The sequence below is a fragment of the Haemaphysalis longicornis genome, unplaced genomic scaffold (assembly GCF_048455015.1).
Source record: "Haemaphysalis longicornis isolate Haplotype H1 unplaced genomic scaffold, Haemaphysalis longicornis Haplotype H1 scaffold_17, whole genome shotgun sequence".
Lineage (NCBI taxonomy): Eukaryota > Metazoa > Arthropoda > Arachnida > Ixodida > Ixodidae > Haemaphysalis > Haemaphysalis longicornis.
The window spans coordinates 1,440,807-1,512,746 of record NW_027526276.1 but is presented as its reverse complement, the minus strand read 5'-3'; the positions used below and the strand labels follow the sequence as shown (position 1 = coordinate 1,512,746).

The following is a 71,940-nucleotide window of genomic DNA, read 5'->3' as shown; positions in this document are numbered from 1 at the left end:
TGTCATCTTTATCCCCCATGACGTATTTTCGTTCCCAAAAATGGTATATTGTGTAATCTTGAATAGTGTATTGCCGCAGCTGTCCTACATGGTTCTTATTTTTCATGTTTTACGTTTCCTTTCTGCAAATAGACTACTGTTAGAGCGAAGTGTTCTTTGAATTTCTTGCTGGTATGTGCTACGTTATTGCTCTGTTTTAAACGCGGAGTGTGCTACGAAAGTTTAATTGACGTGTGCTATGTCATTGTTCTGAATGCATCACCCAATTCCTGCAAAAGCCTCCACTAAGAGGCCAGCAGTATGTTTTAAATAAAAATAAATAAATGAATAATTGTTCCAAGTTGCTCGAGTAAAATTGAATAAGTCGATGAAAGGGTGACAGTGATTGGCTCAGGTTACTAGCATACAGGAATTTCGGTACACTGTAGAATCACAAAAGTACAAAGAAACAATTATGGAACAACAGCGCAAACCTACATATGATCGGAACCAAGTTATCGCCAAAGTCATCGATGTATGTTTATAAGATTTTCGTGTACGTATCCCTGCAGATAAATAGTTCTATGGTTCGTGTGAAATGGGAATTTGTTGTCAGATATAAATATAAAAATTCCATACAACCACCTCAAAATGAGCAATGGTGCATTTGCCATACCCGACGCTGGGCTTCTGAGGAAAAGGACGCGGGTTGCGATCCCGCCTCCGGCGGCCGATTTTCAGATGGAGGCCGAAACCAAAAACGCTATTGAAGATGCCCATGGGGTCAAAATTAATCCTGCCGCTGTTTACTACGGCGCGCTTACAACCCAGGGGAACCTTCGGCGTGTCAAACACCAGAATCTGACATTACCCATTCACAGTACCCCATACACCCATGGGTAGGCATAATTAACTCAAGTCTGTTTTTAACTCAGCCCTTGAGAGAGTGGGGATGCCATTTTAACGACTGCAATAAAAAGACACAGCGCTTCGTTGACGTAAGCTTTCATTTATTTTTGTGCGCGATGAACTCAAAAAGCCCCAACGTAAAACAGCTTCTGCCGACACGTGCCGTAGCTGCTTCGAGGAAGAAGGTCGCCCGACAAGTTTCTCTCGCTTGCGCAACTTCCAGCGTCGGTATTGTTGTCCCTCGAGGCCACCTTCAGAGGGCACAACGCCGGTTATCCTGGTCTCCGTACATGGTGGCGCTATTCTCGTAACGGAGTGGCGTCACTGTTATGTGTAAGCGCGATAACCATTTGTAAGAAAACAAAACATGTGTGCTCGGCACCGGAGTTCAAAGATTGATATTGTGGCAATTGTTGGTCAGCACAGTTCATCGTGGAGCTTTTGTATAGCGGGAATAGGCCAATGCTTTCCTCCTTCGTGAGTGGTTGCTGCCGCTTTGTGTAAGGTTTTTTTAAGCGCTAAAAGCGAGCATACTGTTCCCGCTGTGCTTCTTACTTACGATAGCAACCGCCGCATATCCAGCCAAACAATTGTCAGTATTTATGTACATTGCTTGGGCTAAAGGCTAGAAGCATGAGTATCCCTAAGTGGCCTGAGGGAGGCAGGTCACAGTGCTCTAAAGCAGCCTGTAAGACAGTTAAAAGGGTCCAGTTGGTACAGCCTCATCTCACGAAGAATAGCGTACACACATATATTACGTGAAAGGGCTGCGTGGTGTGTACGTTGTTTTTCACCCCATTTCTGCACTGTTTTAAAGATGATAGTTCTTGTGTTTTTGTTGGGCCACTTATAAGCCAAAACGTTTTTGGTCTCGCTGTTTGGCTGTCCATCTATCGATTCAGCCTCCAGACCAAAACTTGAAAGTAATATTGAGCGAGACGTTCATATATGCGAAACATTTCCAAAATACTAAGCCTTGTAACATACGTTATACTTGCCCGCATATTCAGTACAAACAAAACATTAGCTATATATGAGTCGGAGAAGATATGCATAGCTAAGGCCTAGCAGTTCTCTTTTAAATAAAGAAGGCGTGGGGTGACTGTGGCGGCTGCAAACAAACACACATTTCCAACATTATTTAAAAGACAAAATGCAAAAAGAGCTGGCGCTTTACCCAGTGCTCGTGGCTTTAGCACCAACCACAACAGTACCAAAAGTTCGTGCGGAGTGCGTGCCAGTGGACCAAACGCAGAAACATTTAACTGAATACAGCAGACCTCCATAGTTTTTATCATACTTTGACCGAGACAGGGGGGGACAGGGTCTGAGGCGTGGCAACTATGTGGCAAGGGTGGGAGATGAAAATAGCCTTTCTAGGACTTTGACAGTTACGCCTGAGGATACAAGGCTAAATTTGCAAAGTTAGGAGGCATAACCACGGGCTGGAATGCGGGATATAATCAGTAATATGAGAAGTCCGCAGTGACAATTCAACCATGGACCATGGCTCGTCCGACGTGAGCGTTACCAAATCAAGCATGCACTGCGAAGGTTTACTTAGACGGATACGTTTTAAAAGGTAGCCTGATGAGTAAATGCATACGTTCAGAGTGCGTGTTTCTGGAAAATCTGGCAAAATACGTGAAAATCGTGGGGGTTTGAAGTAATGAACACTGCATACGTATTTACTTACACCAACACCAGTTCATTCTGGTGATGACACGAATTTTACTGTTAGTTGATTTGAAAATGTATAGAGCAATCCTCCCTACTTTGTTACACTCACGTCTAATTTACCTTTCAGCTGCACGTGAACATAACGCCCCACCTGTTTCATTTCATGCAATGCACACTTATGTAAACGTCTTATGAATACTTTTCCCGGTTGTATATCACGGGCAGGCACTCCTTCACTTTTCATATAACTAATGACGGCTTACCCAGGCCAAGTGTTTCGGTCGTGATCGCTTTACTTGTGCACACCACACATAAATAAAATTTTGTGTATGCTTCTTGAACCTTACGTTACCAAGCAACCAGCCTTGTTTATGAAGAGTAATCGCAGTAGCTCTTGATTTCTATTAAGAATTCTCTGTTGGTATCCCTCACTCCCAAATCGCCGTTGGTACCCTACTAAATGTTCCGGTACTATGCGGTAACCCTTTAAATGCTAAAGCATGGAACGGCTCCCTAAGCCGAAACCTCGGCGTCTGGCGAAATGTTTTGAAGTGTAACTGCAGTGAAAGAAATAGCGACCAATATCCGATACACAAGTGACCACACAAGGAGAACGAAAACACTTCTGCTGAAATCAAAATGACATGACCGAAATGAAAACCCCCAACCATCCACACATCCAAACGAAACCATTTCATTTCGCGGAGCTTTACCCCAACGCAAATGTTCGTCATAGACACTTGTAGATACGCTTTTGCGATTTTCGGAACGTTACCGTATTATTTTTACTTGCATATGCATCCTTCTTCTATATGTAAACACAAGTTTCCAGTGGCGATTTATGGGAAGTAGAATCGCTGCTGAGCTGAAGGAAAACAAATAACTAGGGCGTGAATTTCATCCCAGGATTTCACCTTCACGTATGAACGTATCCGGGTGCCTCCGCAACCCTTTTATTGGCCGTGTTCCCCACTGCAGCGAACACACATGTACTGGGTGAATTTCAAGCTTTGAATTAGGGCTCCTGCGCTGCCCAGGGGGCGCTGCGAAAGCGGCTTCCGGGCAGTACTTCCGGGTAGTACAAAGCTGCGGGGGTCCCATAGGATCCTGTGTTAACAGAAGCAAAATGAGCTCGATACTGCCGATTATTTTGCTACACGGTCTCCACTCCATCGCCTACGACTCCGATCTAGTACGGCTATCAACTTGGCATTAGGGAAAAAGGCTTTGCAGCGATAAATACGTTTACAGCGTCGACGAAAGTGCTGCGACCGTGACGGCGATCTGCCACTCGCAGATTCACCGAACGTCGATCGATGGTCGTATCAAGTGAAATTTGTAGTGAAAGCTTCTTGTTTATACTAATACGCTTGGTGGCAAGGACTTTTCAACAACAGCCGATCAAACAAGAAGGGTAACGCCATTGGCGATGATCCCGCGTAAAAGCCAACGAGTCTCGCAGACCGCAGGCTCCTCCGATCTGGTGAGCCGTACTTTTGTGCACCTGCGCACTGTGTGCATTTTCAATAAACACTTCTGGTTTGCGTCATCGTTACGAATACATATTGCAGCTCTAGCTTGCCGTTTTTTTGTGGCTCAGTCACAAAATCCAGCGAGCGCCATAAGCGTCAAATATATTTGTGATTCTGAGAGCAGTGGCCGTAAAACGAAGTGGTCGGGCGAACTGAGGGGCCGTTGCATTTTCCTGATGCTCTCACCGTATTTAATTACGCTCTTGCATCATATATTCCAAGTTCGCTCTTAATAGAGAACACTAAGGATCGGCAACGTTGCGCATTAAGTCGACGCGACGGAGGGCTGGACGGCAAATCGGGTGGGATAAGGGGGGTGGCTTTGAAGGGTGGCTTTGAAGGAAAGAGAAAAAAATTAGCGAATTGCCAATAATAATTGACAATAATCTGCCGAAGTGTCAAGATGGGGGAAAATGCAACTGGACGCAATCAATTCTGATCTGTTATTGTCTCGCCATCCAATCCCTTTTGAGGACGAAACTGGTGTGTCGGCGTTCATATTATCGACGACCCCTGCACTGGAAGATAACCAACACTGAATAGCTACAGTCGAGCTGCCATGGTTGGGACTTGGGTACAATTTCGTGCATGCAGCGGTAACAAGCTATCACTTCTGCGCCGGCCTGTACCACTTCGCGGCCGTGGCCGCCGCCTGCACAGCGACCGTGCGGCTCGCTCAGTGGGCTTTTCGTGTCTCGGCGCGTTTTCGCGTCGAATGAAATAAAAAAGTAATAAAAGCAGAGTGCCTGGAATCCCTGCAGTGCTTTGGTCGCGGCCAGCTGCCCGATGAGCCGACGAAATCACGGCGCTTCCGTCGCCAACGATCGGGTCGTTCCTTCTCGAGAGCAGAAGCTCCTCCCTCCGATTGGAGCGGTGAGCCGACGAAAAACGCGGGCAGTGTGGAAGCGGCAAACACAAACTCGTGACGTACTTGGATGTTGTTGATTTACAGAATATCCACGGGATGCCGATTGCGCGTGGTCCTCTGCTGGCTGATCGGTTGCGTTTCGCACACTTTAAAATTGATTTTAAATATCTTGTAGGCTGTATTCGCCGCTAATATTTTGCAGATGATGTATGTGTGTTCACACCAATGTATGTCCGAAGTTATCTCGCCTACAAAATTTTGTGTCAGTAGCCCTTTAAGCAAGCAATAATATGATTATCTAGAACTCACTTCCAGAACCTTTCGAGATAAACAGGTGAACATTCGGGCTATACCAATGACTCCTAGAATTAAAAAAAATCTTTTACTTCTGTGAGTTCGAGCTAACAATGCTTTACTGTATTATCTATTCGTGCACACCAAAAACATGCGCTTTAGAAACAAACACAACCACCCCACCGCCAAAAAGGAGAAGAAAGACACACAAACAGATTTTGCGGCAGAACATGAGAAATAAATAATGAAAACACACAAAAAAAGAAAATTCAAGGCGTATGTGTGCTTTTGCAGTTGACTTCGCCGCAAAGCGCGATTGCTTTGCGGCAAACGCGCGGGCGGACGACCGTCACGGAAAACAGCTGCAACTTTTCGGTAAACATCTTCGCCAAAAATCATCCCGTAAATTCGATGTACAGCATTTGATAATACCTAATCCACCCACTAGCGGTACGGCCTGGCGATTGTCGCTTTCCTCTTTCAGGGTTACTGCAACAAGGTAGCCGCTACGCATTTGCATGGTAAACAACGGTGAACAAAGTGCTATACAAATGCCCATACCAGTTAACTCGTGTCAGTTAAAAAACAAAGAAGGATTTACTTACTGCGAATCACACGTAATTGTCCGCACCGATGAAGGCGAGCAATGCGCCTCGGTGGCTAGGCGGCATGCCCTGCTCCGCTGCCGCTCGGATGGGTCTTTGGCGCGGCACCCCGAGCGGTGTGAGCCTTCAGACACAGTCGGCAGCGCAGACAAGTCCTTCGTCCACAATCCGCGTTCGGGAGCCGGAAAACGCCGTCCAGTTTGAGCCATACCGCGTTACCGTGACCTACTCTTTCACAGTAAACAATACGAGACTTCCCGATCGGCGCCCGTGCCAGTATGGCCGACCGTCTCGTTTACATTAGTCTTGCTAGATCACCAAGCAATTTCGCATAAGGTCCATTTCTTTGTTAATGATACTTAATTAGCTAATTGTACCTAATTATATAACGTGAGAAGTACTGTACCAATCATTATAGCTTCAATGAGGCACCTGTTGGTGCCCGTGAAGGACATCTAACTGCGATAATTTAAGCGACGCGCTTATTGCGTACTAATTTATTCTGACGGATAAAGAAATCCCGCGACAAATGAAAAATACCACGTCACTGCACTTCAGCCCTCATCATAAAGCTGTGCCTCCGAACATCATTTCTCTTAGTTAGCCAGAATTCAAAAAAGAAGAGAAAAAATGAAGAAATCGCAACCGAGTTTGTGCCTTATCTCCCACACACGACCGCGAAACTTGCTCTTGCTGCTCCTTCCATGCATCGCATTCTCAAGGTGATGCGCTGCCTCTTTGGGCGTGTGACAGGCAAAACAGTTGCTTTCAATCATCTTATTTTAGGTTCGCTGGTTAATAACTCGGGCTGGACCGCAGTCACGTGGTATTCATATTTCTTGGGGTTTATTTATCGCTCAAAATATATTAGTTCGCAATCAGTACATCGCTGAACATACCGCAGTTAGATGTCCCTCGTGGGTGCCTACAAGTGCCTCATTGACACATTAATGATTGGCACAGTACTTCTCGAGTTCGAAAATAATTGCAATTAGCTTATTAAATATAATTACTTGAGGACATTGGGGTTAAGCAGACAGGTGTGTGACCCGCGGAGGAAGATCACAAGGAAATTGACGCCATGGTCTTGAATAGATAATTCAACACTGAATGTATTGGGGACGGAACGCGCACACAAGCGAAAAAAAAATATAAACATGTCCGACCCACTAGAGTTCGGGAGAGAAGCGGAAAAAAAAATAGACAACGCCACACTCACGGCTCTGTCCCCTCAGTGATGGCGCCCACTCGCCAAGGCGTCGATGTCTTCGCCGCAGGGTTTTGGAAGACGGCGGACCGGTCTCGCTTCCGCTGAGTCAAGCGCCGCTGGCTCCGCTCGCTAGGCCTGGCCTCGGAACTTCGGCTCCCAGGGACGTCGCGGCGATCCACCAGCTTCCCGAACGGCGACGTCGGTCTTCCGTGTCACATGCCCGTGGATATCACCCCGCTGGAGCGACCACGAACCTCGAAAGCCACGAAACCTCGAACCGCCTGCCCGTAGTTTTAAATGCGGAGCATTTCGTAGGCCCGCGATGTCACTCGTCGATGTTGTCGGCGCCGTCCACACGCTCTCTGCGCATGCGCGTCGCGTCGAGGAGCAGGTGCGCGTCTCTCCCCCGTACCCTCCTCGCTCTCAACAACAGCTGCGGCGGTGCGGGGGGAGCACGCCTGTGCGCGCATGCGTCGTAGCTACCCATGCGCTGCGTCGCGCTCAACAGTAACGGCGGCAGGGCGTGTACACGTGATAACGGCGTGGTGGGTGCGTGGAAAGTTCGCGCTCTTGTGTGCGGAAGTGTGCGCATGCGCGTCTCTCCCCCGTACTCCTCGCCCTCGAACGCGGGCGGTGTGTATATAAGCGGCGGAGTGCGCGTTCGGAATACAGTCAAGGGCGTCTTTGCTTGGCTTTCGCTTGACTTGACACTTTGCTTGACGGCACCAAGCAATAAAGACAGACTTTAACTTTACACTCCTTGCCTTCGCTTCTCCTTCATTCAATAAATAAGAATAATAAAGACGAAATGACAATTAAGCATTCCCAAACCATACCCAATTACGCAACATTCACGCGATACCCCCAACACTCTGCGACGCATTTACTCGAGTTCCCCCCGTGGGAAGATGCGGGCGGGTTTTTTTTTGTCCAGCTGCCCTGCGGAACCTCCGCCGCTCGCTCCGCTTCCCAGGCCGGCCCTCCATGATCATGATCCTCCCCTCGCTGGCACACACCCTCTAAGGGAAATCGGACCGGTCTCCAACTTCTTCTTCTTCTCGAGGCACCTGTTCTGCGCCGTCGTCCGGGTTTTTCCCCACTCGTGGGATGCCAGTCACCACAATTACATAAAAAATTACTGGCCGCAACTCCACTGTACTGAAAACATTATGCACTAGGTTTTCTTCGAGTTACGTGGTTGCTCTTTTTAAAAAAAATATTGTGCATTATACCTGGAACCACGTGTGTAACTATTATATTGAAGCCCATTTTTACCTTTTTCCAGTTTTCACCCGTGGACATCGTTTGCCGGTGCACTGAATGAGGCGTATCTGTATGTACCGGAATTTTCGTTTACTTACCCGCCCTATGGACATACCCTGTGTCCACTGTAGCTTCTTCCATTTCATGTCACCCAGGCCCGCGAAAAATCAACAATGGTTATGTCTATCGCAAGAGGCTTCTTTGAACAACCCTCGCACAGAAAACCGGAAGTATTTGTTTTGTTCTGAAGGCGCTAGAGGATATTATGTGTTGTCTCGTCAAATGACAATGCCAACGCCGAAATGGTTAACGTTGTCTTTATGGCATAGGGTATGCTACCGCAATAAAAAACTGCAAAAATCACGTCTTGAAGCACTTGCAGCCTCCCCTACGGAGAACTGGAACTGGTCTTTTGATGCATTAGAAGTGACCCAGCGATTGCAGGCAAAGGACCTCAGCCAAATAAACCACTCTTACATAAAAGCTAATTGAAGCGTACTTTCTGTGGTAAGCACAAAGACAGTCTTATCAATGAGTTTCATGGTGCGTTGCGGAAAGCTTACCAGAGGGGTATGTACCACCAGGCGTTGATGGAACAGACTCAGGTCACTTTTGCACACAACTACGACGATTGGCACATCTAAAACTTTAAAAATAAGTGGAAAAAATACGGGCACCCCCCCCCCCTCAAGAAAAAAGGTAAAAAGGTGTTTTTAAAATTGCAGGTTGGTTATTTCGAGTCCATTATCTTCATCCCGAAACCATGCCCACGAGTCTCACTGTTAAATTTTACTTCTTTATTCTCCACGTACGTGTTTTCTTCATTGCTACCACTAGAGTGCCTAGAATATTTCTCCTAGTGTCATGAGCAGGCGCCTTCCCCATCGGCCACTGGGAAATTGATTTGGATTCAGCGTTAGGGGGCGCTACTTGCAACTGGCGCGTCAGTTTGCGTGCCGGCCGGGCCTTGTGTCGGGTGGCGACTTGTCTGTGTGGAGAAGCGTTTTCTCGCTACGTTTCGAATATGTGCCGTGAATTCTCGTGCAGTGATTGTGTGTGACTATGCCTGAAAAAAAAGGAAGAACGTGCTTTGTGCCTTTGTGCAAAGGCGGGTACAAGTCTTTCAAGGAGAAGGTGTCTGTTCAGGGCTCCGGCAGACCCTCTTCGTCTTCAAAAATGGGCGCGAAACATCAAAAGAGGTGACAAAGTTCTAGACGAAACTTGTGTAGTGTGTTCAAGTCATTTTGATGATCGCTACATCCAAAGAACTTTCAAGCATGTCATCAACGGTGAGGACATCGAATTCCACCGTGAACGACCATCGCTGACGCCGGACGCCGTTCCTATCATTTTCCCGGATGGCCCCGCTTACCTGACTAAACCAGTGCCTCGAAAAAGAAAAGAGAGGAATATTGCTGACTGCACAGCTCCGCCTGCTAAGCGTAAAGTGCCGAATGAACCCACGACTTCCCAGGCCTGTGACGACGCTGCCGCTGGTGAGGAAACAACCCAGACGCCGCACCCGTTTCACAGCACAACACCACCGTCAGCATTTTGCAGCAAAATTTGCTTGCCCAGTAACCCAGAAGCATTGTGCTTCGCATGGCACTACAATACAGTGCCGGGTGACGTGTGCGTATTGAAACACGTAGTGTTTTCGTCAAGCAAGGAAGTAGGTGCTGCTGATGGGTACCTTTGCAGTACCCACTGCCGCGGCATAAATGTGGAAGAGCACTATGTCAGCAGCGAAACTGACGCACTCTCTTCACTGAAAAGGGCCGACAATCTGCTTCTTTGTTGCGGCTGCGAAATTGCGCCTACCGCTGGCACTAAGTGCGTCCGTTTCGGAAGCAAATGTTTTTCGCCCAAGTGCTTGGTTACTACTCAGGATGGGAAAGCTTGCTTGAGGTGTAAGTACCTGAGGAGACTGATTCAAAATCAGCGGAACAGACTGAAGAAGAAACGCAGAGGCACATTCTAGCAGCGCATTTCTAGGAAGTCTGTGCAGTTGTTCCGGGCCAAGAAGAAGCTGGCTAAGGCGCAAAGGACCATTGAAGAGCTACGGGCAGTCAACGATGGAATTGCCAGGGCTGCTTTAGAAAAAGAGTTGAGTGGTCTGTCAGTGAAGCAACGTATTGCTGTCAAAACCTGCTTTCAGGCAGCCACTCGGAAGTCGACCAGAGGCATGTCGTATGACAAACTGTGGATATTGGAGTGCATTCTTATGCGAATGAAAAGTCCACAGCTTTACGAGCATGTCCGCAGGCACGAAATAATGGCTCTGTCAAGCACGTATTGCTTAGACAAGCATATGAAATGCTTTAAGAGCGCATTTGGATTTAACTCCAAAGTCCTTTCAGCACTACAGGAGAAGACCAAGGAAATGAACGAGTTTAGCCGTCATGGTGGACTTGTATTTGACGAACTCAAACTTTCAGAGAACATTAACGTCAAGGCATCTGGGGAGCTGACGGGATTTGTGGAGTTAGGACCATTTACGGATGACAGAAATAAGACGGAGGCCAGTGACCACGGGTTCGTGGTTATGTTTCAGCCATTCCAAGGTATGTGCATTTGAAACACAGCCGTATTGTGGATGAGTGTTTACATGTACTTAAATTTATCAGCAGCGTTTGGTACTATTACTCGATTGCCTCTTTGACCTGATTTCATCTGGGGGGCTACTTGTGCATTGTGGGATTCGATATCTTTGCAGGAAAATGGACTCAGATCCTTGGCGTCTTTGCCTCAAAAGGCAATGTAAAAGCCTCGGTTCTGTCTAAAATTCTTCTGGAAGCCACAATAGTCGCAGAAAACGCTGGACTATTTGTTGATTATTGGACAAGCGATGGTGCACCCTGAAACCGGGCTCTCTGGAAGCTGTTTGGAATCAAAGGTGTGATATTTCTACTTTTCATTTTTGAAATAATTATATGAGCTGTTAGGCAACCAGGTGCCTTTTTTTTCTATTTGTGCAGCTACCTTCAAGAGAATCACCTGCAAAGTTCCAAATCCGGTCGAGCCAGGGAGGAACGTGCACTTCATATCACTCTTTCCTCATCTGATAAAGTGCATCCGAAATGCATTTGTGTCGACAGGCCTGCATATCCCAGATGCTCACGTCCTTGTTGATGTTGTCAGAGAGGCATGGAAAAATGACAGCGAGTCACTGACACTAAAAGTGATGCCGCACATCACGCAGTCACACGTGCAGCCAACAGCATTTGTGAAAATGAGGGTAAACCTCGCATTTCAGCTTTTTAGTGAGGAAGTTTTGAAAGAGATTTTTCTTTTCAAGGTCAACCTAGTTAAGACGTTTAAGATAACACTGTCTCCGGAGAAGTTTATTCAAAAGATGGAAAGACTGATTTTTATAATGACGGCGCGAATCCCTTCGAAAGGCCTTAAATGAGATTCAGCAAGTGCAAATATTCTGGAAGACTTTCTCCCCGTTCTGCGAGAATTGGAAAAGCATGCTGCCAAGCACGGTGCGGGTTTTTAAGCGAGAGTACTGCTCTAGGGCTCCGGGTGACTATTCAGAGCACACTGCCACTCCTCAGCTATGTTATTAGCACACTGAAGTACACATATTTGCTAACTGCAAACCTAAGCCAGGACAAGATGAAAAATGTTTTTGGTGTCGTCCGGCAGGCCTTTGGGAGCAATGATCACCCCTCCCCTGAGCAATGTTTGGTCGTCATCAATAACATGGCGTTTTACAGCCTCGCCAGACCCCCTAAAGGAGGTAACTCTCCTCCTGAACTGGTGACTGCTCTTTTAGAGCCTTGTGATGTGCCCGAACAAAAGGGAGCTCGTGTAACAGCCCTTGTTGATAGCCTTCTGGATGAAGGAAACCTGCCGCATGCTAAAGAGGTGCTGGAAAGGCATGCCTCCCTGCTTGACCATGATGGCATGGTAGAAAAAAAGAGCGGTAGCCGGCTAATTTTCTATATAGCTGGCTAAGTTGTCCGCAAATCTCTGAAAAAAATTCCATGCCCTGATTGTGCATCTTGTCTCTGCATTATTCCTCTGCAAGCAGAATCGAACTGCAATTCCACGCTGACGAATCAGTTCAACCATGGGGGCCTGCTCTACCCATCAGACACTCTTGAAAAGCTCATCACAAAGCTTGAAAATGCTTTCACTGCGTTTTTAGCCGGAACAAGCTTCATGCCGAAAGCTTGGTTAGCTTCTTACTTTTTTTTCGGTGTCATGAACTTGAAAAAGTTGGCCGAATTGAGCACGTACGTAAGTTCATTACAGCGATTATCAAGTTTTACACACTCACCAGACTGCACTTCTCCACTAAAGCAACAAATAAGAGCCTCTCCTCTAAGCGGGAGAAGCAAAAGCTCTTGAAGATGCGGCGGTGTCAGTAAGGTGTTCAGTGCTGTTCATGTAAAAAATGTAAATAAGTTCCTGGTACAGTGGCTTTTGTAATCAAGAAATCTCACATTCTGAATTTGACATCTGTTAGGAGTTCGGAGCTGCCAAAGTGAAAAATGCAAATAAATTCTTGACACTGACTTCTGCAATAACTGTTGATATTGTAAATTGACATTTTGTCTTGGATTGTTTTTCCTTAGTGCTGGTAACTCATTCGCAGGGGGTCCTGTTCGCCAGTGGTTTCGTCTGGTGCACTGTCATTGCTTTGGCATTACCGATTTCTATGAATACTTCGAGGCGTGCAGGGGCAATGGGAGAGATCATGACCCTTGCACATGGGTGCCTGCAGGTCTGCCACCGAGTGCAGGGAAAGCAAGTGTCCATAATACGTGTGTCTATAAAAAGTTGCGAGAAGAGGGTTTGTGCTGCAGTGCCTGCGATTCTACACATGACAACGAAGTCGCGACAGCAGCTTACGGGAGGGAATGGTGGTCGCGGATGAGGAGAGAAATATGTGATTTTTTGTGTTGAACAGTCGTACCGCTGGGAGCCCCCGGTTGGCCACCCCTTAATTACCGCAATTTCAAAAGTAACATTGGTAGCGCGCGAGCGGCCAATCTATGAAGGGGCGGCACAGCAGGCGGACACAAAAGCTTAACAAGGCAGAGAGCTCGCAAACATTTCGTTCAAATTCACACGCTTTATTTAGTCTGCATGGAAAACGCAGGATAACAAGGCAATCGCGTGCTAAGCCCTGAAGCCACCGCTGCAATTTCACCGCAAAGCGTCTGCTCCGGCTTGCTGCCTCCCCAGCTTGCCGAAAAAGCAGCGCGCCACAGAGCGGTACTGCCACCTGGCGGCTGTATTGCATACCATTTCCCCTCAGCCTGCCCGTTCACGACTCTAGGAGAATTATTATAGGCACTCTACTTACACTAACCATTGCTTAAGTCGTACATATATTGAGCTACCTCTTTTATCGAACGGAGCGGCGTCTTGGAGCTGTTACTTAAAGAATCGATTTCTTAAAACTTTAAGAAAAAAAGCGCGTAAAATTGTTTTAACATTCTACTATATAACAATATCAAGCGCCAAAAATCTGTTAGTTGAAACTTTACGGCTAAATTAAACAAAACTAAACACATGTAAAAAAGAAACACAACAGCATAATTTTACACAATTGCTTACATAGACCAACGCTACATTGCGACTTCAGCGTTTAAAAGCGAAGCATGCAGTGTATTTTTTCCTCATGTTATCGATCGAAATCGAAAACGCAACACGGTCACTTCAGTACATTAAAGAGACAAGCCTCATCAATAGCCGCAGTCAGACCGCTGATTTCGTCAGTTGGGAACCACATGCTTTGGCTATTATCTCGTCGCTCTTGTCACATTGCTCCCATAGCATCTGTGGTCGCCTGTTGCGAAAAATATCTAAGTTCCGCGCGTTTCTTCTTGCGCTGCACAAGCGCTTGAAGAGAACGCTGGTCCTAGGCAATCAATAAATCCTGGAAGTTTTAACCAACAATGCCAGAAGGGGCAACGTTCTAATTGGCATCGCATCATGGCGGCGATGGGAGCAGTCTTAGTTGCTTTTACCCAACCAACCGAACTTATTCCGCTCACTGACTAGCCAGAGTCACTGTAATTATTAATAATTACTCTGCTAAGTCAGTGAGCATAAGCGGTTTGTCCGGTTGGGTAAAATCAAAAGAGAGTGATGTTCGCAGTTGCAAAACAAAAAAATGGCCGCGTATCTGCTCCTTTCGTTGCAAATGTCGTCAAAAAACGATTGTCTTTATCGGCTTTTGCGAAGTAAATGCCTCCCTTCGCTTTCCCGCTCACCTCCCATGTTGTTCCTCTTGCGTCGCGCTCCTCCCAAGGTAAAGACACCAAAGGTTTGCTTAAATCATTTTAAATTTCCCGCGTTCCACTGCTCCAAACCGGGTGTCTCGATGCGAACTCTGCCGTACGGCGAAGACGCGCGTTAATCGAGGCGCCCTACTTCAGCGTTTATAGAACCGCGTTTCCCTACTCCCGTGCATTGCAAACAGAACGTGGAACCTATCTAGTGGAACCTTGCGTAACTGTTGCCGGTTGATTTCTTAAAATGGCGCCAGAAGCTATAGTGGCGCGGGCGACAGCAGGCGACGGCGGACTGAATTCTTTTTCTGCAGTTGATGAAGTATTTAATTTCGCAAAAGTCAAGCATGTTTGATTTTTTTATAAAGGAACACTGCAAATATCACTTCTGCATTGATTTGTTGTCTCATATTTGCGTAATGTCTTGTTCTTCTTCAACAATGTTGACAAGTATGAACCTTACACCGGACATAGACGGGTAGATTTAGCTGTGACTACATAAGACTATTGCGCAGGCATTGTTTTGCTTTGGCCGGGTGGCTGAATCGAGTCACAGACAGACAGACAGAACAAAATTTCCTTGTTTAAGTAGCCCAAGAAAGACTATCGTCTTTAAAAGAGCATTGCTGTACTGAATGGTAGCAGTCATAGTTGATTTTACCCAACCTGCCGAACCACTTCAGCTCACTGACTAGCCAGAGTCAATATTAATAATTAACAGTGACACTGGGTAATCAGTGAGGGGAAGCGGTTCGCCGGTTGGGCAAAATCAACTATGACTGCTCCCATTGTCGCATAGATGCGATACTAATTACGCCATTATCGGTGGAAAGTGCGAAGATATGGCGTTTTCAATGAAATCAAACATTTGGCCATCGCATATGAAGTTAATCTAATTTTCATTGCTTCATTACCAGGATTTTTGTAATTTTTGTGTCCTCACTTCCTATTAGCGCTATCATCGCACATTCAACTCGTGTCGCTGACAATTGACTTCCAACCGCATTTATTCCGCGCAAGCGAGAAAGATGTCAATTTGCCTTGAACATTCTCAGCCACCGGAGTTTTTGCGATGATATTTCCACACGACCTCAAAACAGCTTAAACAATTAGCGAGAAACACTAGACGCAAAAATTCGCCCATCAAATCCGGCCTTGGTTAGCCAGTGAGCTTCGCCCTTTAAAACAATCACTGCTCAAACTGTTATTCTAATAGGCATTTGAGACTATTTGGATAACCACAAATTGCTCAACAAACACAGGTAATTCGCCCCCAGTAATAGACACACGTATACAAACAAAACTTCAGCGTTCCCGTGAAGCGATGGTAGCATCACCACTTGCACCTTCCTTGTATTTGACTTCACATGAAAATGTAAGTGTAAACCCCAAGATAAGGGCTCAAATTTTATTATACCTATTTTTACAGCGTCCATGTTGGTGTTCCGCACGTAAAAGTGACTGAATGTGAAGACGCTCCAAATACTTTGCTTATACCAGTAATGTCCGTCTAGTATGAGATGTAGAGTGCGCGTCAGGCTTGTCTAGGGCAAGCGAGCGCGCGGCTTCGGAGCATGCTGGCGACATCTGCTGATAGCTGCTGGGTTAGAGACAGCTTGCCATTGCGCGTGCGCCGATCTCGGACAGAATCAGGCCGGTTGTGGTTTCGCATGTGCCGCTCGAATTTGCAGACGCCACCACCCTCGAGGGGCACTTATCTTTCACAGTGGCAGCTGGGAGCGTTGACAGGCCAGATAGACGCGTCGTTCGACGCGGTGCAATAACCCAGCAGGCGGTTACGTAATACTACAAAACGACATCCGCTAATCTTCTGAATCTCACGTTTAGCAAACGAAAAGCACGCAACAAGAACGCAGTGAAGCGCTTTCCGTCGAAACTTTTGAGCGATTAAGTAACGGCTGCACTGATAATGCATCGCGTCAAATTACGCGCTTATGCCCGTGTCACCGCCTACGATTGGCACTGCAGAATAAAAGCGCCCCTTGTGGGTCGTGGCGTCTCTAAGTTTGAGGGGCCCATGCCAAAAGATGACCGACCTGAGTCTGTCCGAGATCCACGCACGCGCAATGGCAAGCTATCTCCAACCCAGCCACTATCAGCAGATGTCGCCAGCGTGCTCGGAAGCCGCACGCTCGCTTGCCCTAGAGATACCTGACGCGCACTTTACAGGAACGTAATTAAGATTTACACACATAGCAGTGCAATGTTTCATCGCGATGAAAAGCGTGATCTTTTTTCTTTTAATGTCAGGAGTATAATATTAAATATTGGGATAACCGCACGAAACGACGGGGACACAAAAAAAGAAGTGAAAGAAAGAAGGTTCGCGCTGTTCCCAATGATGAAAGTGCACCAACTAGCCGAACTCGCCACCTAGTGTAATACGGGTAGGATGGAGTAAGGTTGAAACGCCGCTTCGGAGCGCTGTGCTTCCTACTCCCTTTACAATCGAATGTATTGACAAGGAGAAAGGTGCACTTTTTGCAGCGCGTAAGTGCGAACAAAACCTCGCTTAATAGTTGCAAGCTTGAAAGACAGTGGCTTCAAAGATTTTTTTTAAGGCAGGCACACCGACTACAGGCGTTGAAAATTATACTTCAAGGGCGATGCAATATGTTCAAGACCTTTGCACCACTTCGTAAACAAGGAACGAAAAGTTAACAGTTGTACAAAACAACCATCTTCGTTTTCTCATGATAAAATCATAGGAATCAACGACCTTGTCGGTCGATTGATTTATCGCTCACTATAGCAAGGCTTATTTCTTCGTACAAGTCAATACCGTAAGCGTGGTCGTCGCAATGTCTTTGCCACGTCGCGCAAAGAGGCCAGAATCGCTAATGTATCATAAAGCATGAATTGAAGAGTTATATCAGTGCAAATGCACCACACACGTTTTATTCTCGTTAAAGAAAGAAGAAAAACAAGAAAATAATGCGCCACTCCGTCTTTCGGCGACGATAGTTGAACACTATGATTTCTCGCGAGTAATTCTTTGGTTGTCGTCTTCGTTTGGACTTTGACTCGCAGACGGTTTGCACCTTCACTCGTACAGCTTTGACTATGCCTACCGCTTGCTTGGGACTTTTGATTGCAGCTGCTTTGAATTTTACCTTTCGCCATTTTATTTGGCACAAAGAATGCTTTGAGTTCAACCATCGCCGTCGTTACACGAAGCATGCTTCTTTATAAGTTTGCCCGGCCATGTACTCCTCTCCAATCTAAACTGCTTCGACAATGGGCTAATGCCGGAAATAAATAAAAAAAAGTGTCGGAAGGGTGCAATGGGATACACGTCAACTTTATAACGCTATGGACCGAGGTTCGATTCGTAGCATGGCAAGCGTTTTTCTTTCTTTCACTTCCCTCACGCTCATCGACATTGTAAGAGAAAGTTGTTTTCCCTCCCCACGTGCTCGACGCATCATACGGCATCAGTAAGAAGTAGAAAGCTTGCTTTAAATACAGAGCGAAACACAGATGTGCAAGTTATAGGATAAGGACACTTTTCTGGACAAAAAACTTCGAACCTGACAAAAGCTTTTAGGATGCCTGATTCCTCTTACGTATACCGTATATTGCAAGGAATATTTTCGGGTCAACCGCAGCCACCTAAAGGAAACACCTGACCAGGCAAGACATGGCTGCTAACTGGTATTATATAGACGTGTAAACCGAAACTTCGTGTACCTGATTAAAGCAACCATACTCTATTATCTTCGAGTAAATCAATATGGCGTGTGGCAAAAGTGCAAACGTGACTGCTTGCAACAAAATGTACTTCGTTTTCAATACAACCATCCTGTACTTCAGTAGAATCACGGCAATTTCACAATCATAAATTGTAAGTACCGTACGGGAAGCCTGTTGCTATATAGGTTATAAAAGAAAACCGCTAGTAAAAATTTGATACCCCATTACCACTTTGCATATTCAGCGCTGAGTCCATTTGCCCGAGCATAAAGAGTTGCATGAACACTTTATATTCTACCCACCATACTCATCAAGAGTATGAGCACGGAGCTACGAAGAACAAGTGAAATCAGACAAACTAATAAAAACATGAAATGGTCGTTGTATACTTTTTTATTTATGGAGGATTTCGTTGAATACCTTTTCAAGCACGTGAAATAAAACTGCATTCCACATCGTGCTCAGGAAACCAGATTTCACGCTGTTTATGGCAGCCGTGACTTTCTCGTTGATATCATCGTCCAGTCCTTCTATGCGCAGTGACAGTCCTACCAGTGACACAGGAAGGTTTCGTTCCGGATGAAGCTCAACGTTTTCTCCTGAGCCTGTCACAGTGAACTGACTCGTCAGGCGTACGACCAGCGCTGTAGCATCCATCTCGAGCGGAAATCCGTCCGGGCGACGAATCGAGCCCATAATGTGTAGGGGATTTTCGTTGATGAGGTCGAACTGGACAATCCTCGAATACCCTCGGCAAAAGGTCAAGAATGGGCCGAAAGGGCGCAGGGAGTTCAGTCCGACCATGCGAAAGTCGCTGATGTTCACGCCCGTCGCGCCTCCGCCAGGGTTGTCATCAACTACCGGTGAGCGCAAGGCGGGAAGTTTTCCGAGAAACTCGTATATAGCTCGCTCCACATTCTCGTCTTCGAAATCACAGTTCACTGCAACACAAGAACAGAAACGATTGCATCACTTCGCGTTTCGGCGTTGGTCTTGCATACAATACACTTTTTCCGTAGCTAAGGTACTGAATAACTACAGCCGAGCAGGACCTAACTTTTAGAATCAAGCAATATTTAGATATAAATACATTATTTATTTTTGTAACAAAGTTTTCATTCACGCGGCTCATGACAGCATGTGTTTAGCATGTAAGGTGGTCAAAGAAGCACAGCAATGTCCAAACTTGGGTGAGTTGGTGATGCATGTCAAACCACAGCGAAAGCGAAAAAGACATGGACGAAAGTAAGAGACGAAAAATTATTGCGTTCATCCTCTTGCTTTTGTCCGTGTCTGTTTCGCTTGCGCCTTGATTCAGCATCAATAACGCAGTTTTATATCCATTTTATTCACTTTTGTTCAATGTGTTTGTGTTTTTATGCCAGGACACAGGCTCTCAATTGAGGTAAAGCAGCGGAGCGCAATTTTTATTCTTGACCACTATCTTGGTGTGGAATTTCAGTCCTACACAATGGACTTCTTACACTGCATTATTATAGAGATTCGCCGATATTTAAAGAAGGTACTTAACCATACCAGTAGTGAGTCTTAGTATGGTTCAAGAAACCTATTGGCCCATAATAATCACAACTGGCTGGTTTTTTTCTGTGTTTCAACCTTTTTCGAGAAGTGATAAGTTATTTCGTTTGCGCAGCATATTGAAGGCATGACTGCTCATCAGGAAAATGTGGAATCCGTTCGCACCTAACGCGCAATTCCGCAAAGTGTTCATTATAAATAGTAATGCCGAGAGGGAGCGGTCGCTGGCGGTTGGATAAGGACAACGAAAACTTCTTTTCATAAATTCTTACTGGCAAACAATTGACTAATTGATGGTTGATGCACAAGTTGCCGCAAGGACAACTGGTGCAAAGAGCGCCAAAACCGGTATTATGTATGATGGCTGAAGATGTAAATAAAAGAATCACTCAACAGGAACGAAAGTAAAATCAGCAAAAGTCAGTGAGGATGGCTTGTGTACAAGGCCATGTTATGATTATGCCTTATATAAAATTAAGTCTAAAAAGTTTAAGTGTGCTAAATATTTAAAAAACATGCTTGGCAGAGAACATGGGATCGTCATACAGGAAAAAAGCTGCGTGCAGTGGGATGTGTAGTCTGCAAAGTTGTGGGAAGTGTTTTTTTCGTCGTGGCGTTGCGCTGCTGAGCACGAGGTCGCGGGTTCGATTCCCGGCCGCGGCGGCCGCTTTTCTGATGGAGGCGAAAAGCAAAAACGCCCGTGTGTACGAGATTTCGGCGCACGATAAAGATCCCCAGGTGGTCAAAATTAATCCGGAGCCCTCCACTACGGCGCGCCTCATCGCCTGTGTTGCGTCGGCGCGTTAAACCCCACAATCAATCAATCAATGTTTTCGTCGTGTTGTGTCAAGTGCCTTGCTTTGTATGAGCTGGTGAACTACACACCTGCTACACAGAGGTCTTGAAGACCCTGTGAGCAGATACGAGTTTGGGACATGTGTGTGCCCTATCTGTAGCCTAGCAATGGCATCTTCTGCGTATCTGTTGCGTGTGTCAGTGGTGTATGGTCCCAGTTGTGGTTTTATTGCGTGTAATGTTATCGGTCTGTCCACTCCAGCGTGTTTGCCAGGTGTTGCGAAGTTGTTGTATGATATGTGACTTCATGTAAGTGCAGTATTATATTGTTACGTCTACTAGAAAGTAACCACATTGCTGTGTTCTCGAGCAAAACCTTACCATTCGCATTTGCGCCGCGCTAATTAGTCGCAGTTGTAACTTAGTAAGACTTTGACTAACGATTCATCCAATAGTGACTCTTAAGGAACCATCCACTTAAATGCACCCCGGGATATTGGGGTTTTGCAAGGATAATTCATGCACTGCCCTCCATATATACTGTATTCTAATAATATGCAAGGAAGGACGCGTGAGAATGTTACCCCTTCCATTAGAGAAAAAGTCACCAGAACTCTCTCTGGGAGTTATGTAATCGCAGCATGTTTTATATGCGTTTAATAAACGTCATATTTTGACTAGGCATAATGCTCGTTCATTACGTTATGGGTCAAACACTCTAATTACCGATGTTTAGTAAGCACGGAACCGACCAAATTAAAATCTCGGTACGTCATACTCCGCGTTTCAGAAGCTCGCGCTAACCAAACGCAGTAAGTTGCAACCCAGGAAACGTTTCTCTGAAATTAGGCTAATTTTGCCGTCTGCCCCGTCACAAGGCTTGGTATTTTCTCATGGCGCTCAGAATGCACTGATCAGCCATCTGCCATCTGCTGTCATATCGAAGACGGGATTTAGCAATACTGGACTAGTCTCACTAGATAAGATACAGAGTGCCGAGACTGAGCCACGCAAATGAGCAACGGCCGCCATTTCGGTGTTTATCAGTGCTGCCAGATTTCCCATTCTGCGGCCTCACCGTAAAGTTTGATTAGGTCATTTGTAAACAACAACACTGCCGAAGAGACATCAACACGGCATGTTCGGACACACTTCTTGAGCTGAAATTCTGCGAAGAGCGATATTCGCGTTCGGAACGGCGCCAGTCGCGCGCATTCGCAGAGCAGGGAGGACACGCTGTGCCGCAGTTGACCGACAGAAAACGCATAAACAACAAGATGGCGGGGTTCATGAACTGTTGTAGTATCAACAAATGTCAGGTGATGCGAACTGACTAATAATCACGGCGGCAGCACGGAACAATAGCAGAAATAAGTGCTAATACTCTGTACATAATATAGTGACACTATACTGGGCCATGTAGCTCTGCTTCTTCGAGCATAATCGTGACTAACGCAATGTAGCGTTGAACGTATCCTCTGTCAGCTAGTATTCGTCCAGACAATATACAGCCTAAACGGGTCTAAAATTTTAATGCGAATAATCATATCGCCAGCTGCGCTAAACCAACTCGGTCATGAGAAACACGTGGTTTGCAAACGGCCAGTCAAAATCCTGTTAGCTACAACGCATCATTTGTCTAGGTTGGTCACTACCTCGCCTACGGTTCACCAGATGGGGAAAGCTGACCTATCACGGAGCTACAGCGCCTAACCCTGGGTGCGGCCTTGTTGGCTGGCATGACGTCATTCGGCATGGTTGGCATTTGAGAACACTTTTCTCGCCGTGGCCTTCTCTGCTGCCCGTGCGCATTAAAGAGCGCCGCCGCGGCTCTATGGGTGAATTTCACAATTGTTAAACTGCGGAGTTGTTTTACAAACCCAAGTTCGCCGTTGCAGGAAGAAATACAAGGAAAATGCCAAGCGCTCATGAGCGCGCGCCTTGCGGCGACTGCCAAGCGTCCCCAACACGCCCAGTGGTATTAGAAAAAAAATGACAAAAACCCCGACGGTTGAGAAAATGGCGACCGCTCGTGAGCGCATGCCCACCCATGTTTCCATACATGGGAGCGCTTCCACAATCGTCTTGTTCCATTTCACGGTGACTAAATTGAGCTGCGACTGCCCCCATTATGAAAATGGCGACCGCTCGTGAGCGTGTGCCTACACATGTTTCCATACATGGGAGCACTTCCACAATCGTCCTGTTCCATTTCACGGTGACTAGATTGAGCTGCGGACTAAATTATATCAAATGATGACTTTTCTTCGTGCTTATCCCATTTTGCTAACGACGCACTTCGAGCAGACAATGAGAGTCTACGGCGAATCTGAAACTGGAAAACGCCAGTAGTGGCGAATGTGGCGCTGGCGCCATCTGTTTACGGTGGGCCAAACTGCTCGCTGTAAACGGTCTAGTCCCCCTAGCGTACCGTTTTGAAAGCAGTCGCGGGAAGCTCTGGCCCGCTTCTCACGTTTACCATTGCCTTTTCTGCACGTTCACGACTGAGACTGATCGTTTGAATGCATTGTAAATACATATTTATGTGAAGGAGTAATTCTGCTCGCAAATGTGGTGCATTTACGAGAGTGAAAATGTTTCTGACGCGATGCTTGTGTGGCACACTCGGTCTCTATTAGCTCCAGGTGTGTGTCACAGGCCGACGTCGTGAAACCTGCATGTGAATGGAGCTGATTGTCATTCCACTGGCCTAAAATTTACTACGAGTGTCAGCTCAAGCAACGTTTCCACACATGCCCATGCTACGGCTATACACTGCGATGAAAATCAGTTTTGTGCGCCTACCTAATCTAGTGCAGCATTCATACCAGACAGCACCCCAGTTATGCTTGTATTGAAAACTACCCTGGACTAGCCAATGTGGCATAAATTTTATGAGCATTCTACGAAAGGCGTACGATGTACAATGCAAACTTATAGTCGAGAATCAGCGCACGATCATAAAAATCTGACGCTGGTGTTATCACAACGTGTATTACACAGTGCAGGGCGCGCTGCTAGCTGTGAGGCTGAGCACAGTTCTTTACCCTAAAGCCGGTTGGTGGAAGATAAGGATGTAGTCTGAATGAGGAATCTGCTCCCTTCTAAAGAAAGGCTTAAACAGATGGGGGCTATTAATGTTACAAAGGTTCGTTTTTGTTGAGATGTCGGCAGACAGAACGTATATCTAATATGCAGCTAAATCGTTGGTGTTTGAATGCAAATCATGCCTGAAATTTGCAAGGGGTGACTGTGTGTTTGTTTGTGTTTTTATTCGGCAAAAGCCTCACACAGCTGTTCGTCGGCTTGTGCGCCGGTCTCGCCCAGTATGAACAGCAGGTTACGAAAGGCTTCGCTTAGCGCTAATAATGAAGCAACGATGGAGAGGTTAAAAGGAAACGCCGAGATCAGGCAGCCCGTTCCTGAAGCGTAGTGCATAAAATATTGAGATGTATGTAGAAATGTTTAATTGATGTGGTGTCGCGGTAAACATTAGAGAGAAACACAAGAAAACATAAGGAGTGCCGTTGTGAAGGAAAGTTTGACATCCACCTAAATGCAGCCATACGGCTACAAAGGAAAGCTATACATATACAGCTTTCTCAGAAACTTCGCAGTTGAAGAAAAATTCGTCCTGGTCCAGGATTCGAAACCGGGACCCGGGATTTCCCCTAAATCTGGTCGATTAACACCTGTCCTTCACTTCGAGTTGTTGATGAATTCGCTTTCGCGCTACTAACGACTAGCCTCCTGGTTAGCTCAGTTGGTAGAGCAACTGCTCCGGTTAAGCAGTGGTTCCGGGTTCGAATCCTGGACCAGGACGAATTTTTCTTCAACTGTGAAGTTTCTGAGAAAGCTGTATATGTATAGCTTTCCTTTGTAGCCGTATGGCTGCATTTAGGCGGATGTCAAACTTTCCTTCACAGAAACTTACTCCACCTTGGGAATTTCCCCTAAATCTGGTCGATTAAGGAGTGCCGTTATATACTCAGTACACAAATTCGCATTGTATGCTGACTTCTGCTCGTTTGCATTATTCCTTCCATGAGTAATCTGACTGTTAATAATTAGTTGAAAATGTGTGCCAGTGGCCTTACCTTTGGCACACGACGCAAGAGTGGGCACAAGGGATGCAATCACGAGTGTGGTGCTGACCGCTTTCAGTTTCATTTTCTAGCCTGTAGAAGTACGAAGAAATACATAATTGAGTTCTTGACAGGCACGGGAAACAGAGTGCGATGCTCTTAGAATGTCTGCATTCCTCCCCCTCCCCCCCCCCCCGCGTTTTTCTTCCGTCGGTAATTGCCAGAGAGAACTTTGAAGGCAGAGGAGCAACGCCCCAAAACATTTAATTTAATTGGGATTTCCTAACCACCCAATTAATAAAAAACACTGAAATGCTGTTTACGTTCTACGAAATCAATAAAGGTATATACAAGAACGTGCGGAAACTTTTAATTAATGTACAAATTTTTAAACGGATATTGAGAAGTACATGCTCACCTAATTATTTTTAGAAAAGCTCAATTTCTAAGTATACTCAGAGTCCTTCAAGGCTTTACTGGTCACGAAACTTCGGCGCTCGTTTCATATAGGGACCGCGCGCGCCACTACAGGCGCCACCGCCGCACGAAGGTCATCCAGCCGCCGCTTTCGCGGCGTATTGGCATGCTCTTGGCGTGCAAACGCTCGCTGCTTTTGGTGTCTGCGCGCTGATTAAGTGTGTTTTTTTTTGTAGTAGTTAGCGATGAATAGTCCGGTCATCACCTGCCTTCAATGGGGTTTTATTTTTCGAAGTAAATTACCGTAGACTTCGACCGCGACGGCAACGGCTTCTGCGTGCTCTGGCACAAGCGCTGCGCCGTCGTGTTTTGGGATCATGGAGGAAAGAAAAGCTTAGGAGAGGCCCTGACGTCACACCCAGCGCAGCCGGAAACGCCATTTCTGTAAGTCGAATGGCGGACCATTGGCCCTCCATGCCATTGGCGGACTCTTTTTGCCTCTCTCTCTCGGTGCACCTCCTCCGTCCTGTATCGCCTCTCTTGTCGTCTGCATCTGCCAGCGCCGACCCGGCGGAAATCAGCTGATAGGCAGGTAGAAGGCCGTTTTGCAGCGCGTGACCGTGAATCCAAACGCGCGGTTACACTGTTACACGTCTTCAGTGTGGCCGCAGCAGGTTTGCGAAGCGGCTCGCTCTAACAATGCCGCAATGCTCGGTGCCAGGCTGCAAGTCGCGATCGGTACCCAAGGAATTGGGCGTCACTTTCCACCGGTTAGTGCATCATTCCGCTGACAAGTATTGCTGTACATTGGTGTGCATTCATCCTTTGTTTGCAATCGCCGCCGTTTATAGGTTCCCAAGCGATGGAGAACGCCGCAAACAGTGGGCGAACGCCGTGCGGCTACCGGACTGGAAAGTGCCCAAGTTTGCGTTGCAGTTTCACTGGCAATTCCAGAGATGACTAGTCAATTAAACGGCCGTTCTATATATATAGGTAAGCAGTACTTCATGCATATTTCACGCTAAAATTTGTGGAATGTTTTTACCGTTGTTCCCGTGCCTTCGATAGAATTTTTTGCGAAGGAGGAGGAGGAGGAGGCAAAACGTTTTATTCAGTAAAAAAAATGAGAGGGTGGGTGGCGTCAATAAACTTTTTTTCGCCAAGTTTCAACTTGTCTCAGTGTCAATAAATTCAAGGTGATATCAGTTGAAAACGTTCATACACTAACCTCGCAGTATGAAGCGTTGAAAAGCGAAATCCAGAGCGAGACCACAAAAAGATCCAGATTCCAGATCCAGCACTCTTCCAGTCAACAGACGGACACCTAATAAGGTAATAGGACGATGGAATTATATCAACTGGGAATCTACCTTGTAACAGTTGCAAAGGCACTGCCGCGCATTGCCGGCCTAGCAAACTATATATTGCAGCGGCGATAACCAAAAAATTCAGTTGCGAATCGTTCGGTTGCAAGTCGCCTACATACTGCACACCGTGTATCACTTCCCGAAAATCTACCTGACGGGTGTCCGCGCGTACGACGGGACGGCGCGTTCACGATATCTGCACTTCAATAGGCGCGTCGTGATCGCGACCGGAGCAAAAGCTTGACGCGGTACAAGGTGCACTTGCAAGTAGAAATTAAATGACATATTCACATCGGCGCAGCTGTCGCAACTCGCAGCATCCTTTTCGAGTTCCGCAAGACCACAGCAAAGCGAAGCAGCAATCTTCGTAATCGGACGACAAGGCAGGCGCTGCCTTTCCTCCATGACTGGCGAACGGCGGGCGGGTTGTTGCTAGGACGCCGTTGCTAACGCGACTTCCAATGGCCGCCGAAAACACGTGACTTCCTCCACACTTTTGCCAATGCGCGGGGATAGCTGGGGGCCTCTCCTAAGCTTTTTTTTCCTCCATGTTTGGGATTTTCAAATCTCTATTTCTTCTTTTCTTAAAGCAAAAGTTGTAAATACCACACATACGGTAGCTGCGTAGTCACGGACTGCTGCGGGCCTATCGATAATGCAATAAAAAAAAACAAAGAAACCAAGTACGCGTCGTTCAGACTACGCTGAATCCGTTGATTGCTCTGGAATGCACAGAACACTAAAAGAGATAACCCAATAGTATTGTCGTTTCAATGAGAGGGCACATACTTGAGAACATCTAAAAACGCTGCAGAAGCGCGAAGGATCAAAACACAAATAGATATATGTTGCACATTGTGTCTTTCCGCTTTAATCCTTGCAAAAACAGGAAGCGAAAAAAGAACACTAAAACTGATTTTATCACATGCATAAAAAATTCAATGTTACGAAGGGATACAAAAGAGCATGGTCCAGCATACAAAAATTTATTTTTTAGCGCTACGATGTGGAGCACACGCAGGAAACAGTATATTGCCACGTAGCCAAGAACGACGCAAAGCTTTTCTGAACGCAGCGAGCTAGCGAGCTCCTGTTCTACAGAAGACTAGAATGAAACCCAAACGTCGAAGAAGCAGTCCGCAGTGTGACGTGCACAGATGAACGTCAATAAAGTGAGTTGCGCGGCGTTTGCTATGCATGCATCTCTCGGAACGTTATTAATTCCAGATCCGTGGTAATGGGATCGAGAACATTGTCGAAGAAACAAAAAATCAAGTTGGCGACAAGGTGGCACCCTTTTCATATCAAACAATATTGCCCGACGGGACGTACGACAAAAAGAGCAAGCGGGCGCTCCGGTTGAAACGCCAGATAAGAAACCGGAATCGGCCACGCGCGGTTACAAAACGAACTAGATGAACCCTAAGGGATAATTCGCGGAAATATGAAAAGTAAAAGCACAAGGACGTCCCAAAGCTTTCTTACACGCGAGCCTGAGCGCAAGGTAATACAAGTTTGCAAACAGGTAATGAAGCACCGCTACAACCTGAATGATATGACAACAATCCGGCTTTAACTTAGCCTTGTACAATTCTATGTCAACGATGCTCTCAAAAGGGTACATTGGTTTTTTTATTCTCACACACATTATTCCCACATTATTCCCACTCACACACATTTTATTCCCACGCGCTGTCACACTTATAATTGAAGCCGAAATCTCCCGTTTCTTGCCTTGCCTCCATTTCTCTCGCAGCTCCCCGTCGCTCGGTCAACAGAACAAGGAAACATTTTCTGTGGTATCGTTGTACAAGGAACGACATCCCGGGACGCAACACATGTTAGGCATCGTCGTTGCACTACTTAAGTCGCATCACAAGAGCGCGAGATGCACGTTACACTTTTTTTTTCCGCACAAAACAAATAGAACTCGCCGCGGCTCCGCCGTTCGAGCCAGCGCAACGCCGCCCGAGGTGTGACCTCAGTGAGAGGGTGGCGCCACCACGCGGCGGCCAAACGCAGCATATGATGCTCTCCCATTGAGTTACGGAGCAGTTTCGTGACAAGTAAAGCATTGAAGGACTCTGGTATACTCAAACAATATCGTCCGTTGCGGCGTGACCCTACCTCATAAATATTCTGTGGTAGTTCTACGTGTATGAAGCAGGCAGTAATTATTGTCATAAAGACAGCATTTTCGGCGGGAGTTACGTTATCCTTGACTCTTTGTCCAAAATATTTTAAGCTAGTTGTGGCCCCCGAAGCAGTTAGTGACATGCAAGCCAAAATAATTCGGCCGACACTAACAGCTGCTTATGTGTAGAAAGTTGGACCGTTTATTTCAGCGGGGGAACTCATTTCGAGTAATATTTTTGTACTGTAGATCCCGCTTTACGAGCTATCTGTATGGTGACTGCGGTGTGGCGGGTGTTCCTTGTACCTATTGGTAGCACTTTGAAAAGGGTGCATCTAGTTCAACGGCGATAAAAAGCACAGATCTTCTCTATCGGTTAAGCGTCTGTTGTTAGAAATTACGACCACGGGCAAACCGGCTGCACCCTCCTTCGCCCCCCCTCCCCTTCCCCAAGACCTTCTCAATGGACAGAGCTCTCGGCTGCCGGGGAATGTTTTCTACTCGAGTGTCTTCGAGTTCACCTGTTAAACGATATGGCACTACCGCCGCAAGAACTGAGATATGTTTTTTTTTTTTCAGCGCCGGGAACCTGCTGATGTAGGGTAGTGGTGACGGGCTCGAGTATTACTTTGGAGACCCGTATTCGTTTCTTATACTTAAACCAATATATCTAACTCCTTTTTACTTTATTTCAGCATTCCACAGACGCAGTATAGCACAGATTATGCTGTTTTTGTGTTTGTTCTTTTCAAGCACGAAAGTGTTTTATGCCCGGGTACACAAAGATCTGAGCGCCGTCATATCCGTCACGGAAATGATGCCGCAAGGAAAAGTTCAATTGCCGTGGCTGCGCCAGGAATCGAGCCATGATCTCCTTCGCCGCAATTGGAGGTAGAGAGCGCTCTGCCCACTGCCCAACGAATTCCAGCGCAAGCGACCTACAAACACGCCTTATATGTTTCCAACTACTTTGTTCATTCAGGTGCCCTCTAGGAGATGCTGACGCTTAGGAGACGTGAAGCGAAGTAGTTCATCATGACACTAATCAGCGCCGATAGTTGGCGCCTCGATGCCAGTGACTTCACGTACGCGGGACGCGGGTTAATTGAGGCAACCTCTGCCACCTACTGCTTTCGGTTTCGGTGTCGGTTCCGCTTAGTTCGCACGGTTTTCAATGGGCTGTGGTATCAGTCGGGTTTACGCAATGTACCGGCGCGTGCAATCCAGTGTCTAACGTTGATGTCTAACGGTGCCATACCGACCTATGTGAACAGCGATGTACATGAAAAGCGATTTTGCATGTGGATGCAAAATAAATGCTCCATTGGAGGCACATTTCTTTTCCGGGTTTCACCGATTCCTATGAAAGAGGCATCAAACACATTTCCTTTTTTTACTTTCTGCAGGAGCGGCTGCTTTCTGTACCGATTTGCAACGGCGCTCTTTTGCAAAACAGAGCACTTGACGCCTTTGCTTTAAAATTATTTCAATAAGGTATCCAGGAGATCAAGGCTATCGAGACGCCTAGAGGTGAGTTCATTCATTTAGCGCCGTTCCTCTGTGGTATTTACTTACGTCTGAAGCCTGATCTAATATCGTTATAGGGACGACCCCGCAAGCTCGATCTCTTTAACACTTTCTTTCGAGCCTACACTTGATGTGTATGTGCCTGAGGCGTCCCTATGTTGAGTGAACGGTTGCGGTTAAATTTATGGCTGCTTCTTACGTATTGTCAAGGTACCGAAAAGCGAGAGCTCGGCCCTTTTGGACCTAGGGTATTGTAGGAAGCAGGTTGGATTTTATCAGTAGCTGCCCAATATAACCTGTTCATTACCTACTACAGCTCTCGCGAGTGATCAGCCGGTAAACGTTATTTTGAAATGCAACAAAAATAACGTAAATATATATTTTTCTTCCCAAAATACTACTGCGCGGTTTCTATCGATCACGCGGGGATATGAAGGCGTCCATAAAAATGCAATCCTTCTGAAATGTTCGGTCTATACGAAAACATGGAAATCCATATTTTTGCCTTTACGACACACTGCCAGAATAAAAACAGGGATATGTGTCCACCGCATATGATAATAAAGTACGGGATTAGGTTTAGAAAATTTGACACCGGTTTCATCTCTCTACGACCGCCACAAACACCAAGCCATGGTCTATATTAATTCCGTTACTAGGAGTACGGGCAAAACATACGAAAAACGCATGCTGGCTGCCGTATCTATCAGTTTAATTGAGACAGAAACACACAAACTGCGTCAAAAGCCTGTACCATGACAAATCGATTGCTTCTTTTCTTTTTAGAAACATTATCTGCATTACTAACGGCCGGGTGCGTAATACTCCGTATGAATTCTACGTTTCCATAATTCCGTTATGCAAAACATTGCACTAGGAATTATACTGAAGGGAGATATTAAGATTTGTAGATTACAAGTGCAAATTGACGGAAAGCCAACTTTGACAGTGTATTACCTCTGTTTCACTCTTGTGCTCGCGCATACGATAATCGAAACGTACAGAAAAGGACAAAGGAAGTCACAATACGATTATACTTTCCAATTAACATCGCTCACTTTATATAGCTGTACAACACCCGTGCCCTCCACAAAGGTCTTGGGTAGAGTCGATCTACTTCCTTCGGTCTAGTAAAAAATCATTAAAACAGGTAACTATGTGCAGTTCGTAGTCGTGGCGCACAACGGATGTTGAGACGCGTATTAAAAAACGCTTCGCTGCACAGCGCCCCACATGACAGGTGTCTTCGCGAGTTACAGAACTTTAATTAAAGGGGTCTCTAGGCTGCGCGCCGAACGTAAGGCTTCCATAAACATACCAAATCGCCATTTAACAACAACAAAAAAAAAACTACACGAAAAATTGAGTTCTTCAGCAATAAAAATATTTCGGCTTTGAAAAAAAAACTGCGATGAAAAATGAAAGCTGGCCCGCTGAGGCTCGAATCCAGGTGATTAGTGCAAGTGCCGAGTCCAGAACCTCGAGGCCACGCAGCCCGAACGGCGGGACCGTTTTAGCAGCAGCTCATTATTATGGCACGCGCAGTGACATCGCGCATTTCAAGTGGGGCGCTTTCCAGTGAAGTGTTTGGAAACACGCGGGAGGGGACAGGTTGCAGGAAGTTTTCAGGAAAAAGAAGGCACACGAAACGGTAGCGCGGGAAGTCACCTTCACTAGCTTTCGCTGTTCCGGGCCACATTTAAATTATGACTTGTACCGCTCTAATCTGGCCCCGTCCCCGCTATGCGCATACTGCAAAGAACCCCAAACGATCGACCATTTCTTCTTCTCCTGCCGACGGTTCTCCTCTATAAGACGCAGATACTTGAAAGCACAAGCAGCCGGCTAAACTTCCCGCTGTCTGCTACACTTATTTTGTCATTCGGAGTGAAGGAACTGGGATTCTGCCGCGGGGACCATTGTCGTGCGTTGCACGCATTCATCTTGGAATCAGACCGTCTGCCGTGTTAGACATCATTTGGTCCTTCTGGATTCCCCTGTCAAGTATATGCGCACCCAGCTCACTGCTTCGCCTGTACCCCATTCTTTCTTCATGTTTCTTACTTTCAATTTTCATTCAATAATGTTCATTTTACCTTTTTATTTATTTCTCTTGTCATCTACTGCTAATCCATTGTAATATTTAAATATGTTTCTTTCCCTGCAAAAATTGCAGAATTTCTTCCGGTAAGGCGCCCATTTCCTGGCCAATCCATTTCACTACGCGTCATTTCACTAGTACCACCACCCCCACCACCACCACCGGAACTGCATGCTTCGCGTATGCACCCGGCTCGTGCATTTTGACTTCAGCGTTTGCTTGTTTCGTCATACACACCAAGTAACGGTGCTCACCGAGAGGCTCAATAAATTCGCTACTGGTCTTTGAAGGGCGCCATCGTTTTGTGAAAGCTCTTTAACGTCGTATTCACGAATTAAACATATGCATTTAAGGGAAGATATCTTTTCCCGAAGCAACAAATCTATCGTGGAATCGAAACAAAATTTCCGGCGCCTTTTCTAATAGCAGTGTTTCTGGCGGCGAAAGCTCGACACATCAAGTGTTTCAGGCCGACGAATTTCCTTGTCCGGTCGGCATATAATTGCTGAAGCAAAACGTTCTCGTGGTATAGGACGTTCCCTAGTAGTGGGTGGCCTATTTTAACGTGTAAACGTTAAGGAGCTCGTGCAGCATAATGTTGGATTTGATGGCGTCGCGGACAAGTCCGGCTTAGTCGATTGCAGCCCCTGACAGTTTCCATCCGTTGCGGAGTGCGCAGAGTGGAGATGTTATGCTCTCGTTGGGATTCACATTTGGCATTCACATCTACGCGTACGATGAAAGTGGTGTCACGGGAGCTGCTCTAGAACGTTACTCTAGAACATGAAATCCACCGTCATGGCGGATTTCATGTCTATTGACCTCTGCTTATGCTAGGCTATCGCGTTCACTTTAAATCTGAGAGGCCTCAATGTAGCCTTGACGATATTTGTATGGGAAGTGTTGTGTTGATGGCTCCACGAAACCCATGGCGAATATGGAAATAAAAAATCCTGCTCGTCTTGTTTTCGGTTATAAGAAACAGTATAGTATATTTTAGTACGCATTTCATTAGGAAGACCTTAGAACTGTGACACAAAGAAATCACATTTTGCTACGTTCGAAAATGGAAATTTATCCGCTAAACCCCCCCCCCCTGTCATTAAATTTGTGACCACTGAATAACGTGCTATTAACCTGCCAGATGGAGGTGCATCGGCTTCGTTCTAATAAATGTATCATTGGGCCGAAAACAAGAGCGGAGAATCGTTAAAGAGATCATTCATAATTTGAAATAACCTGTACTGGACAAAATGCAGAGAACGACGTTTCAAGGGCAAATTTACCTCGAACTATTCCTTTGCACTCAAAATATGACCGCATTTTATTGAGAATATGTGTGATGGGTGAGGTTTACCCACGGCAAGATGTACGATGTATACGTGCCAGTTGGAGTTTCATATGGCAGAATGCGTTACTGATTTCCAATTTTCCTCTAGCCTACTACTCTTATCTACAAAAAACAGATAAACATCCTTGGTAGTACCCCGAAGCCGACACAAAGATATCCCAAGATTTTAGACCGATCTGCAAGCTTGTGAGCTACCAGGTTTAGTTGGGCTGGCCACCATCGGAGTGCGACTCCGCTACCCTCACTGTGAGATGATTATATACCCGAAAAAAGCTGCCTTGATGGGATTGAGGAGGTCTCTTGGCTTTTATCGGCTGCTATCGAAATAATTTATTGTGTAGTTCACATATCCCGCATCTTAAACCAACGCCAACAATATCTTAAACGTGTGCCACTGTACGGCAAACAGCACACGGCACAGTACATTCTCCACCAGCACATTTAAAGTGTATGGTTTTAGTGCGAAACGTAGAGTGTGTCATAAGGGTGGCGGAAAGACTACCATAAAAATTGCGCCCAGCCCAAAGTAAATTGAAGTGAAGAACGCGGAATGGTCAGGATTACCGTCCGGGTTTTGAACCCACGTCTCAAGAAATGCGAGTTCAACAAGCATGCCCTGCCCCATGGACGATACTTAGATGTAAACGACAACGTGCGGTCCAGGGAATAAATTCTACCATTCTAATCAGAAACGAGTCCCAGGCGCTTTGAAGGTTGCATGTGGGATTGGATCATTATAATTTAGGCAGTTGCCATACGCGTTTACACTCGTATCAAATATGTAGATCATGACTGGTTTCGAGCCCATTGTTGCTATAAAAGGGCACAGTCGCACCACTTGACACGTGTACGAATAATTTGAAAGAGACAGCGATAGTGTTACATTGGCAGATGGATTCTAGATCGAGGGGGAAGTGGTAGTGCAGAAGCCACGGTGTTTGTGGCCTGGGACAACTTGAAGGGTGGAAAGTTGTGAACATGATAATCGCAAAAGTAGGAAAGCACAGTTAGGGAACATTTTATGTGTACTACAAACAGGAGAGATTGGCCAAGCCCCTTAGGAACAGCCACAGTGAAAAAAGAATTACGCCATGGGAACGGCATTATGGTAATAGGAATGAGACCGCGGACCCACATAACTGCACACGTTTCTGTATGTCTTCGCTGTGCTGCAATGTACCCTGAAGGTCTAGGGCAGCCGGACCTGTAAGACGTGGTGGAGCAGGCAAATGTGCCGTGGAAAATGATGCAAGGTAACAGAAAAGGGCCTAACTTTGAGCATAGAACCACGTGTTCGGTACACCTAAAATAACCATCAGCCAACACCATCGTATCCGTCATGACGCGTCACATCGTCACATCGACCTCGTAATGAATACGTTATCTCCACCGAAGATGACATCCACAATAATAAGCCATTACACAGAGATAACAACCATAAAATACTTTTGGATTGCCACACACGTGAGATGTCACTTATTGTTTGCAAGAATTTTCTTTTGAGACTTGCTGCCACTGAAGTGAAGGGATCTCTTATTGGATACACCATTCTATATGAACGAAAAATTCACGGTTGGCTTGCTACTTTCGAAGAATATAGAACCCTCCAGTTGTATTTCAGTTGTTCATTATTCCGTTCAGATAGAATAACAAAAATTCTTACCCTTATTGTTAGTGGTGGTTCACTGGTGACGTTATCTTCGTACCAGTCTTTGCGTCCGAGACAACCATGTACAGCCAGCGTAATACATACACACGTAGTGCTGTCACTGCCTTTTATACCTTTATCCAGCAACACCCCAAAACGCAATACCATATGAGTAACGAAAGAGCCCTCACTCTATTGGACCGTATTTCGCAGTCATTCAAACATCATTAGTTTCCTGATTCAGCATTTTGTCCTTTTCATACTGTTTTTATGGCGTGGGCATGGGCAAACGTTCCTGCAAAATAATATTCTCCGTATTTATTTTCGCTGGAGTGTGACATACAAATGCAGCGGCACGTGTTTTTGCCGATGGAAACGTTTTCACATGTTTCCCTTTTTTCTGCTTGTAATCCAGTGTCATAATCGCAATGCTTTCGCGGGCAATGGCCGCAGAACGACATGTTTACCCTTTCATGGCACCCTACCAAGTCACCACATGGAGAATAATGGCACCATGCGGGAAGCATTAGGTATGACGGCCCTCTTCGTAATTCCATTCACGATGTTCGAACAGCGAGATACAGGGTTGACAATCTCTTTATTTTCTCAGAAACGCACCGGCGAACATCATTTTTTTTTATTTTACTTCGACAATCCTTAACGCAATGAGTTCAGGACGTTTCTCTATCACTTCAATTTCAAGAGTAAGATGAAAATACTATATCCATATTTCTTTGCTGCCTCATAGTTTTTGTGGTAGCTTCTAAGTAAGCGGACTGAACAACGGGTATTACACGTCACTTAAATTTGGCAGCAGTATAAGAAGTTACCTCAGTGAAGAAAACGCGGTAATGAGCGCAGTACTTCCGTTTATGCACGCGCGAGGCGGGGCGTACGGGAGTTATTTTTTTTAATGTGAATTTTGTTCTTGTAAATGCAGCACCCCTTCGCCAGCTGCTGGTGAAGAATAAGTTTACTCACTGTATCACGTTTATACGTTAGTGCAAAGGGGTTCAAAATAAAACATGAAAGCCAAACAACTTGCACTGAAGCCTGTATGGACGAGATAGTTCCAAAGAGAGGGGCTTCAGGAGACTTTAAATCACACCACGTAGTTTGGATTAGTAATTTCGTGTCCGCTACGTTGCTCCACTGATGCCACTGAATGTTTGTGTCAATAACATCCCTTATAAAATCTATTTCCCTTCTTTGTTGTTTTTCAGGCGAGTTCAAGAAGTTTACGGAGATAAATTGGTCACAGTTAGCACCGGACCGGGATAATTGGGGATCCATGGGAGATGCCTTTGCCGTGCAGTGAACTTAGATAGGCTGGTGATGATAGTTGTTTTTTAATTAGGCCTCTGTCTTGTTCTGTACTCTGCTGCAAGCGAAAGCCCGCATTATAAGGCTAACCTCTCGTCAATGGTGGTCTATAAGTCTTAGAGGTGTGCTTTCGGCAGTAGCCCTCAAAGGTGACGCCCCTAGCCACAGGTGATCGGTAAAGTCGACAACCCATTCTTCTCGGCCAACACCCACGAAACGATGACGTAATCTTACCTCCAATGGGGTCTTCTTGATCAAGCTTCGGCTGCAGGCTTCTCTGTTAAGCAGGCAGCGAGCTCCAAAATTAAGCTAAAAGAGTGGCTGGACACACCCTGTTCAATTCGATACTCTATGTTATTTTAAACTATTGGAGTGAAGAAACTAGCGGCAACGATTTACTCCAAGGCTGGTAACCTGACATTTCCAAAGTGAGTGATTCACGCAAGCAATGCGCACGCCTCTGAGGAAACATATACCAGTCCGTGGGGGCTGCTCATTGCCGAACGCTCATCAAAATTAGTAATGAACGAATACAGTACAAACAAACTCTCTGTCAAGGACATTCTTGCAGTGGTTTAAAAAAATGAAGTAAGCTCCCACTAACGCGCATAAATTGAAGGAAGCGACGCTCTAGCATCCTTCACGATAATCACGACGGTCTAAGTGCACGATTGCAGCCGATTGGCTTCGTCTTCACTGCCGCAGCGACCTTTACGTGTCAGCTTCCTTATTATCATTCGACATCCCCCGGGGAAGGGGGTGGGGGCGTGCACTGTGATGTGTCTTTCTGGTGCCGAGCAAGTGTTGCCATGGTTACGGTGAACGCTCACGTTTTTTTTTTGCCAATATTGCACAAACTTCCTAAGTGAGCATGCTTGGCTTGACAAACATGCACCAGGGTCGCTGGGCGGTCGCTACGAAGCATGGACCCACGAGTGCTTAGCAGTCGCCGCAATCTCGTCATATCTCCCTAAGTTGGTATGCTTGGTGTGGCAAGCGTGTGCCGGGGATGCTGGGTGGTAGCGGTGAGGCACTCACACACCATGGCTCGGCACTTTCCTGCTTTGTTTTTAACCGAAATACCGAACGCCCGCATGTTCGGTATTTCCTTGCCATTTTTAACTGCGAACACGCAAAATAACGCTTTTGTAGAAGGCTTCGTTGTTAAAAATTTTCGTATAACAGCCGAGCGATCGGCTTCGGTGTTATGTGCGACAGCGTTAGCTTCGGCCTCGCTTTTACCGATTTCACCAACCTCATCCTCTATTCCCTGCCGAACCTCACTGTTCTTGTCCTGTGCCTCTTCCCGTCACGCATTCTTCTGTGGGCGACCATGTATCGCCGTTGCCGCTGGACCCTAGTGTCCATGCGTGTGCATAATGGACTTAGCAGAGTCCATCCCACACTCACGTGGACGATGCGAATAGAATAAGACGTGAGAGAGTGGGCGTCCTTTGATGCTAGCACTGCGTACTTCCCAATGGAAGTATGGCTGGGACGCACCTACTCTCCCCACGTACAATCACGTGGAGCTGTCACGCTAAATCACAAAACACAGCCCGCACTAGGCAACAACTGGACAGCTGCTTCACTGAGATAGCTCAGTGATAACGCGCTCGCCGCTTGCTTTGGCTACGGCGGTTTGAATCCCATCGAAACGCTTGTGTACCCGTTTTTTTCATTCATCGTAATTTTCACTCCTCAAAGCGGCCATCATTTTCTGTCCCTCACGCCGAAAGTAAGTAACATTCTTGGCTCCAGCTGCATTTGTCTTGTTCTTCTGTGTTATAGATGGCATAGTCAGCAGCAATATTACACCCACACCAGTTCACTTCGAACCGCTTCTCTCTCTTTTCCCTGCAATGACTGCTCATTCTTTGAGTGCAAGAGGGATATTCTGATGGCTGTTTCATTACTTAGGTCTGCATGGCAAGATAACGATTGGAAAGCCAGATCAGAATTCATGCTTCTAACAATGAGTGCAGGATGGGCCAGAAGGGCGTTTGAAACGTTGTAGAGGAGCTTTTGCGGCTAATGGGTGTGAGGAATGGAATCGGGGTCTGCGTTGTACAGAATTTGTAGGGATTTACGAAAAGAAAATATTCTCATTACGTGTATTGGGATTCCAGTCGCGTGACTACTCTCTTTATTCACGCGGATCACTGAGTACAGGCGTGCGCTATTTCTTTCCATAGATAATACAGTACAGACATCAAAGTTTTTGCCCAACCTATGAGGTTCGCAAGGAACCTTATATCTGAGGCGTAAAATTCGGTCATTGCATTATTGGGCGTTTTCGGAAGCACGCAGCGGCTTCAACATTCTCATTTGATTTATTATTTTAACTTTTCATTTATATAACCTTTCTTTAAGTAATAGTTACTTATTCATATTTATTTATTTATTTATTTATTTATTTATTTATTTATTTATTTATTTATTTATTTATTTATTTATTCGGGATTAAAAATGTCTCCCACGTAACTAAACAGTACCTGGTGTAATTTGTAGTCACGAGGTGTTGACCGCACTAGGAAACAATGCTCGGCTGCGGAGAGCTTGTAAGAAAAAGAGAAAGAAAATGGCCTGTTTATTAGAAAAAACGCAGATAGGTCTGCCGGCACGTTGTCCTCCACATACTACTCTGCGAGAACGAGAAAACGGCAACAAACGAACAACTTTAGTCGCACCCGTCGCGCAGTGAAGGATATATATTTATCACTAACTAAATGAAATCATGAGACACACCGAAAATAAAAAAAAAGCAAGTGTGGGCCGAAAGCGACGCAAACACGTCCCAGGAGAAGAAAACTTTAAGGTCGGTCACACTGCGCCTTTAAGAGAAACGCGATAGCCAAACAAAGCCGACGGAAATGCGGCATTCGCACTTCTGAGAGTCAACCCTACAGGACCACAGGAAGGCGACCCGCGCACTTTATAGACGGCACCGCGCCCGTCGCACGCAAGTTCTCTTTTTGCGGCCTAACTAGGTGCCCGCATTCTACTCTGATGAACGAGTTTGTTAGGGGCGCGTGGCTCCTCGGCGGAATCCGCGACGGATTAAACATTTCGGCTTCATCACGGAACTTGTATACTTGGTAGCTCTAACCAGCAGACAGGATTTTCGCAGCCTGTCACTGACGCTGCCGTTTCTGCAACAAATGCTGTTCACCACTTTCGCACTCCACACACCAGCATCCGGGTATAGGCCAGACTGTTTAGGGTGGGCATACAGAAGCCAGGCTCTTCTAAGCAGGGAGTAGCCGCTAATCTTGTGGCTAGAAAAAAAACCACCAGAATGTCAACACACGAATATGATGGGACATGAATGTGTCGGTGATGCAGTAGATCGCTGACCACGAAAACGCTATTCATGGGCAATACGTCTTCATTTTTTGAAGTACAGGTGCTATTAATTGATGCATAACGGAAATAGGGAATGTGGCGCAATGAAATATTCCCCGACGTTTTACATGTGAACATGGGCGTACCGGAAATTTTGTTTTATTCAACACCAAGCACACGTTCACTGGAGCTGGATCCCTAGGTACCTGGTCTGGTAAATTTATTAAAAAAACAGTTCATTGTAAAATTGTAAGCTCTTAGTTAACTTGCCCGAGAAATTGTCACTTAATATTCTGGTCCTTTTAAGCAGAGTATACACCAGAAATATTAGGACATATTGATATGTCACAGGCGAAATTAGATTAAATGTGGCAGAGCATAACTTGATCCCTGTTAATTATGTTTTCAGTATTTCGTTGAAAACCTTTTCCAGGACATACAAGAGGAGCCCATCCCACATGGTACTAAGAAAACCAGGTTTGGAGAGGCTTAACGAGGCAGTTATTTCTTCGTTGGTATCCTCATCCAAACCCTCCACAACAACCGAAATTCCTACCAATGACACAGGAAGATTTCTTTTCGGATGGAGCTTCACGTTTTCCCCCGCACCTTCAACTCTGAACTGACTCGTTAGGCGCACAAGCAGTGCTTTAGTTTCGATCTCGCGAGGCTTTGCATCCTCTGTAGGAGTGAATGCTCCGATGATGCGGAGAGGCTCGTCGTTGACGAGGTCGAACTGCACAACCTTCGACCCGTTTCGGCAAAAGGTCAGAAAAGGGCCAAAGGGGCGGAGAGTATTCAGGCCAACCATACGAAACTCGCTAATGTTCAGGCCACCTTCGTCGCCACTTGGCGTGTCGAATGTCTCAGGGCGAACAGCGGGAAGTTTGCCAAGGAATTCGAATATGGCTCGCTCCAGGTGGCCATCGTGAAAATTGCAGTTCCCTGCAAAAAAGGAAAAATACTTTGAGTCACCTCGTCAGATGTGAATGGGAACCCTGTATATACTTGATTTTTTTTTCTGTAAGAGGCAAACTGTATATGAACGAGATTAGTAGTGAATCTGCCTGGCGATTGTTTTGTAGTAATCTTTTAGGTGCGAAGTAACAAATCCCCTAACTCGGTTGATTTTATGGATGTAGAAATTGAAGTCTTGGGAGATATATATATATAGAGAGAGAGAAAACGATGTTTAATGAAGTCTGGCGATGTAAGCCTGGCTAAAATGCCTTACTTGCTACACCAGTTGGTGACGTGATAAAGATAATGGCGATGATGTTGAAGAACTTGATCCTCACATGTTCCTGCAGCCTCCCAGTTTCGTACGTTTGTACTACCTCGCATATGAGAAGGTCCGACGTTGAACCTAGCGTCACTTTTAGAGGTTTAACTTTGTCAATCAGCCCCCCAAGCAGACGAACTGGAGTGAGACGTTGCTTGCCTTGTCATTCGGTTCAATTCATGGTTTTATAACACCTTGCCTAAGCAATGAAGGTTAGCTGTAACACCACGCTTCGCGCACTAAAGTTAACCGGTTGTTCTCATCGTGCTCTATGTTGCTTATACCGGCTCTTGTCGTAATAACAACGGAAAACGTTTAATGTCTACCCCTCCGCCGCCTACCCGTGACTTGCAACGGTTATGTTAGTAAATTGATAAACGCAGACACTTATACATAGCTACAGTATAATATTAGACCGTTATTTCTTAAAGTAGCGTAAGCTGTTCAGGCGATGCTGACTGACGCCAAGACATCAATTTGTCGATCAAGGAGAAACCTAGAGATTGGTTGATTAATTATTAATTGATTGATTGCTTTATTGATTGATTGATCGATTGATCGATTGATCGATCGATTGATTGATTGATTGATTGATTGATTGATTGATTGATTGATTGATTGATTGATTGATTGATTGATTGATTGATTGATTGATTGATTGATTGATTGATTGATTGATTGATTGATTGATTGATCGATCGATTGTTTGATCGATTGTGAAAGAGGCAAAACCCGTGGTGGGAAAACATAGAGCAGAACGAATAAATTTGGGTGCGATATTCAATTTTTGTGTGTTACTCTTGAGTATAAAAACATATTTAGAGGATTATATCTGTTTTTCAGGGGGTGGCCATTCTTTTTACGTACATTGCGTGAACTCAAACTGTTGCCCACTTTGGGCACATTCACTCAGTGTTCTTCCCGACGAGAAACTGATAACGGTTCGTCGTCTACGCATCAGTCGAGCTGAAAGAGACCATTTTTAGAGACGTGAATCGTTTTTGAACTAGCTAAGTGTCCCTTCGAGCTCTTTCTAGGTGTTTTTGTTTTTTATTCGGGAGGATGAGGAAAGCAAGCTGTGGATGACTACCTGGGGCAAAGTGAGAGCGTGTCCATAAGACTTGAAAAGTTAGGGTCATCGTGCGACTGACCAAAGGGCCGTTTAAGAAAGGGCTAACGGGAGAGTCGCAATAATTCCTTATATTTATATTTGTTAATAATAAGTTATATTTGGAAAATAGGCGGAGTTACCAAAGTTCCTATCAGCAAAGATTTGTCCCTGCTTATTGCGAAAATTTGGAGCAGAAATGAATCATGGTGGTTATGCGTCATAAGCTCTTTCCTAATTATCATCTTGTATTTTCAACACGGCTGGAGCAAAAAGAATGAGATCAATCCGGTTAAGGAAGAGAAAATTCTTCATGCGCGGTGTTCAAGGATGTAGCAATGGAATGGTTGGAAAGGAAATACCTCGCAAAAGTGTTCACCGGTAGGTTACCTGCGATCTGTATGGTGTTACCCAGGTTGCCGACGATGCTATGCAAACCTTGTTGCAGCGTGATTATTTGTTTTTAAATGTATTGTAGTAACCATACAACTTAGTGCGAAATGTGATTTAATTCTCGAGGATTGAAACAAGTAGATGACAATACCGCCCTGTCTAGGTTCAGCTTGTTCACACTATACAAAATAAATCAAATATACATTAAGAATTGTCCGGGATGCATTTGGAACACACTCTTCCAAAAGTGGTGATTGCCTATGCTTGTATCCTAGAAATATTTTACACAACAATTATGTAGTTCCAGTAATAGCGTATAAGACAGAGAGTTAAGGTCTTATTCAGCCGCTAAAAGGACACCTTGCGTCGGCCAGACCAGCCACAGGAAAATGAATATTAAAGTAACACTTTCAAACAACAAACCCGACATGTTGATTAGGAGCAGAGTCAGCAAAAAGATCCCTGGGTAAACTTTGATTCCTTACATAATTCGCTCTCCGAACTTCTAGAAGCCCAAAGAACCAGCCAACTCTCTCGCCTTACGCTCACCCCCACAGGCCGCACAGTCCTCCAGAATTTAGGCCGTCCTACACCAGAACCCCACGAAGCACTACAGCCGATACCACTTCATATTCGGGCCACCATCAAAGTCACCCCCATTCCACGACATGTGCATCCCGAGTACAACAAAGGACGTCGCAACGCTCGTGTTCACTACCTACATAAGAAGTACTCATCGGACAACGACACCCGCTACACCGACATCGCTCACTCAACTTCCCACTCAACCCTAGCGGTCACCGACACCAACGGCACCTTATACACTGCGGCCACATACCGCAACCTCTCCCCATCTGCAGCGGAAGCTACTGCAATAGCCCTAGCAATGCATACAGCAACGTGCAACTACATCACAATTATCACGGACTCGCAGCAAGCCTGTCGAAGATACCTCCTTGGAGGAATTCCTCCACCTGCCCTCAAGCTTCTACAAGCCGTAGTATCACCTCCTAACGTGACCATCGTTTGGACCCCAGGTCATGCCTCCCTCCCCGGGAACGAAGCAGCCCATGCTGCGGCCCGCGAACTTCACTTCCGGGCACTCCCGACGAGGCCGGGCGACTTGGACACCCTGAATGACACGCTACACCCACTACCAGCCACCTACTCCGACATCTTAGCGCACTATCGTCACACCCGCCGAGAATACCCTCCCCCACACCCTGCACTCACCAACGAAGAATCCCGCATCTGGCGACGTCTCCAAACAAATACATTCTACAACGGCACCATCCTCTCCCATATCTCCCCCAGCCGTTTCACCTATAACTGCCATGACTGCCACACCCCAGACACAACCCCCACCTCCTATTCTTCTGCCCACACCACCCCTCCCCACTCCCCACACCTACTCTTGAGCAGTGGGAATGCGCGCTGACCAGCTCGGACCTGCAGGACCAGCAAAGCCTGATCCAGCGGGCCACCCGAGCAGCGACAGCACGCGGCTACCTGGACTAAGGCGGCCGCCCATCTGCTCTAAATATGTAAAATAAATGTTTGTTCCTCCTCCTCCTTTCCGGGTAATCGTCCGAAGTAGACTAATAGACTTACCTTCGGCCAATGAAGGAGCAGCAGAAACCAGTTCTAGAAGGACAAATGAAGTGACTACCGTCCTGAATACCATTTTTGGAGCCTGCAATAGTACCCAGCGAGAAATAAATACATTTGCATAAAGAACAAGCGAGACAGTGGGCTTCCCGCGTACCTGGATGTTCTGAAGAGTTTCTCGACAGGAACTGTTGAAGGATTTTTATTGCTAGGACAGGAAACGGAGGAAAACACTATATCTGTTGCTTGCTGACATATTCCATACTTAAATATAAACCAGACAAGGACAATGTCGTTATGAATCTTACATATCTCTTCACGGTCAAGGGCGCCTAAAAACCGAAATTAGTTTGAAGGACACCTAAAAAGAAACAAAACGTATTATTTATTTTCTGCTATTTGTTACTACTGGCTCCAATTTTCAGGGATCCAAATCGCGAACACCTATGTAATTTCACAGTGCTAGCGCTTGCAAGAAAAATACTCCCGCTCATGAAGTAGCGAATGCTTTCATGTAGTACTGCAAGGTTAGAAATAATCACTTTGCGATCGTTGCGGCAAACTGTGATAGTTTGTCCTGCAGTACCGTGAGCTAGAATACCCATGTGTCCTATTTCACAATACCTACAGAATACAGCGCGGTAGATCCTTATGAAACAATTAAAACCGCGTGCGTCCCAATTTTTTCTGAGGTCAACGACACGAATACTGCCGACTACTCTGGTGCGAGCAGCTCCGCTGGAAAACTTATTCCGTCCGCATTCCTCCATGTTGGCTCACGCGATCTTAGTTGCAATGCATTATTTCTTTTGCGGACAGCGTGGCGCGGGCCGCACGGACGCATTAGCTGCGGATTCGCGAAGCCACGTCTAGTGCTTAGGTGTTTGCTCCTGTGCTCTGGTGCGAAGTTCTACCCAAAATAGTGTACTTTTATAGGATTGGCCATAACCCCAGCCATCATTCTAGCTTATCTATACAAGTACCTGGTGGGCCCCGCTTTCCCTTAATGTCTCAATATTAACAACTGCTAGGGTGAAAAGCTGCACATCTTAGCCGAAGTGACTGTGAAAGGTAACACGTGGATGTTTCACTTTTTCACTAAAAAGCACAACAACAACAACTGGTGCTGCCAAGAAAAGGGAACAACGCTTGCGTACTTGGTTCTCACACGCCCACAAGAATGTTAGAAATTAATCACCGCGCTTGGAAAGTCTCCAAAAACAACCCTGGCCAAGTTCTTCGTCTTATTATCTATAAGTGTGAAGATTGAAAAAAAAAATTGCTAAGAATAAGGGTGGGTGAAGCTTTCCGTTCAATTAAAGTAACGCCACTAATACTTTCATCAATCTTAAGCAAAGATAACGGAAAATCCGAGTGTGCACATTTAATATCTCCCTTTGTGTGTCTTAGATTGAAAGGCGTAAACTGTTTATCTTCGACAAAGGCTATATTTGCAGATATACTTAAGTCGATAGCAACGAATTACGACGTAATTTAGACAATGTTGCGGGAATTGCGCGCGTTATTTGTTACGATTACAAAAGCAGCAGCCTCCTTCCTCCTCATTTGCTGATGTGTTCGCTACGTTTCTTATTATAAAATGAGGTAATAAACATTCAAATCCTATTTTCCACTCGTCAAACACTTACTATGATGTTTGAAAAAGGCTATATATAAGAGTAATTCCATTTACGTGCGACGTTTTTTGCGCGAGATCATCATGATTAACAATATTGCGGATATACGTATCTTCTAATTAACTAATACGACTGTAATGCAGCAGCTACAACTGAATATTTGTATCTTTCTCAGAAGTGATTTTATTGTTTCTTACCGCAAGTTGTACGAAATCTCCTTGTATCGGACTGTCAGCTTCTTACATCGCTGGGACGCAAACTACGAGCAGTTATACAACTCTCTGTCTGAGGCCTGTTCCACAAAACAGTGATTATTTCAACAGAAAGGATCTGTACTCTTCCGACACGATGGTATCCGTAGAGTAGAAGTTGTGCCTCAGAATTGCAAAACGCGGGCTGTGTAAGTATTTATCCCCGATTACCAAAAAACGCTTGCTGTTTAGGGGTACATCTCGAGATCAAAATAAATATTGTTGTATCGCTTACGCGTCATCACTCGCAAAATTCGCCTTGACACGCTTGCTTCACCAAATAAACAGATATATAGTTTTTTAGCGAGCTTTCACTTGAGAATCATTACAGTCACACATTAAAAGTAAAAAAAAAACAATTTCTTACCCTTTTGTTCCGCGCTGCTTTGTTACTTTCAATGGCAACACTTCCCGTTTTTTAATGGGGCAATCGGTGAAAAAGCACAACCAAGCTTCATATAGCACCACATGCGAACTTACCTCTGCAACGGCCTTTTATACCTCTTGGACCACGCCAACAGGAAGAAAACCTGGCAAGATGAGCAGCGAACTCGACCCATGTGGCAGTATGGAACAAGAATGGAAACATCAATTGTTGTTATCTTCCGCCTGTTGACTTTTAACCTTTTTAGGGGTCCTTTCGCACCACAGCTGTCAAGAGAAGCTACTGCTTTTACAAGGGCACGTGTACTCATTTATTAAAAGTGCCTTTTACGCGCGGACCTTATGGCATGTTGGCAGGGCGAATAGGTTCCTTAAGCTTTTAGTGGCCAACAGCCTGAAAACATTGTTTGCTACGACCATGACCCGCGGTCTGGTCACCACCTAAAAAAGAATCGAGCTGACCTGCCAGCCTTGAGAATATGCGAGCTTTTTGTTATTCCCCCCACGGCTACAGGAAAGTTAGATACCGACGCGTTCCTCCTACACTCTTTCCGATGCATGTGTTTTTCTGTACAATTTCACAGCTTTACAGCATGGCGCAAGGAATAAAAGATATTCACAGGCAGATATTTCTTTCGCGTTCTCTTCTTACAATATCTTTTACATTACAACAGCACCTGTCTCCAAAAAAATCCCGCAGTTAAGATGTAACAAATAGTTGGCCTGTTTGGTACTTTCTAATGAACACGTAAATACAATGAGCGCACTATTTACGCCTCTACGCAAATGATATATTGCTCAAATCGTCGTACGTGACTGCAGTGGGGTGTTAAATGCACCATAAAACGTGTGAGTCAATTTATAGATACTAACATTTTAGTTACAGTGAAAACAGGGTATGCTGGGAGCATGTTAGTCGAATGGGTGGCGTGGAAGCCAAGCTAGTAGCCCTTCGCTAAAAGATCCCGCACTTTTATTCTATTTTAAATGCACTTAATGCATGTAATAACTTTGTATTTATTTTTCATGTTTTGTCCACATTCCATATGCATTTTAAATACATTTCAAATGTATTCAAAATCTACCCCCCCGAACACATGAAGAGTGCAGCGAAATTGTGCATATCATGCATTTTAAATGCAATAATAACGCAGAGAAAATACGATTTTAAATATGGGCAAAATACATTAGCAATTCATTTTAAATGCACAGAAAATACTGCTTTAAATATACTCAAATATGTTATTAGTGTACACTGAGTGTACACTGAGTGTACACTGAGTAAGAATGCCATTGTAATGTGTCTTAGCGGAACCTTAAAACGTTGAATCTGGGAAATTTTATTTTGTGGTTTCGAAATGTTGAATAGGCTCTATGCTAAAGATATGCTCCTTTGTGAAAAGCTAAACCGGCCCTTCTCTGAACGGGGGCCAGCAAATGACTGAAAATAACAGTGTGAGGAAGTAGCCGTAACTTTGCGTCTTTGAAGAACATTTTGTGCAAGAAGACGGCCAATCCCTATGGTGGGGCTATGTGCCACGAAGAGGAAGAGGAGGGGTGCTAGAGGATTCCTGCGAAGGGAACGGTGTGTTCTGGATTGCTCGGCGGTGGTCGTGAGCAAGAGGACAGCCTGCGGACTAGACGCCGCTCTTCTACTACCAGGTGCGCGACCGTGGTTCCTCTGCGACCGCCTAGAAGGCGACGGCCAGGGAACGACAGCACGGACCAGCGCCCCACGACCTGCCCACATTCGAGGAAGTTCCGCCGGCGCGCCGAAAAAGCTCCAGCCAACCTGCACCCTCCCGAACAGCTCATTTAACACGTGAGACTGTTGCAGTTGGCCAACTTGACTTCCGTTAAAACGGACTCCTGTTTTTTTTAAGTTAGCAGCCCTAGTTAGTTATCTTTTTCCGTCGCCTTTCCACTCCGCGTGTTCTGCCATAACCCAACCCTATAAAGCGTGCCATCTTCAGTTCTTCTCCATGTTCCGATGCCCTGTGTCGTTATTCTCCCGTCCGTAACGCTGGGGATCGTTAGAAGAGCCTGTATTCCATCACAAACAGCATATATGTACACAGACTGGCATTTTGAAATTTGTTTACTGTACACCTTAGCCGAGTGGCCAATTTCGCTATTACTAAGCAGCAGGAATGAATGCCTTTCAGCCACCTCTGTAGCCACTGCAGATGCAGCGTTGTGCATGAGAGTCCTGGTACTTCGGATTCTCCCAGGCGGTAAATTTCCCCATCACCTGCAATGAGAAGAAAGAAAAATATTAATGAAACACTTCTTTCTTAGACACAAATACATGATAAACCAGTCAGGCATTTTCTCTAGCCGGGCCAACATTCTCTGTGAGCAAGAATTTCTTAGTTTCCCCTTCAAAAAGAAACAGAAAAAACCCGTCATGAAAACAATGCCCCTTTGAAATACGTAGAAGTATATATGTCATTATAAACATAGTTTATATTCTCATGCGGAATTGGATCTTCAAGAGCATTGTAAAGAAAATCTGGAGGGAGGGGAAGGTTTATGTTATGAGATAATCAAGGAATAAAAATTATAGAAAATTAGGAAAAAAAGACACACCTAACATAACAAAGTTACCAAACATGCAACAGAGTTCTTATCGTTAGTGCACTACTTCTGTTTCTTAGGGGCTTGAGTTCACTTGAAATGGTGGCCGTTCTATTTTTTCAATCGGACGAAACTGGTCTGTGACCTGCAGTGAAACTAAGCGCAAACAGACACCGGGACGAGAAAGGGAAACGACACCAGCGCTTACTATCAACTGAAAGATTTATTAAAATCGAAAATACATTTATACCACACCAAGACCTGACAATCAAGCACGTGTGACCGTCGCACATGCGTACGGCGGTACATGAGGACAACCGCCCCATTTCCTTCTCTTTTTCTTTCCCTCATCTTCTACCCCCTCTCCTTAAGAAGCTGCAGTTCTTTATCTAGAATACTCAGCGACGGGTCTTGGTCTCAGGGACGGGTCTTGTTAGGTCTTGGTGTGGTATAAATGAGTTTTCGATTTTAATAAATCTTTCAGTTGATAGTAAGCGCTGGTGTCGTTTTATTTTCTCTTCCCTATGTCTCTTTGCGCTTAAGTTTCACTCCTAGATGTTCACAACTAGCTTGTCTCTTTGCTTTGGACTGTGACCCCACAGGAAGGCAATAGATAATATAAGTAGTAATCATAGTACCTATAATTATTGTTATGGGTTCCGTATTTCAGCGTCACCTTCTTCGAAGATTACGTTCTAAAGAAATTTTGCGCAGCGAAACAGTTTAAAAATGCATGGGGAGGAATGTAGTATAAGGCTTCCATAAAAGCCATTAGATTGGCGTGTGCACCCAACAATGCCTTCAAAGGAACGGCAAAATAAGTTTATTTCTAAAAAAGGGTAAGTTACGAGCCTTCCTTAAAATGAGAACCTCTTAAATGGTAGCAAAGCAAAGCAAAGAAAGCAAACACGCAAAGAAAAAAATTGTCCATTTGTGCTGACCCACATCAGCAATTTCTCGCTCTCATCCCCACACCCCCGGTAATTTTATACTTTTTGCTGTCCACAGAAACCGTAATTATTTCATTAGGGAGCAACGTGGAAAATAATTGTAAATGCTCGCATCTTTAATATACATAAACAGATGAACACCTGTTAGCGTCAGGGAGCATCAAGTAAAAAGGTAATGGCTTCATTAATACTCGAGACACCTAATAGAAACTCGTTTACGTACACCTTTTAGACGCAAATGAGCAATTGCATCTCCTAAACACACACAACCCGCCAAGCAGCCCACGCGCACCCGCGCTAGACTTCCTGCTCTGCGGTGCCTTTGGGCACCTTCTTTAAATTCGCAATCGACCACGAGCGTCCGAAGGGCCTCTCGAAACGCGCACACGTGTTAGTCGTGACTGCACTACGAAAACGATACAGTAAGGAGCTAAAAAGTTGCTAGGAAACACTAAAGAGGAAGGGTGGAACGTGGTGAAGTTTCAGGAAGTTTTAGGGGAGTGATGAAATGAATAGAGAGTTAAAGCAGAGCGGAGAAGAGGTACCGGTACGGTATCCGGTAGGCGACCGGCACTACTGCGCATGCGCAGAGGTGAAAAACTGGCTGTGCGCATGCGCAAGTGCTAACCATTTCTCCGCTCTGACTCTCTAATAAAAAGAGACGAACACGGCCATAAGGGGACCCGTGCCGAGAACCGAGAGAGTGTTGCTTTATTGGAAGAGTAACCGAGGGGTCTCGTGCGAGGAACTGGGTGCCTCCCTCGCAGTCCCCCTGCCCCCCCCCCCCCCCCTTCTTTCTCCGTTCTTGCTTTGCTGGTTCTTAGTTCTCGGTGGCGGTAGGAACACAAACTGATGAGAATGAATGCTGCAGTAACTTACCCGTGACTCTCGTACAGTTTGTCTTAGATGGATAAATCATTATACGTCCCTGGGCATGACCCACTTAGTGTCGCTGCAGCCACATGCACCCAAGAATACGGGGGTCACTTTTAACATGTTCGCATACATCCAAACAGACGGCATAAACTCTTACATGGCTCTAGTTGACAGAATGGCGACGTGCGGCCGACAAAAATCGCGAAGGCTACTCGTCTTCTCGCCGTCCGCCCCGGCCATGGGCATTAGTCAGATGCATGTATGACACAAACTGGCTTTCTTCCCCGTACGGCGGCTGCTGGGAACATGCGCGGCTGTGAGCGGCTGCTGCGAACAGAAAACATAACAACCAAAAAAGCTGCGTCCTTGGATACACTTCGCAAATTTCTCAGTCACTTAAACATGGACGGCGGACTTTCTGTGAACAGGCTGTACTAAAGATGTTCCTGGCTTTTTTGTGTTTACTGCAAGCGTTAGTCCTCAATAAGCTCAGAACGGAATAACTCGATCGACAAGGAAACTCGTAGCAACAATCCCCCTGCCACTGTGCAGGACGCGAGCTATAAAAAATAAGCGCAAAAACAACAGCACTAAAATTCTTTTATTTCTTTACGTGTTCTTGCTGTCGTTGATTTGTGAGTACATTCCCTTGCGCGGAGTAGTTACGGTAGGAAATCTTGCTCGCAGGTGGAGGTAAGCCTAACAACCACGTGCGGATTTCATACGGGGCGTTAACACTCTTCGATTGCAAGGTAAGCATACGTCGACTAATTTTTGCGCGACCGTACAGGCAAACAGCCGGTAAATCGGGCTTACCTTGGCTAGACGGCCGTGCTAAGACAAACGCCACTGCAACGCGCCGTCCAAGCAGAGACTGCGTGCGCACAACGACCGCCCGTTGAGGAGGTCGAAAACTTGTAATACCGCAATACAGGCCAAAGAAACGCACCGAGGGCAGACAAAACGTGAAGAGGCGTGCACCGCTTAACTCACGCCTCAGGTACCGGGCCCTGAGGAGGAGGTAGTGAGTGGCAGTGAGAGGAAGTGAGAGGCGTCCAGCTGCTCGCACTCGCAAGCATAGCCCGCACTGTCCATCTAAGGCAAATACTTTTCGGAAAAAGAAAATTTTGAAAGCCTCCACAGCGATACCGTCGTAACAATGCTTGCAAAGTGCAAGTGTTTTCATACATATATATATATATATATATATATATATATATATAGTCGTTGAATTAGATGTCTGTGCCTTGGCGATTGCGCTGAAACACCGCCGCTTACATATCTGTTCGCCGAGTTTTTCTCTAATACGCAGAGTTTATTTGTATGCCTGCATTAGACAGCCCAGTAGGCGAAAGTATCTCCCTTACTTTCTTTTATTAGAAATCAACATCGAAGAGAAAAAATTCGCAGTGCGTTGATTCATTTGAAATGTATTTTATCCGGCACTTAAGATATGCTTTACGTGGATCTTACGATTCAGCAACTGAAGCAGCGTCTTTAGTGTACTAAAAATGCATTTCGGTAAAGCTTTTTATTACATTGAAAATGTATTTTCACTAAACATTTTCCCTGAATTCAAGGTGTCTCTACCATGTTCGCTCCACAAATGTAAAAGTCATTTGAGATATATCTCGAATATATTCGGAGTATATTTCCATGCTTATTGTTCAGGTATTCTCAGAGTGCTGCTCTTAATGTATTTAGGTGACGAAATTTTGATGATATTTACAGTGCATATACATTGTGATAGTTTGGCGGGAAGAAATTCATTTTCACTATGCAGTTGAAACTCAATTTTACGAAACACGATTTTACGAATTCCAGATTTAACGAAGGAACACGGATTCCCACCGTGGTTCCCCAAAGGCCTAATGCTTTTACGAACTCGAAATATCGAAACAAATTTGGCCGTTAAACCCGGTTTAACGAAGCATTCCGCAAAAAAAGGTGCACAGGAAAAAGGTTTTTCCAAATTTATGTCGTCTATAATGTTTGGCAGTGTGCTCCCAGCGCAGTGCGAGAACACGAGCTCGCAGTGTGCTGTTAGCTCGTGTTGCGGGTTCCACAAGCCCGCAACAGGAGCAGGAAGAGGCATCGCGCAGTTGGGACTCTTTGCATGTTTACTTCTAACTAGAAGACCCGTTCAGCGAGCTGCGACGAAGGGCGTTCGAAGAATCACCCTGCAAATACGTCGCCTTTACTTTGATAAAGTTTTTTCTATAGTTTGCAACCTTGTAGCTTAGTCCAGCAGTCGCGGATATTCTGAAAATCGGGGTTAATCGATTCACTGTGGGTAACTGCCCACAAGGACCTATTTCGTAATTTACGTCTTACAAAAAAATCATTTCTTGGGAAAACAAAAGTCGGCTCACCCATCTGAGCCGTCTCATGGGCTCACCCATGAGACCCATCTAAGCTCAGAGGATAAAAAAGTAGGAAGAGACCTGGTTATTCCAAAGACAACTGTGTCCACTGTAAATCCTACCAAAAACGGCACTAATCGGAGACCGGACGATTAGGTACAAAATTGTTTCCTCATTTTGAAGAATTGTAAGCCTACGCGCAGCCCACAAATGAACATATGGTAAAAAAATTCCCTCGCACTTCCCCGAGGGGGAGAGTGTGTAAGTGCGAATGCACGGTTGTTGATTGCGCGATTACGGTGGATATCGTGATCTTGGAGTGGAGAGGAGGCGCCCAACACCCGCAGTCACTGAGCGGAGAGAGGAGGAGGAGAGTAGCGCCCGCCGTTACGGCGAGGGCTACACGAGCGCCCTCACGCGTCGGAATGCGGAGCGCCCGCTACGCGAGCGAGAGCTCTCCCGCCCGAAGTGGAGAGGACGCGCCCAACCCCCGCAGTCACTGAGCGGAGAGAGGAGGAAGAGAGTAGCGCGCGCCCATCTCCCCCCGTTGCTAGGGAAGACGAGGAGGAAGACGAGGACGCGCGCACCCGCAGCTGTTGCTATGCGGACGACGGCGGCGGACGATTCAGGCTCGCTTAAGAAGTGCATTCGCACTTAAAATGCACTTCTTGCACAATACAATATAATGAAATAACCTCGCACACGCGGACAAACTCTACAGCAACCACTCGTCCAGGACTACCTTATAAAGAAGGGCCAGACGATAACTCTTTAGTTTATTGCAGATTTTTTTTTAAATTTATCGCCAGAAAATTCAAAACACGTTCTCCACACGCTGCCACGGTGGTCAAACCCCCCCCCTCCCTAACTAAACGAGTAGTAGCCAAATACCTGCGTGGTTAACTAAGCACCAGCCACAGTTTTTTCACAAAAGTGTTTAGATCAGATTCACCGCCTGAGAAACTGATTCCGCCTGTTTATTGAATGGTTTCAGCCCCTTACGGCTTGCTGCGATTTTGCGCTCTTTACCCTTTCCAAAGGCTTCCGTCTGTCTCTTACGCTTTCCCCACTGGTCACCGTGCATTAGGTGGGTTGCAGGGAAAAGTGGATTTATCTTCAAACCAATTCGATGCTTGGCTTCTGCTGCCTTACTTTATCTTCGGTGTGATGGTGAGGACGACAAATTGTTGCTACGGCATGGATTGGCCGCATGCTAGGAAAACCTTCAAAGACACGCGGTCGAGGACCGCTTTGGTGTACCGGACGCGTTGCGGGTTCCGGGTTTTTAAAGTAGAGCTGCAAATGGCTTACGTATCGTAGAGTTTTCCTCTCTTCCCACAAACCCTACACAGGTTTCACATATCCGTGTCGCAGGAGCCGTTCGAAGCTCGGGGTGCTTCTATCGCGTTCTTCACTTCCTTAAGTTCAGCATTTCAATGAAAACACTGCTTTAATTTCAGTTAAGCACTTGCGTTTAGATCAAATATGAGAAATGTTTTCTTTGTTCTCCACAATGTTCACATGAATCATGGCACTAGTTTTAGCAGCTTGGAGGTGTTCCTACATATACTGCTTGGCCAAGCATTCCATCACCTTTTGTCAGGGCAGCATATTCTAGTGGCAGGTAGAGAGACGGGAACTTTTAAGGCGAAATCCTTATGCGTCCCATTCTGCGAAAAGCGCCGTTGTGGTCGTTGCTGTTGCTAGGTGAAGAAAATGGCAGCCGCAGTAGAAAGTAAACGAAAAGCGCATTTGCGATAAGGTGTGATTTGAAACTGGGCCTCCGCAGCAGCAGTTCGGTCCTCTACTGAGTGCGCTATAAAATAGCTTTTTTTATTCGTCTTTATTCAAGTAGGGAGCGGTAGAAAAACGTTGTAGTGGTTATTGCTTTCTTCGTAGCCCATGCCCACATGGAGGATTGACCCCTAATCCTGAGAATTTAGGGGATAATGTGCACGAAATTCACAAAAGTGTACATCGGAAACGTAGAATTTCTAGAGCACTGCGTACAGCGTGACAAATGTACGTGATGGCGCGGGAGTAGAGCAGGTGCGCACCAGCCATGCAGAACCCTTATTCTTGTGTGGCTGTGGCGTGGGGCGATCTGCTCGCAGGCGTAATTCACGCCGTAATACCAAGAAATGGCAGCGAAGAATCTTCTTACTTTTATTTCTCTGGTCAACTACTGCTAATCCATTCTAATATTGAAATATTTTTCTTTACCTACAAAAATTACGTGATTTTATTCGGTAAGGCGTCCATTTTCTGGCCAGTCCGCCTGAGTGGGTACGGTACGAGTCATTTCACTGGTACCACCACAACCACCACAAAAGCAGGCGTAGCAGCCCGTCTGGCAGCATCCGTTCAGTCTCCGACGTCCCCGTTACGGCTGGATGATGCCACTCTCCTGGTGACGAGAAAAGAACACCTCCGGCGCCGCACACGTGCTCTCATTCCACCGCGTGCTGCCACCAAGGAGGTTGTATAAGACTTTCTGGAGTGGCGACGGCTCTCGAGAACTGACGCCGACGGCCGCCATCTTGCCTTGGGCAAAAGCTCGCTCCGCCGTAGCAGCCGCCCCCCATCGGTCGTGTTCTGCCAGCTCCCTGCTGTACGTCTGGCGGTGTTGCATGCTCGCACGCGAGCATTTACGACTTAGTTTATCGTAAATCTTATTTGGACGCTACAAAGCTGTAGAAAACAGCAATGGTGTGCTCGTGCGTCGCATTCGGCTGCACTAATCGCGCGAAGGAGACGCCGGGGATAACCTTTGGGTCAGTTCGTTGTGTGTCTCGCGAGTACTTCAGCATTATAAGTGTTCTCTTGCCCACTATTTATGCAGTACGGTGCCGATTCACCTACTTGTTTACACACTTGTTTACGCAGATATGCAAATGTTTTCACTCGCGTAGTTGCGGCGGTTAGTAGTCGTCCGACTGCGTGAAATCACATGGTTGTTTAATGGTATTAAACAAACATGTGACATACTATTAGGCAATGGCATTAGTGCGGAAGAAGAAATTGCGGTACAAGTGAAGTGTCCCGCAATTTCTGCTTCCGCACTAATTTATATGCACAGTGTTTGCTCAGATATATGGGTGATCAAAATTAAGTCGACAGGTTTAATTAGGCGCTTAGATTTACGGGAAAACCACCTCCACAGTGAAGTTGTGCGCCCTGAGGGACACAGAATTAGGCAGTAACTATTGATGTCGGTAGCTTAATTAATTAACATTAATTAATTAACTTTTTAGTGGCTGCTGTAGGCTGGCATGTTTGTATTGCAGAGTTAGACGCAATCGTGTTTCTGCGCAGTTTTCGGAGCTTTCACACTAATAAAAACCAATTGCATCCTATCTCCAAGCGCTGCTCCTACCATTCTTTCTGGCACGGCTTGTTGGGCCCACCTCACATTTTTTCAAGATTCATAACGAGTCTTCAAGTTTTTGCGTCATAGCCTATCACTGGGGGAACGCATATGACGTATTCGTTTCATTTTCGAGCTGAGGTGCTTTACCTGTCCGAAACTTTTACTCACTTTCCGGCCGTTCTGCTACGAAACTGTTTTGCCACTTTCTGGCCCCTCGAAGGAGAGCACTAACTGGGCCAGAAAAACTCACAGGATAATTATTGTTTCTCTTTCAGTCTGCTGGAAACACCTCTGCCCATATTTTAGGAGCGTGTGAAAAGGCTCAAAACGTTATCCGGGGTTGTTTCTGCAGGTTTCGCAGAAAAACAGTTTCTTTCCGGCCTACATTTTTTATGTCGCTGCAATCAGCTCAGTCCTTGCTGCTTCCGTCCGGGAGCTGGTAGATGAAATTGTTCTTCTTATCTAGCCTTTTCTCGCACTCCATTAGGAAAGACAGGCCCCACGCTTTGACTCGACCCCACAGGTCATCCACCAGTTGTTGGACGAGATTGCGGCGGTACTACAGGAGTGGCTGCTCTTTCTCGCCATGATACCGCAGCTGTGTGCGCTTCAAGGTAGAGCTGTTGACAGTGGAAGCCTCTAGAAGCCAGAAAAAGTTGAGCTACCATTTCATTGTCCTTCGACAACATGCATAGCTCTCATAGTAATGATGCGCCAGGTGCTGTCTCCACCGCCGTGGTGGTCCTCGTCACTCGCTTCTGTCGAATCACCGTGATCACTACCCTCATGAAAATGGACGTTGCGTTTTAATGAACTTTGTATTAAGGTTCTATAGAGTTAATAAAAAGTCGATTAAACTCATATTTTCTGTACTGAAGTTATAAAATATTTCAGTCAACTTTTTATTGAAAAAGCTCAACCAATATTCTATTGGCTTCAATACATTGAGTTTTATTATCCTTCAGCTTGCGTTTCTATAGACTGAACCAAGTCTCAAATCTTATAAACTGCGGCCAGTCGAAAGTCAATAAATGTTTATTGCAAAAAAGCGATAAGCATTTTAATGACTTCAATATATTTAGCTTTTAAAAGGGTGTGCTGCATTATATAGGGTAAGCCGAACTGCTAATTTGTAAACTCTGGTCATTGGACAGGCAACAAACTTTTTATAAGAAATGCGACGCCAGCATCTTACTCCCTTGATTATGTTCAGTTTTAATACACTCTGTATTGCGTTTACATAGCTGACCCACGGAGGCCTGGTAGTTCATCGGTGCATACGTAGGGAGCGCTATTGCGCCGCGTGCCCCGGCGCTTGAACCGAGATCGCGGGATGGCCGGCCATCATTTCGTTTTGGGAGCACTTGGGAGAGGCGGCGCCCGGTGTGACAGACATCCACACAAGAAATTGTAAGCCCCTAAAAAGATCCCAAATTAAAACTCGCCGGAAACTCCACTCAAACCTGACTCACAAGCAACAGGATGTTAAGACTATACTAAATAAGAATTTCATTGAAAGATAACTGAAATAGATTTAGTTAAAACTCATCAGAATGTATATTCAAACTTAGCTTATATGCAGCAGGATGTTATGACAGGGCACAATAAGAATTTTGTAGAAATGTTGTTGGGGCAAATTTGATAAAAAAATTCAGAAACTCTAGTCAAACCTGATTCCCACACAACGGAAGATTACCACCACAACCAATAACAAATTTAGAGAAAGCTATTTGAAGTAATTTCAATAAAAACCCATCAGTGAGGAACTGTACTGAAATGGGACTCACTTAACAGGCTGTTACGGCTGTACTCAGTAAGAATTGCATAAATAGCTAATTGAATTTTTGTATGAGCGAACCTCCTTAGCAAATCATGATTTTTACTGTCCCCAGTTAAAAATACCAAGAAATTTCATAACCAGCGCACGTGATCACGGGCCTTGCGGCGACAGGCCCGTCAGTTAACAAAACCAAGAAAATGCTTAGCGCTCGTGTCTGCGCGCCTCGCGACGACCACCCAGCGTCCCCGGCGCACATTTCTCAAGCCAAACATATCCACCTATGGACATTGGCCAACATTGTGGCGACCGCATAGCAGTTGTGGGGCCCAAGCCCCTTTAATGGGGGCTTGGGCCCCAAACGATACAAACCACGATACAAACGCTGCACTGCACTACGCACCTAGCCCCTGGGGCATACAGCCGTCAGCGTGTGCCCAGCCCGTAGTCAGGCAGCAGTTAGCGTCCGCCGGCGTTGGCCGGCCGCAACGCTCGCTAACGTAGGGGAAGGGGGCTCTCTGTGGCCGCTACACATTTCAAGCCACTGGACTCGACCGGGTGGCATCGGCGCTTGTCCGCTGACCTTACACGGCGCAAGCCGTCACATCGCGGACGCGGGGGCAACCCACCAATGAGTGTAATATGCCCGCGGAGACTCGCCGGGCATCCTAGATAAACGCACTGACGCAAATCGAGGCATGCGCTAATCGACACGGTGGGTGCCGTGACCCACGGAAGTGGGAAACAACGGCCAATGCAAGAAACGGCCAGAAGTGGCCGAAGGGCATTTACGTACCGTGCGATCGCTGCGCGTCCCAAGGGCGGTCTCTCCGGGAGTCTCCTGCGCGCATCCCCCGTCGCCTCGTAGGGAAAGGAGGGAGGCGCGCGAGGATCGCCCTCGCCCCACCAAGGAGGAGGACGTCGCTAGCGCCTCCTCGCCCCCATTAAAGGGGCTTGGGCCCCACACAATTAAAAAACACAATAAAATTACGAGCGCTCGTGCGTGCGTGCCCCGCTGCGACTGCCCAGCGTCATTTGCGCACGTTTGCAAGCCTAGCCTACGCACTTGAATGGCCAACATTCGCCTCCAGCGTTTGCATCCTGGCAACACTAGCACGGAACGAGGAAGACAGGTCACAGTGTACGCCCCTGCAAGGTGATGTCCGGTGATTATCACTTCCACAGAAATGAAGGAAGTTCAAACTTATAGAAACAATGACAGAGTAAAGGTCGTTGCGGCAGCAGAGAAGAAGCAAAACGGCTATAATCGTGGACTTGAACCGTCGTGATGGCTGTGAAGGTTGCGAAAAGCTTCGCTACCTTCAAGCCTCACGCGTTAGTGTGAGCTTCCTCTATTTTTGCAAAAAACATTACAAGAAACTCACCATAAACTATTATATTCGAAATAGGTCAGGTCTATTGAGCTGGTTCTATATGCGTAGTAAGCAGCCCGCCACCGGAGAGAGGGCGCGCTGCCGCGAACGAGCTTGCGTGCCTTACGAGTAAACAGACACTTGGTCTTGACTTCGTTGCGTGCAGACGTCTCTTTCCTGCTGTCGGCTGGCCGCATGGCCGCCAGTGTATACCCCGAGGAACATAACATGGTGTCAGAAGTGGAATACGAATCCGTAGCGTATGCTGCGCGTCTGCAGGTGGGAAGTGCTCAGGAATCCTCGCTCTGGCGCACGTTACTGGATGAGTTGTGCGTTAGGGTAATCGGCTGCGGTGTCTGGTACGCCCTGCCCGGATGTCTTCATGGGTGGCATTTGGGTCAGATGCGTTCGGTTTCGCCTTAGCTCCCCCGCATCAGTAGTAGCCCAATACGACCGCGGTGTTCCTGCTTCTTTCGATATTTTACCGGGGCGTTGAAGGTCTATGGTCCAGAGGGTTTGGTTCGTCGAAAGAGCCGGGAGTCGGCGAACTCCAGGGTGCCCGTCGAAGTGCAATTTCTCAGCTGCCTTGAATTGTTCTTCTTTGGCTCGGAGCTCGCGCTCATTTACGAGATAGGGCTCGAGCTGTTTGCCTGCCATAGGAACTTGACTCCTGAGGCATCGGCCCATGAGTAACTCAGCAGGGTTGAACCGTTTCGGAGCGGTGTTGAGCGGTAGCCAAGAAGGGTTTGATGCGGCTCGTTCGTATTCTTCATGGATGCCTTGATAATATTCACTGCCGCTTCCGCCAGTCCGTTGCTCTGTGGGTACCGTGGGCTTGATATTAGGTGGCGAAATTCCGCAAGATATGACAAGTTCCCGCACGCGAACTGAGGCCCGTTGTCTTCCACAGGTGTGATGACGCCCAACTGTCACACACGATTCAGCTCTTCCTTTGTTTTGTCGTATAGAGGTAGGGGAACCCGACGTGGTGAGGTTAAAGCGAGAGGCCTGGCGCCCTGGTTCAGCTCAAGCTTGCATTCGCCCTGTACGATTCCAAGTCCCTCGAAGAGTCGTGAGTACAGCTGCAGTGGCAAAGACGGCTTTGCTTCTAAGTGGCAGAGCTACAGGAAAAGCCCGAGAGCTTCAATAGATAATTTTCCTAATAGTGTCTTTTTAAGCTCTTAATCACAAAAACATCTTGCACTGTGAGCTTGCCAAAAGCGGTCATAGGCAGACAGAGCGTACCTTTCACTTTTAAGGGTGTGCCGTCTGATCCACACGGCTTCTTCGGTAAGGGGGGCTTGAAGCTGGTATTGCTGAAACAATTGCCTATGCGTATTATATTATCTCAGATGACTGTTTCGTCTGCACCGGTGTCGATTGTGAAGCGCAGTGAGGTGTTGTCAACTGTTACGTCTGTGCTGCACTTGTCGGAGGGATCTTCTGCCGTAGTTGTATTCCGAAAGGCGACGTTAGTGCTTACAGTACGCTGTTTGCAGATGACAAACATACTGAAGCGCAGTGGACCCTGTTGTGGCAGGTCGAACAGATTGATGCTTTCGCTGGGAAAGCTGCACGAGGATGGTTGTCTTTACGGCAGCATCGGCATAGTTTGTTCTTTGAAGGCTTGGCGGCGGTGCTTCCCCGGAACACCTGGGGTTGAGACGATGTGCCCCCTCCTGAATTGCGACGTTGCACACGGTCTCTGTTGTGGTAATTAGCCTCTTAGGAGTGTAGCACCGATTACCGGCTTTTGACGCCTCCGCTCTGATTGGCTTGCATGAGCGCTTTGTCGAGATTGGGGTCTGCTTCGAGCTGCAGTTTTTTGGACAGTTGCGTGTCTCTGAGGCCTACAACAAGTCGTCGCGTTCCGATTGGTCTCGCAGACTTCCGTAGTCGGATGTCTCGGAGAGCTTGAGAAGCACTGTCGCGAACTCTGACTGATTTTGTCGGCTGCTGGCCGATCTTGTTCAACTTCGCTCTCTCAAAAATGACATTTTGCCGAGGTACGAAATATTGTTCCCAACTTTCGATTACTTTTTTGAAGTCTTGGGAGTCGGCTTCCGAAAGGTTGAGCATGCGCGGGATGGCTTCGGCTTGTAAATCCACCACGTAGAGGAGCGTGTTGACTTGCTGCTGCCCTGGGTGGTTTTGAAGCCCGGGTGGGGTGTCGAAGTGGAGGAATCGCTGTTTCCACGATCGCCACTCGTTCCCAGAGAATGTGAACAATTTTGGGGGAGGTATCTTGAATGACGACGCCATGACTGCGTAGCTGCAGTCGTTTTGAGACAATAATACCACGTTATGTTCTCCGGGTATAGAACACACTGGCGGCCAGCCGGCCAGCCGAGCGCAGGACAGAGAGGTCTGCATGCAGTGAATTCGACATCCGAAATGTGTGTTTATTCGTAAGGCGCGCACGCTCGTTAGCCGCGGCGCGCCCTGTTCCGGTGGCGCGCTGCGTCCTACACATCTCCCCTTTTCGGTGGCGTTGTGGTTGAACTAAGGCGGAAAGTTGTCGGCGAAATTAAGCATATGGACGCTTTGAAGACAAATTTTGATTCTGAAAGATGTGCTGTAGGATATAATGTTTTAAAGCAAGGCTTTGTATACCTTACTGATGGCCACGTTGACCACCAAGACGCACTGCAGGACAGCCAATCTCTTCTGACGATGATGATGATCGTGACTGAAGTAAAGGATGGTTGGAATGCGAAGCTTCGTGTGGTCGAAAGCCAAGGTCTTCAAAGGTTAAAGTCGAAGCCCCAAATCAAAATTGTTACATCCGAAAAGCACTGGAGAAAAATCAATTTGCACGGTGGGTTTCCACAAAGGCATATTAAGCGCCTTAACAAAAATAAACACTTCCTGTGCTCGAAATTGAACCGCGGTTCCTTAATAGAATATGAGGTTTATCGCGCTGACGTTACACCCGGGCTATGAGGCGCGCCGTGGTGGACGGCTCCGGATTTATTTTGACCACCCGGGCATCTTTACGTGAGCCGAAATCATGGTGCAATTTCTGTCATACCTTAATTTCTGCATTTATGATTACAGTTCTTTATATCAAGCATATGCCAACTTCGGGCTTCATGTTTGATTCACCTTATCTTGACGTTAATAATTTAGGGAGTTTGTGATCAAATAAACGAAATTTATATTGTTCATGGCTGTTCCACACATGCAGCCCACGTGCGAAGCGAAGTCACTTCTGAAAAAGCATAAACATGACGTGCTTATATGCGCTCGGTAATGCAGGCACGGTGCACGTAAAAACGGAAAACTGCCGCCTGCTCAAGAGATGAACAAAACTTGCGAACCTTACACTGCACTGTTAACCCATGATTACTGCAACGACTACCGTAGTGTACATACAGCGTTTTACTACCAAAGCGAAGCCAATGCTGTCGAACCTGAATGTTTTCAAAGCCATAGGGCTGTCTTTTCAGCCACAAGGCAGACTACACTAGAAAGATGGTGTCTAAATAACTTACGTAGCATAGAACAAGTTGCAAACATATGAAGGTATGTGGCGGTGTCTTCAGCTTCTGCAGGCCAGGCTGTCTATACATTAGCGAACACGTTCTCAGAAAAATTTAATAAAAGCGAATGAACATGCGTTAGCAGAAGAAGGGTGTGCACGTTTTAATGTTTTACGGTGTTTCGTTACCGCGTGTACAGTCTTTGTGTTTGACACATAATTAACTTCAACAAAAAAAAGTTTCGCAATGACATTTTATGGGCAATCAAAGAACTTGACAAAGCATAAATTCTGTACCATGTGTTCCTATTTCGGGAGTAGCTCAGAGAACATTTTTTCCAGCTCAAAAAACAGCGTGCCATGCCACAAGTCTGCAAGGAAACCGCCTTTAGAGAGGTTGAGAAAAGTGTTCACTTCTTCGTCGGCGTCTGTGTCCAAGCCTTTAACTTCCAGCGAAAGCCCGACCATTGACACGGGCATGTTCACTACAGGGTGAAGCTTTACCTGCTCACCCGAGCCATCTACTGTAAATTGTGACGTCAGGCGTACGAGCAGGGCCCGGCTTTCGATTTCGTGGGTTTTGCCGTCCTTTGGCGAAAATGATCCCACGATTTTCAGGGGTTTTACGTTGATGAAGTCGAACTGCACGACCTTCGTTCCGTTGCGGCAGAAGGTAAAGAACGGCCCAAATGGTCGGAGGTGATCCAGCCCAACGAACTTGAACGCGCTGAGGTTTAAACTATCCGAGCCATTCCCTTCATTCACAGGCGTCTCTTGGCGCTCGGCGGGCAGCCTCTCGATGAACTCGAAGATGGCCTTCTCCAGATGGTCATCATGAAAATCACAGTTTTCTGCAAAATAGGCAAACACAATTGTAGAATTTTTCTTTTCCAACTAGGCGAAGGAAAGCTGCGCGTTTGTTAGTTGATGGTTTGACAGCAGTGTATAACGTTATGAAATTGCACGAGTCTCTTTTTCAGTGTTTTGTCTAGCTTGAAATTTGCCCATGGGGTATAGCATCCCCTTATTTCGTGCCTGCCGTATTGTTGTCCGCAATCGCCAATGGGTGTATGAATGAAAATGGTTTTAAAATTGTATGTAAGTTTTCTGGACAAAAACTAGCGAAAATATTTAAACGGCGATACAGTCTGTTGGAGATTTACATTTGAGCCCGATTACTCAAGATTAATTGATTGATAAACCGATTGATAAACTGGAACTGTGTATAATTGGCGTCAAGGTTGGAGAAACCCAAACCAAAATGCCACAAGGTAAATACTCAGTTTTCCTAAAAACTATATGATCAGCCTTAATAACAGGAAAATGGAGAAATTAGAATGCACAGAAGGAATGAAAGAACCTCTTTCCGAAAAAAATTCGTAGAAATTTAAACATCCTTACAGGCGCACAGGCCAAATCCTGTTATGTTCACGTCATGGTATGAGTGCGTTTATTTCAGTCTCGTCTGCATTTGTCCTATTTGGCTGTGCGGCTGTTAGCATGGCTTGATTTCATATCTTAGCACCATATGACCATTTTAAACACATGCTAGCCCTAGAGAAATAAAAGGGCGAATTCATTCAAGCATATCCGGCGTGAATGTGTGCCATAGTACCAATAAGTACAGGCACAGAAAAATAAAATCCCAACGCGACAATATGCGCTTGAGCAGACAAGTAGCCCATGCAAAGCAACTCCTCGCGTGGCTTCATTACAGTAAGAACGCTTAGAAAAGAGTCTTTACAAATATACTACACCCGCGTGATTGCATGGCCTTCAAGAATAATATTGTCAGGGACTCGTTACCTTGGCTCGTTACTATGAACTGAACCAGTGGCCAACCCCTCTATGCGGGTATGCACCCTCCGGGATAAGTGAAACCATAGGCCGGAGAAGCAGCAGATGAAGACGCTCGCTGATGTTGGTGTGTGTGGCGTACCTGGGACATCGCAGCTGTGAACGTGACGCCCGCTCCTAAGCTCCGTATTGCCTCAAACTGGCCCGGCGAGCGTTGCGGAGACGGGAAGTAGAACCCACACTACAAGATGTTACGCGGAAACGAAAGGAATGTATTTAGAGATAGTAATTACAAAAAAAACGGGATAGTAAAGACAGACAAGGCAGCTTCGATGTCCCAGGTACTGGTTGATTGGTTGCATCAGACCATGAACATACCCAAGCGGGGGATTGGCCAAAAAGCTTTGTACCTAATCAAGATGTGACCTAATTTATTTTAGATCTCAAAATTTAGAAAAGAAAATAAAGAGCAATTTTTAATATATATACATATCTATCTATCTATCTATCTATCTATCTATCTAAATATATATATATATATATATATATATATATATATATATATATATATATATATATATATATATATATATATATATATATATATATATATATATATATATATATATATATATAGTAACACGCACCAACATTAGCGAGCGTGTTCATCTTGTTCTCCAGCCTATGGGTTCACTTATCCCAGAGGGCGCACACCCCTCTGGTTGGCCGCTTGGTTGGCCGCTGGTTCAGTTTATAGTAAGGAGCAAAGGGAATGAGCCCGTGACAATATTCTTCAATTTTGCATGTTCAGGTTCATATTTTTGGGTTCACAGTTCACGAATTCCAGTAAATGCTTCAAACATGTTTCACGGCACTCGGGTTTTACTGTAGAATCGTGCTTCCTCAAAAAGGAACAAGTGAAAAGGCAAGTTTCCCAGTAGTAAGTATCGTAAAGTTAACGCACGTGCCATCCTGATACCGTCAAGAAGTGTTTGAACAAAACCGGCGTTCTTGTGCAAAGAAAGTTTATATAAAAGCCAACATAAGGCATAGGGGCAGCAAAGCGAGGAGGTCAGTTACCTAAATGCAAACATCAGTCGAATGTTTTTGCCTCTTTAGGAACGTTGATATGCTTTATGCGAATTGTTAATCGGGGTATTCCTTAGTGTTATGCCTCTGAGTCATGATTGAAGAATGTGCGCGCGTAAAAAACGTACCTTTTTGGGACGAAACGTTGGATATCATTAGCGCAAAGACCATCAAAGTGCTGACTAGAACCTTCAGAATCATTTTGAAACCTGCCAAAGCAAAAAATAAAAATAAGAAACAATGAATAAGACGTGGAGACAGGAACCACGACGCCGAAACTCATTCAAACATTCATATTCAATGACATAGACCTGATTTATAGTTTTACAGAATGAGTTCACCTTGCAATTAGTACCAATTGTATTCAGTATAGACTCAATCGCATTACTTCGAAGTGGCCTAGACTTTACGTAATAACAAAATAACACTGCTTTCGATCTATGGATTTGTTACCCGTTTTAAAAATAAGACATAATGAAAACTTGTCACCACACAAAAATATTTCACAAATGCTGCAGCTACTATTGCGCTGAGTTTTAAAAAAAGAAATCACGGGACATCTCATAAAAGCCCGTCGCACATTGGGAGCAATAGCACAAGACAAAAGCAGCGAATAAGATTCTAAGTCCGCACATACCAAAGCAAAACTGAAGTAGCTGTCTTGACTCACCGAAACTCTCGATATCATTTTCTGCCTTGAAGGTCTAAGGCTGCTACAATAAGTAACCAAGATGTGGGCGTCAACTGTACAAAACTAAAACTAGCGTGAGCAGTACAAGCTTCTTGGCAGCGAATTTAAGGTAATTTCTTGAAAGAACGCCCACCAACATGCTGGTCTCGAGAACTGTCCCACTATATTGGTTTTGTTACACATACATGCGCCGTAACTAGGCCCGTTTAACTTTGTAAGCGCCACGCAAACCTCAAATGAGCCTAAGCTTGCGAGTACTCCCCACAGAAACTTGCACCGAAAACTTCCTTAGTTTTGCTATGCGCAGTAACCGCTCAGTCCTAACTTTTTGGGCCTGATGAATCGTCAACGTTGCTCACAACTAGGTGTGTATAGCAGTTCAGTAGATATTTTCAAAGTACTCAGTTATGACATGTATTGAGCAAACTCTCACGCATTAGGCGAAGGAAGATTGAATTTTTCACAATATAAAGCTCATGTACTGGTTGAAAAGCTGGAATTTACGATTGGTTACATTGGCCTTTCCGAATACATAGCTCATATGTTTTCACGAGAATACTATTTTAAGTCAACTTAATATTATCGAACTTTTGTACCACACCTTCGACAGAGGTGCTCGAAGGCACCGATATTTCATACCCGAAAAAACACCTTTATCCAAAATCTTGGTCAGTTCTAGCACTGCGTCTTTCAATAGTTGATAAACGCTGTTATCTTTACCGCTGCACTTCCCTTACGTTACCTCAACCTTGTCCAAGATACGTGGTAAAATGAGAACGCATCTTTATACCACAAAACATTAGTTATCTGGTGATCCAAATACAACTGCTTACCTTTGTATTGAGTAGATATTGCAAACGTCGTACGTCCAGAAAGGCTCTATTGGTTGCACCGGTTAGCTTGAGTGCAAGCGGATGACACACCCTCTCGAATCAAACATCAGCGTGGAGGCGGCAAGCTTTTTATATGCCGGACAACTCAATCCTAAAATAGCCCCCATCGCTATCGACAGCCAAGCTGATTTCCGTTGTCAAGGGCAGCCTGGCAGCACCGATCAAACGCATTTACCTCACCGTTTCTCGATACCTTTTGTGCCTTTTATTTTTCCGACGTGTGCAAATTCATCTCCTCGGTTCTGATTGTACAGCAGTCCTTCTTCAGATGAGACATACAGAAGCTTTCGGATCTAATACGCACGAAAATATTTTTTTTTCTTTTCTGCATCCGGTAGCTTGAGACCATTCGCGTGGATAGCTGCAACCTCGAAGATGTGCAAAGCAGCAAAAAAGAGACGTTGCCAAGCTCGCCTTTCCTGCGGCCTTGACACGTGACCTTGTGAAAGGTTGCGCCCATTATGGCCGCGGACCGGTCCGCCTCGCAGACTTTCCTTGTCACTTTTGCCACCTGACATGTACACACGTGAGGTGTTGAAACTTTCCTTGGAATCGGATGTATCAAGTGGTAGTGTGTTTGTGTAATGTTGGCGCAAGGGCATAACAAGCCAAATAGCCTTCCGTCGATGCTGTGCTGCCGCTGAAATGTTTGCGGTTATGTATAAGTTTCGCGGATGTGATCTCCTCATAACTGGTTTACGCGCGGGTGTGTGGAGCTGCTAAGTTTTGGCGATGTGCATAAGAAAACGTCGAGCCCACCGAACACTTCTTAGGAGTTGTGATAGGCAAGCATTACTGGCCATCGCCTCCACACCCGCAACTTTGTTTGAGAGCGAATGCAAGAATTGTGCGTCGGTATTTTTTGCTGGAATCCGATTACCGACCGCTATTAGCTCCTGTACCCGTCTTTAAACGTCACTGGCCTATCCGGAACAAAGTGCTACGAAAAAAATTGTTGCTGGTTGAGTTAGTGAACAATTAATGTCAGTTTAATGGCTGAAAAAGACGGGACACCTGGAAAGCAATAGAAGTGCTTCTCCGGTCGCCTTTCAATTGCCTTTTTTTAATGCTTCAACTATGGCATGAGCTAAGGCGGAAGACTGGGCGAGTTGGTACAGGTTCATAGTAACAGCGCTAACTACATGAGGCAAAAATGTTTGTGCCCTCTTATTTTTTGTCTCGTGTAGTTAGCGCTTTTACTATGGATATGGTATCAGAACAATGAGCATGTTTTGCGCCTATATCCAGCTTCGGATTGTGGTTACCTGAATTCTTAGCGTGCCGCCGTTAAGAGAATTTGTGGGTGCGCCTTAGGGCAGGAAGAGGGGGGAGGGGAGAGGTCTGATGTTTTTGGCACTAATGATAATATTCATAACAACAATTATTAATATTTTATAATAACAATAGTAGCACTACTAATCATAATGATAATAAAAATCGCGTTTATTCCCGCGCTCTAAACAGCCAATTACCTTTAGGAGCGGCCAAAAAAAGTATTTGAAAATACAATAGTAATATTTATTGCCTATGTTATTCAGCAAAAGTTTGAAACAAGCAGTGCTTGTATATACGTCTGCGCAAATAAGGTCAGGATATGAGTCGTCATTGCTTCTCTCAGTCCAACTTGAACGAACACAACCGGGAAAGAAAAATATAAACTATTCTTCGAGTCCCACTTCGAGAACCCGCTGAGCGATGCGATCTATATACAAGCGGCCATGATCGCTCGGGCCAACCGCAACCTCTTCGTCGTCTTCGGTCACTGGTTATGGCGCAATGGGGCATTGTCCACATAGGTGTTCCTTGAAATCCCCCCCCCCCCCCGCCCCCTCCCCGGCGGAGGACGACCGTCCCGGTCGTGGCGAGGGCAAAGACATGGTGGCGACGCGGATGAGCAAAGCGATGAGAACATGTATAATGAAGCCCTTGCCGCCACTGATGATGGTGATGGTCGCGATGAGCACCGGCCCCGGAACAGCTGTGACCACCGCCAACCCCACGAGGCAGGGTCCAAAGCTTTCGAATAAGAGCCGGAAATCTGGGCGGGGGAACGTCGTCGGCTGTACGTCTGGTCGTGGCTGGTCAGTTCGTCTGGTCTCGGCGGAGCATGGGCAGAGGACACGGGGCTGGGGAATGTCGCGTCCGTGAGTCACCGGGGCTGGGGCGGACCGACGCTTTCCAAGAGCCCGGATGAGATCGCTTCACCAGGCGAGACGGGGTGAAGCTCGGGGCCGGGATGGAACTGAAACCCGCACCCTCCACCAAAATGTTACGTGGCGGAAGGACAATGATGAGGCGAACCACGGGCGACGATGAAGTGATGTATTTACAAGATGTTGCCGCAGAGCGATGCGATCTATATGGTGGTGGTGGTGGTTCCAATGAAATGGCGCGTACCCACTCAGGGGGATTGGCCAGGAAATGGGCGTCTTACCGAAAAAAATTAGGTAATTTTTGAAGGGAAAGAAACATTTTTAATTATTAGAATGGATTAGCAGTATATGAGTAGAGAAATAAAAGTAAGGAGATTAGAGAAAGAGAGAAAAAAAAGGTAAAAACGAACACTATATAATGAAAATTGGAAGTAAGAAACACGAAGAAAGTGGTACAGACGAAGCAGTGAGCTTGGCGCGCATATTCTTGACAAGAAAATCCAGTTAAGGTAAATGCTGTCTAGCACGGCAGACGGCCTGATTCCAGGATGAATGAGTGCAACGCACTGCAAAGATCCCCGTGGCAGAATCCCAGTTCTTTCGGCCCGAATGACAAAATAACTGTAGCAGACAGCGGGAGGTTTAGCCGGGTGCATGTACTTTCTACGTATCTTCGTCTTATCGAGGAGAGCCACCGGCAGGAGAACAAGAAATGGTCGATTGTTTCTGGTTCTTTGCAAAAGGCGTATAACGGCGACAGGGCCAGATTAGAGCGGTGCAAGTAATAATTTAAATTTGGAACGCGACAGTGAAAGCTAGTGAGGGTTACTTCACAAGCTCGCGACTGGCTCATGCTGCACTTCTATGAGTACCGGAACTGCTCGAGCTCCGAGTCGTCGTAAGTAGAATCAGGCAGACTTTGAAGTAAGCACAGCCTACGGAAGTGAGCCGAAGTATGAGGGAAAGGGCGGCAGACCCTCCACTACTGGACCGCCCAATGCCATTCCCGCCAGAGCATCCGCCGATTCGTTAAGCCAGATACCTGCATGTCCAGGTACCCAGACCAAACGAAGTTCACGAAGGGAGGAAGGCGCTAAAGAAGCAAGGACTCGACGTAGGGGGGATGAAGTTGAAGAAGTAAGGGCAGAACAAACAGAATATGAATCCGTGAGAATTATTGCCTGTCGTTTCGAGGAACCAAGCTTACGAAGGGCCAAGACTATTGCGAGAAATTCGGAGTGGAAAGATGTAGTAAAGTAGGGCAGCCGGAGGGAAAAGGACCAATCTAGACCGGGCGAAAAAATACCTACGCCTGCCCTCTCCTTCCGGACAGAAGCATTGGTTGCAACAAGGGCGTGGAATGGGAAACCGTTCAGATGATCCTGTAGGAGGCCTGTTAAAAGGTTCAGAGGGAGTAATTTCGCGTTAGAGGGAAAGATTTCATCAAAAGAAATATCTAAGTGCGACACTATGTCAAGTACTGGAGCCGACAAGAGGGCCACTTTTAATGGGCCAAGCAGAGATTGTACAAAGACCGCCTGTGGATGTTTGAACCGCGGCCATGAACTACCAAAGAACAACGAAGGCCATGTAATATACAAGCGGCCATGATCGCTCGGGCCAGCCGCATCCTCTTCGTCGTCTTTGGTGACGGGTTATGGCGCTATGGGGCATTGTCCACATAGGTGTTCCTTGACAATATAAAAAAAAACCTTTCAGGCTCAAGGAAAATGGACTGGGTCACATACAAACTATCACAACTTGAGGCTTGACTTGTGAAATACAAATAATGCTACAGTTGCTTCTAATCGCTGGATTTGAGTTTCTTGTTATATTGCAATCATTGGCATAGCTGTTATTTGAGCTATTGATTGAACTGACGCAAAATATTATCGGCACTGCCATAATAAACTCCAACGTTACAACAAAACTATCAGTGTATACGAAACT

At 45.9% G+C, this 71,940-nt stretch overlaps 2 protein-coding genes, 1 long non-coding RNA gene and 1 pseudogene across 4 annotated transcripts; 1 reads left to right on the top strand and 3 right to left on the bottom strand.

The window, feature by feature from the left end:
- Positions 1 to 9,188: 9,188 nt before the first annotated feature.
- LOC144166377 (uncharacterized) lies at positions 9,189 to 12,719 on the top strand (annotated as a pseudogene).
- A 5,963-nt stretch (positions 12,720 to 18,682) lies between these two features.
- On the bottom strand, positions 18,683 to 35,356 carry LOC144166378 (uncharacterized). 2 transcript variants are annotated; one of them, XM_077695893.1, is made up of 4 exons: positions 35,285 to 35,353; positions 26,370 to 26,465; positions 24,737 to 24,817; positions 18,683 to 19,246 (listed from the first exon to the last, which is right to left on the bottom strand). In XM_077695893.1, the coding sequence occupies exons 3-4, from the start codon at positions 24,807 to 24,809 to the stop codon at positions 18,699 to 18,701; spliced, it is 621 nt and encodes a 206-aa protein (XP_077552019.1). In that variant the 5' UTR covers positions 24,810 to 24,817; positions 26,370 to 26,465; positions 35,285 to 35,353; the 3' UTR covers positions 18,683 to 18,698. The 2 variants fall into 2 exon arrangements, with proteins under 2 accessions (XP_077552019.1, XP_077552020.1); XM_077695894.1 differs by lacking the exon at positions 26,370 to 26,465 and having other exon boundaries at positions 35,285 to 35,356.
- Positions 35,357 to 39,534: 4,178 nt separating this feature from the next.
- Positions 39,535 to 48,866, bottom strand: LOC144166342 (uncharacterized). The gene is made up of 3 exons (XR_013321651.1): positions 46,584 to 48,866; positions 44,332 to 44,413; positions 39,535 to 40,882 (listed from the first exon to the last, which is right to left on the bottom strand). It is a non-coding gene; the product is annotated as an uncharacterized LOC144166342 (long non-coding RNA).
- Positions 48,867 to 63,603: 14,737 nt separating this feature from the next.
- LOC144166375 (uncharacterized) lies at positions 63,604 to 67,920 on the bottom strand. Its single transcript, XM_077695891.1, has 3 exons — positions 67,778 to 67,920; positions 66,382 to 66,462; positions 63,604 to 64,218 (listed from the first exon to the last, which is right to left on the bottom strand). The coding sequence occupies exons 2-3, from the start codon at positions 66,452 to 66,454 to the stop codon at positions 63,674 to 63,676; spliced, it is 618 nt and encodes a 205-aa protein (XP_077552017.1). The 5' UTR covers positions 66,455 to 66,462; positions 67,778 to 67,920; the 3' UTR covers positions 63,604 to 63,673.
- Positions 67,921 to 71,940: the final 4,020 nt, after the last annotated feature.

Excerpts from the sequence above, each read along its gene's own strand:
- LOC144166378 (XM_077695894.1), bottom strand. The coding sequence starts at position 24,809 with ATGAAACTGAAAGCGGTCAGCACCACACTCGTGATTGCATCCCTTGTG. Across the intron at positions 19,247-24,736 it reads TCTTGCGTCGTGTGCCAAAG|TGAACTGTGATTTCGAAGAC; the intron begins GTAAGGCCACTG and ends CTTGTGTTGCAG.
- LOC144166375 (XM_077695891.1), bottom strand. The coding sequence starts at position 66,454 with ATGATTCTGAAGGTTCTAGTCAGCACTTTGATGGTCTTTGCGCTAATG. Across the intron at positions 64,219-66,381 it reads CAACGTTTCGTCCCAAAAAG|AAAACTGTGATTTTCATGAT; the intron begins GTACGTTTTTTA and ends CCTATTTTGCAG.